The 70,084-nt window shown below is 45.9% G+C and overlaps 6 protein-coding genes and 1 pseudogene across 16 annotated transcripts; 3 read left to right on the top strand and 4 right to left on the bottom strand.

Annotated features, from left to right (window-relative positions):
* Window positions 1-3,369: 3,369 nt before the first annotated feature.
* Window positions 3,370-6,453, bottom strand: LOC117836691 (uncharacterized). The gene is made up of 4 exons (XM_072290688.1): window positions 5,597-6,453; window positions 5,151-5,344; window positions 4,280-4,803; window positions 3,370-3,794 (listed from the first exon to the last, which is right to left on the bottom strand). Exons 1-4 carry the CDS (start codon window positions 6,030-6,032, stop codon window positions 3,641-3,643), a joined length of 1,308 nt encoding a protein of 435 aa, XP_072146789.1. The 5' UTR covers window positions 6,033-6,453; the 3' UTR covers window positions 3,370-3,640.
* Window positions 6,454-10,595: 4,142 nt separating this feature from the next.
* On the top strand, window positions 10,596-12,342 carry LOC117860862 (probable inactive linolenate hydroperoxide lyase). Its single transcript, XM_034744268.2, has one exon. It carries the CDS (start codon window positions 10,759-10,761, stop codon window positions 12,262-12,264), a length of 1,506 nt encoding a protein of 501 aa, XP_034600159.1. The 5' UTR covers window positions 10,596-10,758; the 3' UTR covers window positions 12,265-12,342.
* Window positions 12,343-23,154: 10,812 nt separating this feature from the next.
* LOC117864977 (transcription factor MYB3R-1) lies at window positions 23,155-27,377 on the bottom strand. 3 transcript variants are annotated; one of them, XM_034749047.2, is made up of 7 exons: window positions 27,070-27,377; window positions 26,845-26,899; window positions 26,466-26,523; window positions 25,529-25,567; window positions 25,341-25,440; window positions 24,338-24,466; window positions 23,155-23,981 (listed from the first exon to the last, which is right to left on the bottom strand). In XM_034749047.2, the coding sequence occupies exons 1-7, from the start codon at window positions 27,102-27,104 to the stop codon at window positions 23,324-23,326; spliced, it is 1,074 nt and encodes a 357-aa protein (XP_034604938.1). In that variant the 5' UTR covers window positions 27,105-27,377; the 3' UTR covers window positions 23,155-23,323. The 3 variants fall into 3 exon arrangements, with proteins under 3 accessions (XP_034604938.1, XP_034604932.1, XP_034604944.1); XM_034749041.2 differs by having other exon boundaries at window positions 25,529-25,571; window positions 26,466-26,720; XM_034749053.2 differs by having other exon boundaries at window positions 25,529-25,571; window positions 26,466-26,554; window positions 27,070-27,376.
* A 1,486-nt stretch (window positions 27,378-28,863) lies between these two features.
* On the bottom strand, window positions 28,864-35,892 carry LOC117851369 (uncharacterized). Of its 7 annotated transcripts, none has more exons than XM_034733186.2 (13): window positions 35,676-35,892; window positions 35,305-35,383; window positions 34,772-34,829; window positions 34,213-34,270; window positions 33,655-33,750; window positions 33,460-33,559; window positions 32,390-32,518; window positions 31,822-32,293; window positions 31,328-31,385; window positions 30,927-31,022; window positions 30,732-30,831; window positions 29,948-30,076; window positions 28,864-29,764 (listed from the first exon to the last, which is right to left on the bottom strand). In XM_034733186.2, exons 2-13 carry the CDS (start codon window positions 35,337-35,339, stop codon window positions 29,062-29,064), a joined length of 2,034 nt encoding a protein of 677 aa, XP_034589077.1. In that variant the 5' UTR covers window positions 35,340-35,383; window positions 35,676-35,892; the 3' UTR covers window positions 28,864-29,061. The 7 variants fall into 7 exon arrangements, with proteins under 7 accessions (XP_034589077.1, XP_034589070.1, XP_034589083.1 ...); XM_034733179.2 differs by having other exon boundaries at window positions 35,305-35,389; window positions 35,676-35,891; XM_034733192.2 differs by having other exon boundaries at window positions 31,822-32,215; window positions 35,305-35,389; window positions 35,676-35,890.
* Window positions 35,893-36,573: 681 nt separating this feature from the next.
* On the top strand, window positions 36,574-45,312 carry LOC117846940 (cytochrome P450 89A2-like). Its single transcript, XM_034728067.2, has 3 exons — window positions 36,574-36,815; window positions 44,655-44,832; window positions 44,881-45,312. Exons 1-3 carry the CDS (start codon window positions 36,574-36,576, stop codon window positions 45,220-45,222), a joined length of 762 nt encoding a protein of 253 aa, XP_034583958.1. The 3' UTR covers window positions 45,223-45,312.
* Window positions 45,313-51,401: 6,089 nt separating this feature from the next.
* On the bottom strand, window positions 51,402-53,300 carry LOC117866169 (probable receptor-like protein kinase At1g11050). Of its 3 annotated transcripts, XR_004642785.2 has the most exons (3): window positions 52,270-53,300; window positions 51,660-51,967; window positions 51,402-51,543 (listed from the first exon to the last, which is right to left on the bottom strand). XR_004642785.2 is itself a non-coding variant. In XM_034750334.2 (2 exons), exons 1-2 carry the CDS (start codon window positions 53,020-53,022, stop codon window positions 51,842-51,844), a joined length of 870 nt encoding a protein of 289 aa, XP_034606225.1. In that variant the 5' UTR covers window positions 53,023-53,300; the 3' UTR covers window positions 51,402-51,841. The 3 variants fall into 3 exon arrangements, 2 of the variants coding, with proteins under 2 accessions (XP_034606225.1, XP_034606214.1); XM_034750334.2 differs by having other exon boundaries at window positions 51,402-51,967; window positions 52,279-53,300; XM_034750323.2 differs by having other exon boundaries at window positions 51,402-51,967.
* A 6,492-nt stretch (window positions 53,301-59,792) lies between these two features.
* Window positions 59,793-67,045, top strand: LOC117846950 (subtilisin-like protease SBT3.14; annotated as a pseudogene).
* Window positions 67,046-70,084: the final 3,039 nt, after the last annotated feature.

Consider the following 70,084-nt stretch of genomic DNA (forward strand, 5'->3'; position numbering starts at 1 on the left):
AGTTCTTCGTATACCTCACGTTGAAATTTCAGAGGTTTTTTTTTCCCCCTGCAGCAGGAGTGAGTAGAAGTCGAACGAGGCTCTCCGTATATGGCCTCACGTTGAAACTCCAGAGGTTCTTCCATTTCCTTCCCCGACGACGACCTGGTACCTGATGCGATCGAACCTGCACACGGTGGTCGGCAAATAATGGCCGCAGAGCACGCAGCGACGCCGCCACAGCAGCGAGAAGCACAAGACGATGCTCGCCGCCGCCGATCGTGGTGCGAGCCCGACTGCTCGAGCCGGCATCAACGCAGCTGGGCTGGGCAGTGGGCACGTCCGCCCGCGTCATGAACGCCTCCATCGTCGCCTCCGCCACGGAACCCAGCCGCGCGCGACACCATGCGCCGGACGCCGGCCGCTACCGTCACTCCCGGCCGTAGATGCAAGCTCCGCTGCCGCGGTCGCAGAGCTCGAGTTCCCCGCGCCACGCACCCACCGCCTGCGGTGGCGCGCCGCGCCGGGCGGCACGGCGCGGGCAGGGACTCCCCGGCGACACAACTGGCACGCCGTACCGGGCGGGCGGGCTGGGGAACGTGTAGGTCCGCTCGCAGGACACGCAGAACGGGAACCGGCGCCCCCCCTTGGCCTCTAGTGGCCGTAGGATCAGCCTCGTGAGGTCGAGATGAACGTGCTGGCCCGCTGTTGACCTGGACGACGCGCTGCATGGGGCTTCATCCAGTGAGCCCTGGCGCCGCCCACCAAGGAAGGCAGCGCCGCCGGCTGCAGAGCTTCGTTGGCGACGCCGACTCCTGCGCGCCCACGCGTTTCGTCGCCATGATCGTTGACGGCGCCGGTTATTCGCCACCGGCACGCGCGCAATGCCCGCGCGAGCAGCGCCGCCACCGAGCATGGGCTGCCCCTTGCGCAATCGGCGCCGCAGCTGGCGTCGAACGAACGGCGCGGTCGCATTGACGTCGAGCCGAGACACGGCGCGCACGCACCGGCACCACCCTGCCGGGCGCCTCGCCGAGGATTGAGACGCTCGTGGTGCGCGCAATGCAATTATTGCCCGTCTGGCAAGGAAGATGCAAGCGGAAACGTCCGCGGCCAAGGATGGCAGGGGAAGAGGGATTGCTTCAGCAGGAGACAGCAAGCAAGGACGCAAGGTTGTGATTGCGATCCATGGTTGGGACCTAGTAATTGCTTCTGTTGGGCTGCTGCATGATGGGCAGGCACGGCGTCGTCCTGTTCTATCCGTGATTCGGACGGGCGGCATGGCCGGCACTTGCTTGGCCGCGCTCAGCGGACCGGGCTTCAGCAGCGGCGCCATGGGCAACGCCACGAACGCACTCATTCGTTTAGATTGTATTGTACGGTCGCCGAGCATGCAGAGAGAGCGCGGCGACGGAGGAGACGCCGACCGCGCAGCGAGGCGTTTGTTGAGGCCGCCGAAGCCGGATCCGTACGTCGGGGACGATCTGGGCGGTGCAGAAGCCGTCGTCCGTCGAGGCGTGTGCTGATGATCCAGGGAACGTCGCATCCGGACTCATGGCCACCGCCGCCGTGCGCGAGCCGCGACGCCTGGAACTCGGTCCGTGCCGCCGTCCGTGGATAGCACGCCGCCGCCGAGCTCGTGCTGGGCTAACGCTCCACGAATTCGCGGTCGGAAGTTCCGTGGACGCGTACCTTGCAGCGCCGCTGTGGAGGTCAGCAAGGCGTGGTTTCCCGGCGGCGACGTCCGACTCTTGCGACCACCCCCTTGGCTTCTCGTGGCAGTTGGATCAGACTCGTGCGGCCAAGATCGAGCGACCTGAATAGTTCCAGACAGCGAGGAGTCTCGAGGGCCGTGCAGAGCATTTTCCGAGGGCCGTGCGTGCCATGCCATTGCCAGTTTGCCACGCACGGAGGCTAATATGATCTCGATTGCCAATTCTGCAGCCGTCGCCTCACGTCGGGAGATGCGATCCAGAGCCCGCCGACGTCGAGGAACCGCAGGAGTGCTCGACGGCGTCCTTCCGGTGGCACCAAGAGCGGTGCGCGCTAACGCCATCAGGAACAAGGGCGCGGTGGTGTCGAGCGAGCTGGTCAACGGGATGCAGCTGATGACCTCCGAGATGGCGGTCGCCGCCGGGCGACGAGGAGGAGGAGGAGGCGGTGGACCTGACGGAGCCCCGGCTGGAGACGTTCACGCAGCCGGCATTGTTCAGATGATAAAGTGAATTACTGGTAGGAGATAGTGATGCGGCGGTGCCATTAGCAATAAACTCGAGGCCGGGGAGGACTGCATCTTGTTCATGTCCTCACCATCCACACTGCATATCTGCATCTGCATCCATGAATGTACAGTACACAGGCAAACGCACGCCATTAGATTGAGAAGAAAAGATGATGTTACTGAGGTCATCATCGTTCATCGCTTCGTCTGCCGTCGCCGCCGTAGCTCGTTCAGCAGCATCGCCCACGGCGCCCGTGCCGAGCCCTCGCGCGCATCCTCTGCGCGCATTCAAATTAGGGGTTTTGTGTAAATATTCGGATCGCGAATAATAATCGCGATCCAATTTCAGTGGGGTTTTTGAAAATATTTGGATCGCGAATAATAATCGCGATCCAATTTAAGGGGTTTTCTGCGAAATAAGTTAGATCGCCGCCGCCGCTGCCATGGCCTGCTCCGAGCTCCCGCTACGGAGCCTAGATGTTGAGGCCACCTCCTGTTGATGCCCCGCGGGCCAATGCATCACCGAAACCAACCCCCGCCGGGATGGAGCTCGATGCCGGGACGTCCAGCCCAGGCGGCGCAACGACGTCCGCGCGCGAAAGCGGCGAACAATGGCAAGTTCCTCCATTCCCCTCGGCGGTGATTTGGTGAGTGATGAAAGACACGAATGCCGGGCAGGAGCGATTGGGCTGCGTGGCCTCTCCTTCCTTCACCATTGACTGCTTCAGGAAGCAGGACCGCCATCTTGTGATCTTCCTGCGGCTTCTTGCTGGGATAGTTTGAACAACAACTTGTGATCCATGTCTGAAATCCAATTCCTGCATGGTCAGCTTGCATTGCAACCATCACTTTTTTTTTGAAAGGACATTGCAACCATCACTGTTTCAAATGAAACATAATTGGCCCCGTTTGGAGACAGGACTAACGTTTGGTCCCTGTCACACCGAAACCTAATTCGCGAGACGAATCTATTAAGCCTAATTAGTTCATGATTTGATCTGGTGATTCTACAGTAAATATTATACTTAATAGATTTATCTCGCGAATTAGCCACGACTTATGCATTTAGTTTTATAACTAGTTTATGTTTAGTCGTATCAAACATCCGATGTGACCCGATTAAAAATTAGTTCATGGATGGCATAATTCCAGTAGGAAGCCAAATGGTAAAAAAAAAATAGCTATCCAGCTAGTCTCAATTATTACATCACAGGACATTGTTGTATAACCTCAAAAATCAAATATAAAGAATATTGCTAAAGGGCTAGGGGAAAAAGCCCTTGCTCTGAAAACGCTGTAAAAGATCCCGCGGGGAAAAAGAACACTCATCTGAACTTATTCTACCTAATCACTGGGCTAAAAAAACTGACAAAAAAAATCCAAGGGACTGAACAAACTAATAAAACCTCTAGCTAGGAACAACCAAAAAGATCAAGCTAGCTAGGAATTTGTAGGCTGATCATCGCCATGCTGTGCAGACTGATCGTCGCCGCCATGACAACTGCTGCTGGACGCCTTTGCAAACCTGCCTTTCACTCGGTTTCGTGTATCTGCTCGTACCTTCCGGGACACGTACATGATCTGCTTGCCAAACCTGCAAATGCAATCGCAAAGTGGAGTGAAGAACCATCATCTCATTTCAAGGAGTAGTAGAGATTTTGAGTACTAACAACAACAAATCGGTCGATGAACTGAGTCAAGAATTAATGATGGCCTACAAAATAGAGCTCTTTTACGGTACACAATACTACTATACTAATATTCGAAAAGGACTAGTATACAAACATCCGACAGCCAAAATTAATTGTATACTACTGAAACCTTCACCTGTGGTATGGGTAGTATACATGAGTAATATAGGTAGTATAAGAATATCATAGTAAAAGAACACAAATGATATCACTAAAATTTTATTTTTGACTCTAGCATAAAGTTTAAAAGGCCATTCCATTTGAAATATAACTTTTCACGTGTAATAATTACTAAATCATCCATAATCATGAACATTTAGATCTTATGTATACTATATACTACTAAGTAGTAGTATCGTGTACCGTAAAGAGCTCATATAGTGCATACCTCCTGTTCTTCTTCTTGTCCTTGTATCTCTGCTTAGCCTCCTGCCTCTTCTCCTGTTGCTTCGTCCTTGCTTCCATGCCTTGGCTCAATGGTTGCTCCGCCGCCATTGCCGATGACGCCTGCAGAGCCGCCGCATCCTGATGATATTGGTAGACGACGCTCGTCGTCGTCGGGCTGCGGCTTATCGGCTTCACCTCCAAGCCCAAGTGCCTGCTTGGGAGCTCGTCCCGCCGTGGCAACATGGGCATGCCGCCGCTGACGTAGAAGGTGTTGCCACGAGGATGAAGCTCGGAGGAGCTGCCCGCATTGTTGTTGCTCGAGCTTGCAGTGGGCACTGAACTGAACTGCTGATGATAAGCTGCATTGTTACTGGCCAAGGATTCCAGAACAGCATCAGTCGACGCAATAATCGGTTCCGAACATGATGCGATTAACGGGTGATCATAACCCAACGGTGGCGGCGATGCCTGTGGCCGACAGTACCGAACAGATGTATTAAGGTACCAGCAAATGCGAATGCGAATGTTAATATTTCACGTGTGAATGTTTATTTTCCTTAATTAAAAAAAAATACCAGCAAATGTCAATGACTAATGCAACTTTTTATCTAGGGCAAGCTATGTTGTTATTTTTTGGATTGGGTTTATCTTTATATATACTGCGCTTTATCATTCAAACTCCAAATTTTCCATGGATCTTGAAGCTTATACTAATCCATCGCTCAAATTTCAAATTATCAATGTATAGATCATCTTGAAGCTGGAGGTTTGCTAACAGGACCGCATCTAGATCGATCGATGAACTTATTGGTGCGTAAAATTGCATGCAGTGATGAACTTGAACATTCAGAATATGTGATCGTCGCCTATACCTCGAGAGCGCCTTCTCTGTGACCCATCGAATTGAAGGAGTTGGTCAAGTTGGAATCTTGTGCGATGAAGTTGAAGTCGTCCAGCCCTGCATCGCCGAGGTTGGGCCAGTCTTGTTGCATGAAGAGCTCGTCGCCATCACCGGTCGGTAAGGCCATCTGACCTTCAGAGCTGCCTCCGGTTTCGATGAGACTACCTGATAGTAACTAAGCATCAAATAGAAATGGAAAAGCAAGTGCTCGTGGATCTTATCTGTTGCCTAAAATTAGGCAGCGATGGAACCCAGGAGGGAAGGACAAAAACATGAAAAAGAGAGATGAATCAGCATTGTTTTATTTCACCGTTTGCCTTCATTTTGATTGAAACGAAGGCTTTTTTGATAGATAAAAATATATTTCATCAAACGATAGATAGGTAAATCGACTATATACCTCAGTGCTGACATTACCATCGCGCCAAGAGCTCGTGCTCGGCAAGTCCGGCAGCAGTTCTATGTTGATTAGGTCGGGGACCCAAGTGTCAGGCTCCGGGAGCGCCGGCGGCGGCGGCGGCGGCGGGGTGGTGTCACCGGATAGGATGCGCGCGAGCTCCGCAACGTCCGGGACCCCGGTGTAAGCGCGCGCCGGGCGCGTGGCGTGGCGGTCGGCGTCGCACCCGGCGGCGCGCGCGCACGGCGCGCAGAGCGAGGCCTGGTGGTCGCCGCAGAGCGCGGCGGCGGGCGCGGCGTGGCAGGCGTCGCAGAGCGGGGCGCGCTCGTGGGCCGGCGCGGCGGCGTGCACGCCGAGGTCGCAGGGCAGGCAGAGGCGCGTGCTGTGCTGGGCGCAGTGGAGGAGCGCGCGCTGCGTGGAGCAGTAGGCGCAGGGGGCCTCGTCGTCGGCCTCCATGCCCTCGTCTGCTGGTGTGGCGTCGTTCCGAGCCGTATATGGCGCGCCGCCGGCCTGCCGGCCGGCGGCGAGGATGGGGTTGGTCGCCGGGCCTGTCGTCACAGCACTGTAGATCGACCGAGGGGGGTGGTTGGTGCCGGCCGATCGACGATCGATGCACTGTAAGGTGATCGTCGACGATGGCGGCGGAAGGGGATTCGGCGCAGCCAGAGGCCGTATATATAGCTACCTAGGTGGCGGCTGATCACCACCATTTCCACGTGCCGGAAATAGAAAAGGGCTGCGGCGTATTCGGTCAAGCAAGCGCGAGCAGTTTCGCCCCCGAAATCGTAGGCGCCGCCGTTGTCACATTTGGATGGATCATATTCGTCCCACCAATAATGCAGCTTCTTGTGAACGCAACTTATTGCCACACCAAAGTCTTTTTTTACACTCATGCATGCTGCCTTGTTTAGGGCTTAATTCCTTCATTTTATAGCGGTTCACGCCAGTTGGGGTTTTTCGTGTTAGGGTTGATAATCGACCTTGGAGATATACTTAGAGTATCTCCGACAGTCCCTCAATAAATATTTCCCAATAACTAGTTAATAGAGATATCTCAATATTATTTTCACCGTTATTGGGAGAGCTGCTTTTGCAGTCTACCAATAATCTCATCTCAATTCAACTACCGTATTAGGAGAGTCATAATTCCTCCTTTATTTAGGGAGAGTTGGGATGAATTATTGGATTGTCCCAATAATTATTGGAAAATGGAAAGGTAAAAGGAGACTGCTGGAGCACTATTTTCTTATCAACTCTTCCAATATGTTAGTGGATTTGGGAAAGAGAGACGGTTGGAGATGCTCTTTCAATAACTAGTTTTAACAAGATGAAAAAATGGTGCTCAAACAGTTGTCCAATCTGCTTTCTATTTTTTCCACATGCCCAATACCGGCTCCATCCCAAGCCAATGCAAATATGCCCCCCTCGCCGTGCTCCCAATCCCACGGGAAAAACGGTGGAGCAAAAAAAATCACGAGTTACTGTTTACGGAGGCTGTTTACGGAGGGGGGAAAAAATTAAGTGTTGGGTCCACGCATGGATGATGTGGCAGCAATTGTACCTTTTGATTCTATTTTTGGGGAACTGTTGGTTGGAAGGGTATTTTTTCCTCCAATAGTTTTGTTTCAAGGCATCAAACCTAAATCTTTCGAACTTTATTTTTTAGGTACTTTTCTTTCTTTCTACGGAAAAGTTATACCTATTTGCCAGCGTAGTACGCTATTAGAGGAGGGCAGTGCGGTCTTTCGGAACAAAAAAAAAGGCAACGGCTGATTATCGGTGGTTTGGTAACGTAGAGGTAACTTCGATTAGTGTAAAAATAATCTACTTGCATATCACGCAGCTAAATTGTGTAATTACTGTAGAAAAAATAATCTACTTTGCGGTTTGCTCCGCCACTGAGTGTTAGGGTTTAACTCTTATCAGCCATCTGTATCTGTATGAGAAAATTGATTTCTTATCTATTTCTCTCTCACTCTTTGAGCCTTTTCCTTTCTATATCACCGAAAGAAAGCACGAGTATCGGTAGACTTGACAAAACTGAATTTAAACTAGCCGTCGTCCCCACCTACAGTGAACAACTTTCCTTGCCACCCACTTATTCCTTTTTCAAACCTCTCCTCCATCATTTTCAATCTTTATTATTCAGCTTTCTGACATGCACCGGGATGCCAAGATAGCGAAAAGGGTACGATCAAACCTTGCACACCCATAATGTTATGAGTACACTATCTCATGCTTCTTAGCATGCACAAAGCAGAAGATCTCATTTTCTTTTAAATTTATTTTTAGCGCAAATAATTGTTCAAATATAAAAGTACTAATTTCATGTTTTTTTTAGCAAGGTAAGTCCCAACCTATTTTTTATAATTTTTTTATTACATTTAATTTGCTCCCACATGGAGTCGAACCCCAACCTATTTTAATTTTTTTTTATTCCAGACCCGTTTAGTGTGGGAGGAGAACCCAAACCTATTAGATGCTACTCAAGTGCTCTAACTACTAGATTAGAGGTACTTTCACCAATTTAACACTTGTTCAATATTAAGGTTGGTCTACGAAAATTATAGTGTCATTCGCATATTGTAGTATAGACAACACATCTTCTATTAAGTGAGGCACCACCCCTTTAACTTGGCATCTTACTTGGCCCTAGAAATAATGATCGACAACATGTTTAGTACTATATTGATAGTATTAGCGACAAAGGATCGGATCACCTTTCATGAGCTCATTCCTAGTCTGGTCTTAATCCCAATGCTTCCACCCTGAGTAGAAGTTTCTACCCACTTGCACTATGTCGGTGAACATCTTTTCATTCTCACAATTTGCTGCAAGAAACTCCACTTCACCTTATTTAAGCCTTCTCAAAATCAATTTTAAAGATAATCTCATTTTGTTTTTTTATGTGTAGCTTATGTAAAATAAGAGTCCCTAAGGTAAAAAGGCTGTTTGCGAGGGTCTAATGATTTTTGGGCTACTTTTACTACTCTGTTAATGGCCACTTTGGTACTACTCTATTAATGGCCACTTTGGTAAAAATCTTAAAGGTAACATTCAACAATCAAATGAGCCTATATTGTTGAATACTCCCTCCGTTTATGTTTATCAGGCATACCCGCATATCGAGATTCAAACTTTGCTATCTTTGACCAATAATTTTTTATTTTTATGATGTAAATTTGAATAGTTGGATTTGTAATCAAATGTACCCTCTTTATAACCATAAATAAGATAAGATAAGAAAAATTAATGATCAAAACGTAATTTGGGAGATCGTACCATGTCGTATCACGTCTTATAAAAATAAATGGAAGTACTTCGTGGTAGTAGAATTATAGTTCCGAGTTAAGACTATGCAAGGGTAGCATGCCATTATGAACTTCTACTAGAGCCATTAACTCATCCTTAATTACATCCCAGAAGACTTATAAAATTCTGGAGGAAATGCATCAGAACCTGGAGCTTTATTATATATGCTCCATCTGAAATAAGCCTCCTTTACTTCAACCTCCGAGAACTTATCGATTAGCATTTCATTCTCTAATATAGAAATCAAAGGAATGTCGTCTCTACGAGACTCGTCCATGGACACATCGTTATTTTCCGATGATCAAGATATGATTACATAGAAACCTTAATATCAACTTATCAAGATATGCAGCTTTCCCATGTATTATTGAGAAACAAACAGTTGCTAAATTGCTTAAATCTTGCTTCTAATATGAAAAGCAAAAGGAAAAGAAACCAAATGTAGAATAACACTGGTAGAGAAACGAGCATTAGTCCCGGTTGGGAAATCTCGTAGATCTCGGTTTTCCTTTGCACCAAAAAAATATTAGAAATTCCCGGAAGACCCTCCCTCACGCGCAAGTCACACGATTTTTCACGCAAAATATGCACGTGCGCGGTGCGTGTGATTCGAACTCACGATCTTAAGTCTTGTGTGTAGCTTCCTTGCTAACTCACACACACAACACATCTAACTAAGTAGTGAATGCAATCCTTTTGTAGTAACTCGTGGGTGGTGTTACCAACCGGGACTAAGGTGTCTTCACGGACGAGCTTTTTATTGAGCATCACCTTTAGTCCGGTTGGTGGACTAAAGCTTCTTTAGTTTCGGATCAAAACAACCGAGATTTTTTATCGAGGATTGAATCTAGTCCGTCTTCGAGACAAGTGTCGATCTCGGGGAGTGCCGCCGGGGGGGGGGGGGGGGGGGGGGGGGGGGTTTGGGGTTTGTTGTCACAGGATGCGCGTGAGCTCCGCGGGCTCCGGGATTCCGGTGAAGGCGCGCGCCGGCCGCCTGGTGTGGTGCTCGCAGCCGGCTAAGCGCGCGCACGGCGCGCCGAGCAAGGCCTGAAGATCGCCGCAGTGCTCGTCGGCGGGCGCGGCCTGGCAGCCGTAGCAGAGCGGGGCGCGCTCGTGGCCCGGCGCGGCGGCGTGCACGCGGACGTCGCAGCGCAGGCAGAGGCGCGCGCCGTGCTGGGAGCAGTGGAGGAGCGCGCGCTGCACGGAGCAGTAGGCGCCGAAGACGTCGTCGTCATCGACGTCCATTATTGTGTCGACCTCCTCTTCCCAAGCCGAACATGGCGCGCCGCCGGCCGCTCGATCGGCGCCGAGGCTGGTGTTGGCCGTGCCTGCCATCTCAGCACAGGAGATCGACCGAGAGTACGACCCAACCGTGGCGGATCTACGAGCGATGCAGTGTGTGTGTGTGTATATAGTCGGCGGCGCCGTTACCACATTTGGATGAATGGATGGATCATATTCTTGTGTATTTTGATTCATGTCCCTGTATTCTTGAAAAAAAACAGTAGCTAAATCGCTTAAATCTTGCACCTAATAATAGGAATAAAACAAAAAGAAAAGAAACAAAATGTAATAAGCTGTGAGCCAATCACAATGCTCGCTAGCGTCTCACCCGGGCCCACGTGATCCCTTGCCGTCGCCAATGGCGTCGTCGGCAGAATGGCAACGTGCCCATTCTTTGTTTCTGTTCTCGTGTGAAGCCGGTGTCCCACGACCATTGTCGCGTTCCGTGCGCTGGCAGCTAGAGCAAGCGTTGCACTTCTCACTCTAGCTGCCGCCTGCCAGTACTTAACGATGATCGAGCCACACGCGCAGCTCCGCTCACCACCACCACACACCGGAGATAAATAGCTAGACGTCGTCGTTAGCCATGCTGCCGACCTTATCGCCGGCGGCGAGCGCCTCGGCGACGCCCCCGCCGCGGCCGATACCGGGCAGCTACGGCCCGCCGGTGATCGGCGCGCTCCGTGACCGCCTGGACTACTTCTGGTTCCAGAGCCAGGACGAATTCTTCCGGCGGCGCGCGGCGGCGAACCGGAGCACGGTGTTCCGCACCAACATCCCGCCGACGTTCCCCTTCTTCGTGGGCATCGACCCGCGCGTGGTCGCCGTCGTGGACGCCGCCGCCTTCACCGCGCTCTTCGACAACACCCTCGTCGACAAGCGCGACATCCTCATCGGGCCCTACAACCCCGGCGCCGGGTTCACCGGCGGCACCCGCGTCGGCGTCTACCTCGACACCGAGGAGCCCGAGCACGAGCGCGTCAAGAAGTTCGCCATGGCCATCCTCCACCGCAGCGCCACCACCTGGGCCTCCGAGTTCCGCGCCGGCGTCGACGCCATGCTCGACTCCGTTGAGGCCGACCTCGCCGCCAAGGCCGGCGACGAGAAGCCCTCCGCCAACTACATCGTGCCGCTGCAGCAATGCATCTTCCGGTTCCTGTGCAAGGCGCTCGTCGGCGCCGACCCATCGGTGGACTGGGTCGTCGACAAGTTCGGGTTCACCATCCTGGACGTCTGGCTGGCGCTGCAGATCCTCCCCACGCAGAAGATCGGCATCATCCAGCCGCTGGAGGAGCTGCTGATCCACTCCTTCCCGCTGCCGTCCTTCCTCATCTGGCCGGGCTACCACCGGCTCTACCGCTTTGTGGAGGAGCACGGCGCCGCGGCGGTGGCGTACGCGGCGGAGGAGCACGGCATCGGCAAGAAGGACGCCATCAACAACCTCCTCTTCGTGCTCGGCTTCAACGCTTTCGGCGGCTTCTCGGTGTTCCTGCCGTTCCTCGTCGCCAAGATCGGCGAGGCTGCCGACCCGACGGGGCTCCGGCCGCGGCTGCGGGAGGAGGTGCGGGCGGCGATGCTGAAAGCCACCGGCGGCGGCGACGCCGAGTTCGGGTTCAAGGCCGCCCGGGAGATGCCGCTGGTGCGGTCGACGGTGTACGAGATGCTCCGGATGCAGCCGCCGGTGCCGCTGCAGTTCGGGCGGGCGCGCAAGGACTTCGTGCTCCGCTCCCACGGCGCCGCCTTCCAGGTGGCCAAGGGCGAGGTGCTGTGCGGGTACCAGCCGCTGGCGATGCGGGACCCGGAGGTGTTCGACCGGCCGGAGGAGTTCGTGCCGGAGAGGTTCCTCGGCGACGAGGGCCAGGCCCTGCTGCAGCACCTCTTCTGGTCCAACGGGCCGGAGACCTCGCAGCCAGCGGCCGGGAACAAGCAGTGCGCCGCCAAGGAGGTGGTGGTCGACACGGCATGCATGCTCGTCGCCGAGCTCTTCCGCCGCTACGACGACTTCCAGGTCGAGGGCACCTCCTTCACCAAGCTCGTCAAGCGCCAGCCGTCGCCGACCATGTCGGAACCGGCAGCAGCCGGAGCGCAATGAGCAATTGAGGATTAGTAGCATCATGTGTAATTGTGTTCCGATCCAGACGCTGATAATAAACACTTGTACAATTGCTTCTTTTTCTGGTTAAAAACACTTGAAAGTTACGAAATCCCGGATCAGCAGGGGAGAGGAGTGAAAGCAAGGAACACGAGTGGAGGAAGAAACAAGATGAGGAACAGTCCAGCAGCTGATGGGCTTGTGCCCGTCGCTTGCGATTGGCAATGTCAACAGAGAGCGACGCATCGTGCATGGACAGACGGTGACTCGTCTTCGGGCCCATTTGAGACGTGGGAATCATTTGCATATCCATCTCTATGCAAAATTCAACTTCATTTTGTAACAAGGAGCATTGCAGCTAGTACATTGATTTGACGTGGGAGTGTGTGTAGACTGAGCAGCTAGCTTAGCTAATCCATCCAAATTACAATCGACAGGGCATGTGTGCCAGCGACAAATGTTTACTGTACTGCTGCTGCTGCTGCATGTTGGGAGGGGTCCATTTTATCGGTACTATATAGCAATAGCTATTCGAAATATCTTGCAAATTCGTGATGGGATCAAGACGCAAGGTCCAAATTCAACTGGGACGATATAATTGCTCTATCATCTTTAGCCCCTGTTTGGAAAGGCGGTCGGGAGAAGCGCTTCTCAGATAAGCTGTATAAATATTGAAATAGCAAGCGGGTCTGAACCAGTTTCTGCGTTTTTTAGTACAAATGAAGGTAGTGGGGAGAAGCACGGTCAAAAAAAAGCTGCAAAAAAAGCACGCCGTTTGGCTCCTAGTTTCATCTTATTTTGATCATAAGCTGGATGTGAGCTGTTCCAAATATATCCGAACATGGAGGATTACAAAGGACCAATAGAGCTATCACCACCTACGGCCTACCTCTAGCAATCCGTGGGATATAAGGCAAACGAAGGATAACCCCTAGCCTAGACACCACATCTAGGATATTGATTACTACCATAGACTAACTACGTCTGTCGACCCGTAGCAAACTATGACACTTTGTATAGATACAGAGCGACGAACCCGCAAGCAAAGGGAACAGATCTCACTTAGATATAAGTACTTGTTGACGCCAGATTTCGACACGTATGGAATCGGCGTCAAGGAGGAAAGGATTGGCCGATACGGCAAGATAAAAGGTCACGATTGGGAATCGGCCAGTTGGTGCTACAGTTGGAGATCGACCGATTGGCGTTGCAATGTTCTGGTGGATGGAGTTAGTAGGGATCGGCCGATTGAAAGGCTGGAGCGATTGGGCCAATATGGGCTTAAAGTGGAGCAAAAAGAGAAGATAAAAGGGGATTGGCCCGCGGGAGCACAATAACCAACTCCGATACGAGTTGTACTTGTAAATGTTCGTTTTCGTTAAAATTAGAGATAGATCCTAGTCGGTTAGGAAATTTATTGTAATAGGCTATAAATAGCCATCTTTAGAGATCTGTAAACAACACATCAATCAATACAACAATCTACTATTTCCTCGTACTTTACTTTCAAGTTGGCGACTTCACCAATACTTTTCTTCTTTCACGAGTTCGTACGGGTTGGCAGGGCTGCATCGACACGATCTCCGGCCGATTCTGTAAGTTCCGTTTATCGAGTAATATCTAGGCTTTAACTTCGGGCGCATCTGACATCACTTGGCATGTCTTGTACTCTCTCCAGCTCATTACTATTCGTTTAGATTTTTCTGGATACATACCTTGTGTTATGTACCTAGATACATACTTATGTCTAGGTGTATAGCAAGAGGCATGTATGTAGAAAAGCCAAAATGAATAGTAATTTGGCACGGAGGGAGGAGTATTTTTTGCATTTTTAGAGAGAGAGGAGGGCTGCCGGTGGCGGCTCAAAAGTGGGACGGGGAGACGGCGAGTCGCCGGCCAAGTGCTTGTGTTGTAAATTTGTAATCTAGATGGAAAAGACCAAGTCCGGTACGATGGCGGCAATCAGCTGGACTCGTAAGATGTGGACGTGGCCATCGAACACTTACCGGATTTTGCTTCGCACCGCATTGATTTGGGTACGGTGCCATCACCGGATCGGACTCGACCGGCGTCTCCCCACGGAGTTCTAGCGGAACACGTAGTAGTATATAGTCGGAGGCGATACCGTGGCCTGCTCCGTCTCTTTGTTGACCTAGCAGCAACCACCAGTTTGCACATTCGATCCGCACAGCAGCCCTGCCAGCCGACGGACATGACGCGCACATGGTGAGTACTCTCGTGCGTCGCGCACGGCCGCCTAGGCACAGCCGCCGGCACTGCCACGAGGAGAGGCGCCGTCGGTGCCACCACCGCAGGGACTGGGAGGTGGGCTCATCGACGTCGTCAGCCTTGCGGTGGTGCCACGAAGAGGCCGAGAGGGATGCACGGCAGTGGGACCGACGGCGTGCCGGGCTCGAAGACTCGGCGGAGGTGCTGGCATCGTCATCCCCCACGAAGAAGCCTCGGCTTCGATCCGAGGTTGGACTTGTGCTCGCACTACCGGAATGTCCAAGTTTGTCATGTGTCCATGGCACACGGCAAAGCCCAAAAAACACTCGGCAAAGCTTTTGCCAAGTGTTACACTCGGCAAATGGTACATGGCGTACACAGTGCCGGCAAAAGTTTCTTTGCCGAGTGTTTTTTATCGGGCACTCAGCAAAGACTTTGCCGAGTGCTAAAACCGACGCTCGGTTAAAAAAAGCAACGTGACGGCACGAAGATGATCACGGCACGTTTGCCGAGTGTCTAGAGGCATGGGCACTGAAGCGTCCCCACATAAGTAGAGACTAAATGTGATACAAATATCAGTCCCAGGAGGCTGATAACACATTTATTCGACAGATAATTCAGTTACCGTACAACTCCCGAGGGAGTGGGCGTGAAAGCCACACAGCGATAAACAGTAAATAAATAACGGCGGCTAACCAAGCGACTGCCAAAAGACAGCACTCGGGACTACACGGCAGCAGCAGCATCTTGGGCAGGCGAACACCACAGGCAGCGTCGGGTGCGGACACAACCTCTACTCGAGGTCCTCTGCGACGAAATCCGGGTCTTCCTCTGTAGCAACGAAGCAAGGGTGAGTACTAACGTACTCAACAAGTCCAACCCCATCCATGGAGGGGATACAAGCAAGTTTATGCACAAGTATAACAAGGATAGGCTAGAGTTTATTTGCGGAAAAGCTAAATTTTAACACATGCAAGGGGTTGTTTTGAAAGGGATTTTGTAAAGCTTTTCTTTAATACCCGAGGCGAAGAGTGGGGTTGATCCTACACAAAGGATCCAAGCTTTTATCGCTATCGGACTCCTCGCCCGCCATAGCGCACGGCACAACTGCCGGGCTCTTCTGAAATCCCACACACACACACACACATGACATTCTTGTCCAAACACTAGTTATGTGACCAAGCCGTAACTCGTCCAATACCGTGGACACGGCTACCCGGATAGGTTTTAACTCTGCAGAGGGTGTACACTTTTCCCACAAGTAGGGTACCGCAGCACGATCACCTTAGTGACGGTACGGATCCTAACAAAGCCATTACCCACCTTAGCTAGGACTGGCTAGTTCTCGCGGAAACACCCAAGGGGCTCACGGCTCGTCCAAGCGACCGTAGCCGGGACTTAAGTCACCAAGATCTTACTCCTTTTCCATGGGTTCCCGTTGCTCACCAGCACCCCTGAGGACTAACAGTTCAGCTAGTGGGATTTATGCTAAGCCGTTGCCCATACAACGGTCGAGTGGTTGCACGATAGTGGAATTAGGCAAGATGACACATCAACTCGGTCCTTAATTATGACAGGATGGATATCTCCCGACATTACTCAACCACCAAGGTACGAGCACAACAACGTGGCATCCCACACAAGGAACACCTATCCATCCCGTCTACACATCCTTTTTCCCGAACCAAAAAGCCAATCCTCTTACTTGGACACACACACACATTTATTTTCCGAAAACACCAATGTAATAATGATTGCAATTGAGTAGCAATTTCCTAAGCGTTCTAGCAGTGGTTATCATCTAAACAGAGCGAGTCATATTTAGAGATGAGCATAGGTCAACAAGGAATGTTCATAACAATCAAGGGGTGGCTATCCAACCATGTCTTGTGATAAAATCACATGCATTTTGTAAAACAGGCCAATAGGTCGTGTTTGAAAAACTAGGTATTAAGTATGCATCAAAGGGTGAGATTGGACTTGCCGTCTTCAAAGCCTTCCGGGAGTTCCGGCTCGCGGTACTGGTCCTCGGGCTCGGGTTCACGGTCAAACTCTTCCTCGGGCTCCTCCTCGGGCAATCCGCGATCTACGGCACACACAAATAGACACACGAATAAATAAAAGAGAAACGATTTTTAACCGTGAGCTCCGAACAGGAAACGCGAACGGAAAATAGGTAGAAGGATTATTTTTGGGAAATTTGGGTATGGATCGGCGAAAGTATTCTGGAGGATGACGTGGTAAAATTTGGGATTAATTGGAGGGAGTTTGGCGCATGAAATGACGGGTTAAACATTGATTAGGGGCTTAAATGGAGGGTTAGGGCTGATTTTTAATAAACCAGGGACCTATTTGTAATTTCTTTCGGAAGTGGAGGGGCGTATGTGTAATTTGGGGAAACTTGAGGGTTAGATCGGAATTCTTAGAGTTTTGGCTCCTTCTTCTTCCATGAACCAGAGGAAGAGAGAGGGGGGGGGGGGGAGTGGCCGGCGGCGGCCGGCCGGCGGGGCTGCGCCGGCGGCGGCCGAGGGCCGGGCGGCGGAGGATGGGGTGGAGGCCCCATTTTGCCTCACCTCGGGCGGCGTCGTCGAAGGAGGGGCAGGGGCGCCGGCGCCTGCGGGCGGTGGTGGCGGCAAGAGGGCGGCGGCGGTTGTGCAGGGAGGCGGCGGCGGTTGTGCAGGGAGGCGGCGGCGGATGATGTGGAGGTTGTGATGGTGGTGGCCGGGGTGCTCGCCCCCTTTTATAGGCTGGCGAGGGGCGGTCCAAGGCGTGCGGGGGTGGGGGTCCGGGCGGCGGCCGGCGATGGCCGGCACGGCACCGGTGCCGTGCCGGGCGAGAGAGGAGGGGGTAGGGGCCGGCAGCGGGGGTATGGCGCGGGGCCGAAGGAGGCCGGCGTGGAGGGGACGGCGCGCGGGGCCGGGACGGCCGGACGCCGGAGCGGGCGGCGCAGGCAACCGGGGCCTGGGTCGGGCGCACGGCCCGAGGGGCGGCGTGGTGGCACCGGCCGGGCGGCGGGCCCCTGGCGTGCGAGGCCGGGCAGCGTGCCCCTGGCGCGCGAGGCCGGGCGGAGTGGCGCCAGTGGCGCCGGGAGTTAAGAGCTGGGGCCGGACGGGTGGTGCGAGGAAGAAGGAAGAGAAGGAGAGAGAAGGAGGGAGGAAGAAGAAGAAGAAAGAAGAGGAAGAAGAAGAAGAAGAAAGAAAGGAAAAAGGGGAGGGAAAAGAGAAAGAAAAAGGAAGAGACCGGCGGCATTCGCGGCACGCGGTCGGAGCACGCGCACGGCGTCTGACACCGGCACTCGGCGAGATTTACGGGCACAGATAAAAAGATAGGTGGGGGTCGGCATGGGTACCGGGACGGCGAAATCGCCAGGGAGGTTTCCGATTTCCGGGAGCTCAGCGGTAAAAGATTTTAAGGACCGTTTTCACCGGGTGATTTTAGTTAGTGATTTCTGCGGGCGTTACAGGCACTCAACAAACATACCTTGTTTGCCGAGTGTCCCGGCCCAGACACTCGGCAGACAAGGCATTTTTGCTGAGTGGCAAACAAGGCATGTCGACGCAAGTTTGCACAAATACTGTAGGGACACCAAGTGCCACGCGGTCCTTTAACCTTTGCAAATGCTAGTTCCAAGAAAATGTCGGTCTTCTGAATCCATTCATTGGTCAATGAACCCTGACTAGAGCGGCCCGTGTACATCCACTCACGGTCATCCATCCTCTAATATATCAGCAAGTAATATAAAAATCAATTGCATCTACAAGTTCCTATACTGTCTAATAGGTGAAGATAGGTCCTAATCTCACTTGAGGATGTGTAGATGGGGTTAGTTTCCATGCTCTACTCTGATCCGAGACAGTTTCGGCAGCATCTCCCTGTTGTTTTCCGGATACAAGCGGAAGATTATGTATCCGGAGAACAACAGGGAGATGTTGCTAAAACTCTATCTCGGATCAAAGTAGAGCATGGAAACTAACCCCATCTACACATCCTCAGGCTGTCCAAAAAATGTGGACAATTGTAGAATGCCTCACCTTGCTATAGGGCAAAGTGACGAGCCGAGGACGATGGGGAATGATGTGTGCAATAGCCTCTCCTTCAACAAAGGAACATAATAGTGTCAATTATAAATTTCGGCAGCACCTCCCCTGCACGGTGAGGTAACCACAACCTGCAACAAACCAACAGCACGATGACTGATAACCACATACACAGCTTATACCTTGCAAAACCCAGAACTACCACGGGAAGTAGCCTCTCGTCACCGGCAAGGAGGGCTCACCATGCCGAGGAGGCTGCGGGGAGGGGCCAGGGAGGGCCTCACTGGGGCAGGGAGGGGGTGAGGGCGGCGGGGAGGGGGTGGGGGCGGCCTCACCATGGCAGCGACGGGGTGAGGGACGGCAATGAGGGTGGGGGCGGCGGGGAGGGTGGGGGGCGGCCTCACCGCAGCAAAGAAGGCATGGGGGTAGCTTGAGAAGGTTGGGAGGGTGTGGTGCGACCTCACCTCGACCAAGAAAGGTGTAGGGGGGCAGCGGGGAGGGGGGAGACCATGGCGGGAAGGGCTGGGAAGAGGCAGCAATACAGTCCCGACAGTGGGGAGGGGTAGGGACGGACGGGGAGAGACAGCAGGGGTGGCGGTGTGGCCCGGCGACGGGGAGACCCAGGGAGAGGCGAAGAGGTGGCGAGGAGAGGTGTGGCGGGGTGTGGCGGCGCGGCGCGATGGCGGGGAGAGGCGGGAAGGGCCGGGGAGAGGTGTGGCGGGGTGGGGCGTGGCGGGGAGAGGAGTGGTGACGCGGCTGGCGACGGCGGCGTCAGGTGAGGTTGGGTGGCGGCTAGGTGGCGGCGGTTGAAGAAAACGCTAAGGATCCACGCACATATGCGCCCTAAAAACACGGTTTGCTGAGTGTTAGATCACGGCACTCGGCAAACCCATCTTTGCCGAGTGCCCCAAACCCTAGACACTCGGCAAATAGCTTTGCACTCGGCAAATATATTAATTATTTTTTTATTTCCTTATTTTTCATAATGTATTTTTCTTTTTTTCGATGTACTTTAAAAATACCTTGTCAAATTGACTCAACAATATATATATATATATATGATTTTTTTACTAATATTATTCTATTATTTTATGAGTTACAACTCAAATTTAATTTATATCAATTAAAATTCTTTAATTGCACTTAATAAATTCAAATTATCAAACGGATCCAAAAAATTACCGAAATTTCACACAAAACAATCTATGTTCTCTATTGCCTATATAAAAAGTTTTGAAGTCAAACCCCAATTCGACCGTCACTTTGACTCCAAATCTTACCGATTCCTTCTCAACGCTACCATTCTTCTTCTAAGATGCTTCGAAAACATCGTATGTGATAAATTGTGCGAAACCTTCTCAGTATTTTACCACAGCCTCCATGTATGATATCATCACATCATGACAAATCCCATGATTTACAGACTTCGTTTGCTTTTTTTAGAATTTAAAAACCAATCGGCCACACATTCGTATTCGTGTTTTTTGAACAAGGTGTTCGAAATTTCTTTTCATTTCCCAGGTAAGTTCTAACACTGGACTCAATAACATGAATATCATTTTTCTACTTATTTTATTCTATTATTTCAATCACTTACAGTTGACTTATACCAAAAAATTCCTAGAGATGTAATAAATTAATTAAATATAGCAAACAGATCCAAAAATATATCAAATTTTAACATGGAATACCACATGTTGTATATTGAGAGTAGAAAAAAATTCAAGGTCAGAAGAGAAAAAAAATAAAATTATTTGCCGAGTGCCACAGATTTACACTCGGCAAACATATTAACGGATCGTGGCACGTTCTTTGCCGAGTGCATCCCTTTGCCGAGTGTTTTCTTTTCTCTTTTTCCGAGTGCCAAAATTTGCCGAGTGTTTATGTACATTTTTTCCGAGTGTAAGTCTTTGCCGAGTGTTTCCACTAACAGACACTCGGTAAACATATTAACGGATGTACATGTGGCATGTTCTTTGCCAAGTGCGTCCCTTTGCTTAGTGTTTTTTTCTCTTTTATCGAGTGCAAAATGTTGTTGAGTGTTTATGCGCTTTTTTGCCGAGTGTAAATATTTGCCGAGTGTTTTTTAATTTATTTACCGTGTGTCGTATTTTTTATCGAGTGTTTTTTGTTAGCACTCGACAAATAGCTTCTTTGTCGGCAAAGAAGGTAGCACACGGCAAAGCCGCAGTTTCCGGTAGTGTCGGATGCTCTGGAGGTTCGACGACCCATTTAATCCGGAGGAAGACAATGCTGCCGGTGTCCCGGCGGAGGAAGGCGTGGCGGTGGCGCCCACGCCGTCGTCATCAGCTCTGGCTCCGGCGGAGGCGAACAACTGCGACGGCGCGGTGTTTGCTCCTGAAGCAGCACCAGCCAAAGGCGGCGGCACCAGCACGGCGTCCTCGTCGACCTCAACAGCGGCTCCATCTGCAACCACCATCGGACTGTGCTTCGCATGCCGGTTGTCCGTCCCGGCGCCGCCGCCGGCAATGTCTACCCAGGCGGCTCCCCAAGCGCTGGTCTTCACCGGCACCTCCGCTGCTCCCCCATCTATGCCGGCCTCTACCCCATGCCGGCCGAGCCCGAAGCGGATGAAGATGACGATGCCCTCCGCATCAAGGCCGGCGTACGCCGCGAATCCCGCCATTCCGGCGTTCCCGATCCTCGCGCCGCCACAACAGCAAGAAGACGCCGACCCCGACGAGCTCCGGCGAGCGAAGGTGCAGAGGTTCGCCGGCCTGATCGCCAAGAAGCAGCAGGAGACGGCCGAGCACTACCGGAACCTCCTCCGGAGCGGGAAGGCGCCGCCGGAGCCCCCCAAGCCCAAGCCCGCCGTCGACGAAGAGGCCCTCCGCTGCGCCGTGGCGAGGAAGAGGTTCCTCGAGGCGCTGGCGCAGGAGGAGATGAAAGCTCGGGGAGCCGCGCTCTTCGTGCAGATGGCGCGCCCCGAGCACCTTAGGGCGCTCGGCATCGACAAGGCCATGGAGCGCGTCGTCAGCCCGGAGCGCCCTCGCGACGAGAACGGCGCGCCGGTCGTCTCGCCGGAGCATCCGTGCAGCCTGTTGGAGAAGCTCGGCTACTTCCTGAAAGTCGAGTATAGAAGCCTAGAAGATGTGGTTTTGGCGGGAACGAGTGGGAAGGGCAAATGTCCACTAGACATGCTTTATTTGCGATTTGGCCTAGCTAAACATGGATGCAAATTATTCGATATCTGAATTTGAATGCACAACGGTATGTATTTTTTGCAGGTTCCTTGCTATTGTTATGCAATACTATATGTGAGCATGGTATTGAATTCCCCATCCTAAATGTTGAAGTATCCACTTCCATATTTTTTAATTCGTATTCATAAATACTTCCTCCATCCCAAATTTCAGTCGTTTTGGTTTTTCTAAATACATATTTTTTGATATGCACTTAGATATATACTTATGTCTAGATACATGATGTATCTAAAAAATTCCAAAACGAACAGCAATTTGGGATGGAGGGAGTACAATATATGTGCAGCTTTTTCTTATTTATCAGAAGTACACACGCACACAACCAGGTATGCACAGTACACGCGCGTCCTAATGCCCGCGAGAGTGCCTTTTGTTACATACCTACAAATCACCGGTAGTGTGTGTAAATCTTGGACACTAGGATTTGAACCTTGGTGTCCTCTCACATTTCCACCACCACCACCACATACAGAGGTGATTCTCCAATATGTATGTGCGTAACTTGTTGAAGCATTCCAATATGACTAAAAGTTTCTTTCAATTCTAGTACCTATATTTGTATCCATTAATTTTACTCAGTTCATCATGTGTAGATTTTGAGGAAATATTATGCTATGATAGTCAATTTAGAAGACAATTTAGACTTTACGGTAGTATATGATATTTTCGTATATATATTGTTGTGTCATGACTCATGAGCCTTACAACTTGGCCCTAGCCTTGGTGAAAACCTGGGTCCGCCACTGTCAACACCTACTTACCGCTGACTGCCACTGCCTCCATCTGTCTGCAACATGGCGCATATAAAGGTAAGCTTGATGTTTTATTGTTCACCAAATATTAAAGAACTGTTAATCCGATTCAGATTGTTGTTGATTTCGATCCTCTTTGCATTCTCTTGTGCAAAATTCAAGTCTGAAAAGCAAAAATAGTACTGCAATTATGTTATTTAATTTCGGCCCCTAGAATTTAAACATGAGATGTCTCACCACGTGGGTAATTTTCGATTTTAATCTTAATAGCCATAGAGGATTACCCACGTGGGCGAGGTCTGCTGGCCCGCATCAGGTGTGGTTTAACAGGTTTGATTTGATCTGATCCAGATGCTCGGGGCCTCCCGGCAGAGAAATGGATACGCCGATATGGAGTAGAAGAGTCAACAGGGGCCAGTGGAGATCTAATTGCACAAGTTCACAATACATTCCCACTAACATTTCGTGAAACTTTAAAACATAGTTGATAGGACATTTTTTTACCGTCGCCAAAGAACACTAGGCAATTTTTGGGTTTATTTTTGTTCAATTTAATATCACAAAGTTTTCTGAGTTGCTTTGGGTGCTGACAGAAAAAGATTTTCTCAGTTAGATCCTAACCTTCAGAGCAGTGCAGAACAGCAGAAGTGACAGTGGCTTATGCATCCCTCTGCAATCAAATCCTTATGTGGAATCTCGGCAATATTAAATGATTTACAAGTAAATGAACAAAAGTTGCATGGACTTGAAGTCCAACAAGCAGAATTATTGATTTTTCTCCAGGTTCAGTCCCTGGATTATTTGTTTGAAACTAACATCACATACCAAGCTTGAAATCTTCATCATTTGTTGAATCAGGTGCGATGACCATTAAGCTCTCACAATATGACATGTCTAGAAGATCTGCTATACTTGCCAGATGTAGCTGCCGTGACTCTGGATCAGCACTACTGCAAATCGCATCAGAATGTACATTGCTTGATTGAAAACTAAGTGCTGGTGGGATTTCCAGAAAGTTTGTTGATTCCTCTTCTTTCAGGGGCTTTGGAGAATTCGCTGCAACACAAGAGACCTTCTCATCCACTGAACTCAACGGCGAAACCAATTTTTCCTCGGTTAGTATGTGCAAACTAGATCCAACCGTTCGCCCATCCACCATTTGCGAGACATTAACTGAATGAGGTATAGACCCTTCGTCATGTATAGAATCAGGACCTTTTTCTTTCAGTGTACATGCATTTCTACAAGCTTCTGTGAGTCCATGTTTAGATTTAAGTCTTACTGGCAGGTCGGCTGATGAAATTGGAATATTATTGGATGAATCTTGACTGCTTGTTGCGGTGGAGTCCCTACCCACTGGAATCAATGAATCATTGGGGCAGGGTGAAAGTTGCTCTGGCGATCCACTACCTAAATTTGACTTAATCTTTTTCTTCATAGCACCAGTCCAGTAATTCTTAATTGCCTTCCCTGTCCTGGTAGCACAAGAGATAACCATTTCAACATTTCTAGGTAGTCTAAAGGGGTAAAAGTTTGCTGAATCCTTACAAAGATAATGAACAAAAACATAAAATAACAAAAAATAATAACAACATAAAGTATGAAAGCAGAAAACTTGTAAGCTCACGTAACATAATAAAGACCTACCTATATCTAGCTAGTGGTTAAATGACTGGAGATGAATTTTATGGTCTGGTTAATAGCAGAGTAGGGAGTCTATAAATAAGCGGCATAGTACGAATTATTATTTATTAAATTTTACTAGGAGCATGGTACAAACAGAATAATAGAGCTTTAGTCTTCAAGTTTTAGTTTATCATCTTGATCTCACCTCCCAGGAAAGAATTTAGCCAGTTCACACCATTTGTTTCCATGAATTTTGTGAGCACGGATAAGATCTATCTCCTCCTGTTCCGACCACGGCATCTGGTTCACAGCAGGGTCAAGATAATGCGTCCACCTGCATCCTCATTTTTAATAAGGAAAATACTCAGCAAATTTGGAGACAAAGATATGAAAGGATAAATATCAAACATGGAATAGCTGAAAAAGTTCTAGAATTCAATACATTTATACAATATCGTCAGCATGAAAATGCTACTGCTTCGTAATTGTATTTTGTGACTAACAATACTTATAGTTCATCAAGGTTTTAAATGTTTCTATGGCCCACAGAGATATTAACCAATTAACTTGACTCACTTGTCTTCAAAGATATAATATGGAATTGACAAAGCTGTTCATTGGTCACAGTACTAAAAATAGCATACAAGAAGCCAAACACCAAAATTTTATTTATTACTCTAACTGTTTGAGAAAATTAATTTAAATAGAGGTAATATTGACTTTCTTACACCTGTATGTAATAAAACAGTGCAAACCATGTTTGGACTTAAAAGTAGAAATTAAAATCCATACAGTCCAAGAGGACAAGCCATTTCTACAGCAATTTAATTTCTTACAGGCGTGTAGTTCTGCCTTGTTGCTTGCATCTGAACAATATTTTCCCTCAAGAACCATATAGTTTCCTTTGCTGAAAGGAGATTGCAATGTGCTAAAAATGGAAAAATGGTAGAAGGTGCGAGATGTGGAAGCAGCAAACATGTCTTCAATGAGTCTTCCATAGGGCCAACAGACCAAAATAGGTGGCATATGACAAGTTCCCAGTTTCAACAGCCATAGATGCAAGCAAACATAGGCATACATATGGAGCTACATAGTTCTCATGGAACTTTTATCAAATCAAATTAAAACTAGAAGTGAACCTAGGCTGAATTATTTGCATTTGGAATCAGAAGGCATGCAACCAAATAATGTGAGTCCTGTAATTCTACCTGTCTCTACACTGCTTTCGACTACGACCGGGCACAGCCCGTGCAATGCTTGACCAATCTTTTGAGGAATGTGCATCCACCATTTGAATCAGAATCTCATCTTCCTGAAATACAACTAATTTTGTTTCAACAATTCACTAATGCAGAACAATATACAAAAATAAAGGTAGCTGATATGAACTAATAACTTTCCTCTTGTGACCATGCCCCCCTCCTCTTGAATGAAACTGTCTTGAAAGGCAGGCATTCAGTGAGACAGTTGAATCAAAACTATTGAGATTGCAGATGTTAAAAGACATAAAATGAGCTGGCAGGAGTGCAAGTGGTAGTTATAGATGCAAACTTCCAAACTATTGCTATGAAGACAGAAATGCTATAGAAAACTATGATTTAACTGAGGGAATGCAGAATTAACATTATACATTTTTTGTTTCCAAAGTTGACTCCAATTCAGGTCACCATTTGCATCCACAGGTCTAACATAAGCCAAATTACAGTCTTACACCATCATATTACAGATGAGCGTCCATGTTTGGTACCACTATTTCCTCTCATAAGACACTAATAAGATTTGTCAAAAAAACCAAGACACTAGCAATTATTCCATTCCTCTTCATTTACTCAGTTTGTTAAGAATTTTACTGAAATCACCGCGACCTATCATTTTAGCTACAAAAGCATTCTTATTACAAGACTTATCAATGAAGACTTCTATAAGAAAAATATGCTGGGAGGTTTGACACTATGGCATAGGGGGTAATGATGTTCCAAGCACAACTGTTACATATTTACTCATAAAAATACATTTGGTCATAACCATCACCATGCCAACATCATACATTACACATAGTTTGCAGAGAAAAATTTGAACACTAATACTGAGCAATTTCTGTCATATAGATGCACATGTAGGAGACTAACTCTTGCTTGGTTGTAGAGAAACTGAGAAAGTAGTTTCATCAGCGATGATTGGTATTAGTTAAGAAATGCCGGCTAATTCGACAAGACAATTGATTAAGAAAGTTTGTTCTAGCACCACAGTGGACACAGATTGTGAGGAAACGGATGTGCAAAATCTTTAATCTAGCCAAGAATTGAAATTACAATTGATTAAACTACGGTTACCTGTCCCTTCCGGTTCTTCATCGTCGAAATATTCAGAAGCTTGTAGGGGCTCATCATGCTGCAGTAGGAATTCATCCAGAGAATATGTACTATATCAAATCCATTCGAAGGATTAGAAATGATTAAATACCATATAGAATGAATATTTGACATGATGGAATATTGCCTGAAACATGAAAGGATGTGCTTCTGCAATAAGCTATGGGAAATTGAGAATGATGAGTATGAGTGAAGCAGCCCCCATATGATTGGGATCTAAGAAGTAAGAACATGCCAAACTTCAGCTGATACCAGTTTAGTTTTGGACTACAGATGCCACATTCAATTCATTGCAAACTTCGTGTAAAATACTAGTAGACTGGAGGTTATGCAATCCCACCTCTTCTGCAATCCAATCAATTTCGCGTGAGCAACTTGTTGGCTTGGTAGACGTCCTACAATGCAAAACAAGGCGGATGTCACTGAAAATTCTTGCTTCTTTTCTGGATTAACAGCTAAACAGCAACTGCCTAGAAGGCTAGAACTAGAAGAACAATGATGTTCTGACTTCTGAACCAAGAAACAGGGGGCACTGAATTGAATCAAGAGAAGGCCAGCAGACTACCCCCGCCTGTGGACGCCGCCTGCGCTCCTCACCATGGCCGCCTCCAGAGGAGACCAATTTCAGCTCGGGCTTAGCTCAGATCGAAGCAACGAAACGCAGCTTCCAAGGAGAAGCTACGCCCACCTTTCTGCTTCAAGAAATCGCCGTTGCCCAAGAGGGAGGTACCAGGCCGTGCCGAAGGAGCAGGCTTGCTCCTCCTTCCTCGCTTGGTTGCTGGAGGGAAGAAGAGAAGAGTGCCACGGCTGGGGGGCAGTGGCAGCTTTCGGCGGCTGCTCTCAGCCGCCGTTGCCGACTGCTGCGGGTCGGAAGCTGTGGGACCGCTCGATTTGAGATGAAAGCGCACGGCCCAGCACTGAGCTGGTAACGAAAACGGCCCAAGAGCGCTCGTGGGCCTCAGAGGCCTTCTTTTTTTCTGCTGAAAAAAGGTGGACTTTTCTTTTTCTTTTCTTCCCATTTTTCTATCTTTACCTATTATTAAAGCAAGTAACGTTTCTGCCTGGATTTTTCGTCCGTCGGACTATTTTTCAAAAAAACCCCTAACATTTCGTGATATCAACCTGCAGTCCAATTCTGAGTATAAGGGGCTCGAGTGGAAAAAAAATAGGAAAACGAGGGATTAAAGCGAAAAGAGTTCCGCTCCCTCGTTTCCCTCCCCTCCCTCGGGGGATCGAGATCCGCCGCACTCCGTCCGGCTCCGGTCCCGTCCCTCGGGGGATCTAGACGCCGCCGCTCCGTCCGGCCCTCCACCCAGCTCCCTCGTTCCCCTCCCCTTCCTCCGCCACCCTCCCTCTGGGGATCTAGCCGCCGCCGCTCCGTCCGCCCTCCACCCCATGTCCACCGACGACCTCCCGCCATCCTCCGACATCGACGTCATCATCCTCCGTCGACTTCCCGCCGCCGCTCCGTCCGGATCCGGGGCCTCCGGTCGATTCCCACCTTCGCCCTCCACCCTTGGTCCCGAGGTCGGATGCGCCCAACCCCTTGAGGGTGGAACTCCGCCTCGCCCGACCCTTGGTCCCGGGGTCGGATGCGCCTGACCCCTTGAGGGTGGAACTCCGCCTCGCCCGACCCTTGGTCCCGAGGTCGGATGCGCCCGACCCCTTAGTCCCGAGGTCGGATCCGCCTCGCCCGACCCTGAGTCCTGGGGTCGGGAGTGTCCGACCCCTGAGCGGAACGTTGGAGTAGTCCGAGGCGAAGTCGAATCCGACGTGTAGTCGAACTCGAACTGGTTGACTTTGAACGTCTCCTCCTCCTCCACTTCCAGGAGGAGGCTCCCGCCCGTCGAGAATGGCCACGGCAGCGCAGGTCTTGCAAATGAAAATTCTTTGAAAACGAACAAACGTATAATAACGTGACAGCAAGTTGGAGGAGGCTCCCGCCCGTCGAGAATGGCCACGGCAGCGCAGGTCTTGCAAATGAAAATTCTTGTTCAAAGTTCAAAAATGGTACGAACAAACGTATAATAACGTGACAGCAAGTAATGACCCGTAGCAACGCACGGGCATTTCTGCTAGTTAATTTTTAAATTGGAGTAGATTTCTAATCTTGTATTTCGTATGTGAAAAATTATTCACAGCGCATTCCTATATCTATGTCGAGCTAGATTCAACCCAAAACAGGACATAAGAAAGTCTCTGTCCAGTTGGGAATTGGGATGTTCGGCCTTCCGAAAGTTAGGAAAAGTTGGTTTCTGGAAAGGACCTACATTCCCTCAAACCCAAAGCGTCAAACCAGCAAGTAGTTTAAACAAACTGAAAATAGAAAACTGCCCTCCAAACCAGTGAGACAGTGACATTTAACAGAACAGAATTGCAACTTATGCAATATAAAAATTCCATCCAACACGCAGCGAGCTCCTTATACGTGGAGCTGTTCGATTATAGGAAGACAGCATCAAGTTTGTACCTCAGTTCATCATCTCCTGGTACCAAAAAGGTGCAACGGAGCAAGCGCAATACTTGTAGTTGCACTGTCTAAGTGACGATCTTCATTCTATATGAAGCTACTGCCATGCAGATAAAGAGGAGAATCGATCATCAAGCCATCACAGTAGGACATGTCCAGAAGATCTGATGCATCCGCCTCATGTATCTCCAGTGAGCATGGATCTGGGGTTGCCAATGAATGAACATCATTGGGATGGTTACTAGCAGCTGTTGGTATAACCACATCCACAGGTTCTGATGCAGCATTTTGTGGAATACCTTGGCATACATCTGACGGAGAGCTATTGTCACTGGCTGGAGTTGTTTGTTCCATTTTCGGGGGAGGCCTTTGACAACTTGCTGCAGCGGTGCACACCTTGAGCTCCACTGGGGTCGACAGAAAATCCAGTTTCTTTCTTGCTCTAGCTCGCTGCTTTGATTTTGCCATTATCTTTTCAGAGACTTTGGCTGAATGAGCATCAAGACCTTTAGGATAGATGCAGTCGGAACTTTCCTCTTCTGATGTATCTGCATTTTCATCAAGTTCTGAGAGGTCACTTTTAGATTTGGGTCTTGGTGGTAAAGATGATGGTGGTCGATTTCTCTCAGATGAACCCTGGCTGTCCTTTGGAATATCTGACTGACTGCTCTCTGGAACTGATATATCTTCTTTCAGGTCTGTAATTTCTTCGAGCCGTCCTGAGGCTAAATAATAATTCAGTTTTCCTTTCATACGACCTCTCCAGTGTTCTTTGAGTGCATGATTTGTCCTGGTTGCACATAAAAGGATTTTTAGTAGAGTAGAGACATACTGAATTAGTATAAACGGAAGGATGAAAAACAACAGTAACTGACAAAATAAGGGAATATTGGATGCAGCATAAACTGACGAAGGTGTCAGTGTGCAAGTTTTTTCTCTGTTTTCTTTTACAGTAAAGATCATCCAATCGTACCTCCCTGGGAAATGTTTGACCATTTTAAGCCACTGGCTTCCATATATTTGATGGGCACGAATCAATTTTAGCTCCTCCTCTTCAGACCAATCCTCTTTGTTTATTGCTGGGTCAAGACTGCGTGTCCATCTGTATTGAAGGCCCATCAGCACAAAGTGAAAAAAATATTCGCAGTTCTAATGAAAAGTTGAATGCAGAGTGTGAATGCATACTAGATATTCTCACTAGTCGCTAGTCAATACTCCAACCCATAAAAGGAGATTTTGTAATTAAAGAAATGAAAAGTGTCAAATAGGATCATTAACGAAGTTTTTTCTCTCTCAAACACACAGGAGACCTGTGTATCATTGTATTAACAGGAGAGCTACAGTTTTAAGAACTTAAACACCTATTACATATCAAAGACGACCCGACCTCAAGAAGATTGTATTTGGAACCAATTATCTTACTTTGACACGCAGTTCTCCTGTGTTAGAAAAAAAGAAAGTGCAAGCATCCAGTTTTGTTGCTCGAGATCAAAATCTTTATAAGCACAGGTTAACAGTGAACAGATGTATTGACAGAGGTGCATTTTCAGAGTAGAACAGTGGTAGACTGACAACTGCATGATGGTTGCAGCAGATTGTGATTGCAATGCAAGCTAAACATAGGCAACAAAATGATGAACAAAAGAGGATGTCACCTATACAAGAAACTAATTTAAGATCAAATAAATATAAACTGTCACATGTAGAAATACAAAAAGGAACAAGCAGTACAGTACTATAAACCAACAGTTAATTACCTTATTCGGCACTGTTGTGCATTTCGGCTAGGTATAGCAGATGCGATAGTTTGCCAGTTTTTCAGCCCATGTTTGGTAACCATTTTAGTGAGAATTTTATCTTCCTGGAATAAAATACAATTTCGTTTTCTCAGTAGGCATGATGGAACAAACCCAAGCTGACATGGTTAATAAAAAATTATGGTTGATAACAACTTTCCTCTGCTAACCATCTTCCTTTGGTCGTTTCAGAATTTTTTAAACTACTTCCCTCCTTGAAGCAGTAGCCATTTTTCTTGCATGGTGGTCCCTCTGCTTGAAATAAAGCCAAATCTAAATACATAAACTCTACACTTCTATTCTTCAAAGATGTGAATGTAACAATTAATCAAATTTAACCTATAGGAGAGCATTTGATAGTGTTATATGAAAGCTAACCATGATGTATCAGTAACAGGAACAGCAATACAATCATAATGATGCAAGAAGATATCAGATATCACATAAAACCTATTATACTACAAAGTACCCTACTATATGTGTATCATCAATGAAAACATCATCCCACTACTTGGACAAACGAGCAACCGATAATGAAGATGTATTCTAACTACTACCTGTCTTTCCTGATTCCATTTCTTGACGACATTTGACGGTTTCAGGTGGTAAATCACTCTGCAGCCATAGTTAAAAACTGACATAAGAACTTGGATAACATTATATTAACACAAGTTACAAAACTACCAAGAATTAAATGCTGACAAAATCATTTAGGCAGATCAGAAATTAGTAACAAAATCAAGATTATATAAAGAATTAAATTAACCTTTTCTAATGAATCATGTGAAAGCATAAGCAGTCATAGATGTTCTATTACATCAAAAGATGCATGCACAGTAAGCTTTTGACAGCGAATTAAAATGCATGGTTTTCATCGGTTAAGGTTATGTTCTACAGTAATGCAACAGTTGATCCAGAATTACTGTTGTCTTCAAATCCATGAACTAACAAAGGCCTTTCTTTGATGTTTGGTACTCCTATAAACAGATCAGTAAACATAAAAAACTTGAAGTGCATAAAACAACAGCAAAGCCTTGGTAGCGATGCCCACCTTGAGCTTCACTGGGGTTGACACCGAATCCAGTTTCTTTCTTGCTCTCGCACACTGCTGCGGTTTAGTTATTATACTTTCAGAAACTTTGGCTGAATGGGTATCAAGTGCTTTAGCATAGATGAAATCAGAGCTTTCTCCTACTGAAGTATCAGCATTTTCACTTAGTTCTCTGATCTCTTGTTTAAGTTTGGACCTTGTAGATAAAATTGACGAAAATTGACTTCTATCAGATGAAACTTTGCTGTCCTTTGGACTATCTGACTGACTGCTCTGCAGAACTGATAGATTTTCATGAAGGTCAGGAACTTGTTCAAGCAACCCTGAGGCTAAATATGAATCCAGTTTTCTTTTCATAGAACCCCTCCAGTGTTCTTTGAGTGCATTATTTGTCCTGGTTGTACATGATGTCAATAACTTTAGTGCCACCCTCACAGTAGTTTGAAGAGGGTATATGCATAATGAGCTCTCACTAAGGAAATAATGAAAATCAAAAGACAAAAATGGTAGCTAACAGAAGGAGAGGTGGTTTGTCTTTTTTTTTACAGGTGAGACCATCCATTCATACCTCCCTGGGAAATGTTTGACCATTTTACACCACTTGTTTCCATATATTTGATGTGCACGAATCAATCTTAGCTCCTCTTGTTGCGACCAAGCCTCTTTGTTTATTGCTGGGTCTAGAACGTATTTCCATCTGCGTTAAAGGTCCATTAGCACAAAAGTGAAAAAAAAACATTAAGTAGCTAATGAATTCGAATGCAGATTGTCAATGCTATACTGGATGTTCCCACATCACTAGTCAAATTTATTAAGGCTTCTAATATATAACAATGATTAATGAAATTAATAGTGTAAACAACTTCCAGGACATGTTGTCTAAGAAATCTGTAATGCAGTTTTTTTTTTCTTTTTGACCTTTACACCCTTACCTAGAGAAGTCCTGAAGCAGTATGAGTGTGGAAAAGATCATATAAGGTGCCAAACAACTTACTCTGTTTACACTTTACAACAGAGGCATCATATTTTCCACTTAGGATGATGATAGAAGATGGCATATTCCCATAATAGTTTCTATTGCAAAAGTTGCATTGCAATATATGGAGAATCATGATTCCTAAGAACAACTTTTGTGAATTGTCACGAGCAACCATCAGGTGTGTCACTTGGAATAGAAATCTTAATAAGATCAAACTAGCAGTGGCCATAACATGCAACAATATCGACATAGAAGGCTATGGCCGCTACAGCATAGAACAATGGTAGGAGGACAATTTGCAGCTGCTGACTAAATATCACCATGGTGGTCACAGCAGCTTGTTCTGGTAATGCAAGCTAAACTTAGCACACCAAATTATCAAAACAATAGCATATAAGGTAATGAGCATATCCCAATTGGTGGAAGGTGCGGGTGCACACACCCACCGACAAGATTCGAGTCCTCTAGCTTGAATTTGGTTGCCTATTTCTTTTTTACAACGCCACCTAGTTCCTCTTAGGTTGGTCGATTTTTTTTTAGAATAAGAGGATATAACATGCCGAATATAGTAATTCAAGATAAAATGGAACAAATGTCGTCACGTTCATAATTTTGTTTTTTTTAAAAAACAGGTATGGTGCAAATAATAAGTAAATTACCTTGATAAACATGCATGTGCATTTCGATCAGGTATAGCACATGAAATATTATGCCAGTTCTTTGTCCCATGTTTGTGTACCAATTGAGTGAGTAGCTCATCTTCCTGGAAAAAACAATCAGTTTCTTTCTCTTAGCAGACAAGATGGAATAAAAAAGAAAAACCACACGAATAATAAAATTATAGTCCTAAAAACTTTCCTCTGGTGACCATCTGCATTTGGTCCTTTCAAGATTTTTTAAACTACTGCACTCATTGAAGCCGTGCACATTCTTCTTTTGAGGTGGAACCTCTGCTTGAAACCAAAAAAATGATCTAAACACATAATCCATACACTTCTATTCAATGAATATGCAAATGTAGCAAAGAACAAAATTACAGCAATAGGAGACAGGTAATACTTGATAAATAAATGCTGATGGCACTATATTTATGAATGCAAGCATGAGCCTGAAAGTATCATATAATAAAGTACCTAACTGCATTTGAAATACAGATTAGACTTAGACGAAGGTTGCTCATTTGTATATCACTATATCTTTGTATATAATGCTTGAGGAAATCAGGTGCCACTTTAGACGACCTTTTCTAGCCGAAAGGGAGCACAGAAATTGTATGTGAGATGATGTGGACATGGCATGCATTGCCTTTCCTGGATTGGGGCATGTGGAAGTTTAACCATGGATCGTTTATTCTCTCGAGCAATTGAACCATGGTGTGTCAAGGACCTAATGATCAATCAACAAGCACCTACCTGTATTTTCTGATTCCATATCTTGCCAATGTTTCGAAGTTTCATGTGATATATCAGTCTGCAATCACAGTTAAAAAATGACCTAAGCACCAGCATACCATTCAATTAACAAAAGTTATAGAATTACCAGAAAACTAACTAACTAACCATTCAGTTGGATCACATAAGTGGGAATAACAAAATCAAATTATATATATAAATTATTGAATGCACCTTTCTAATGGATCAGGCAAAGTATAAACATGCAGACATGGCATAAGTAGAGTTCCTCACAGGTTGCTTTTGTTACAGTAGCACAACATTTGGTCCAGAGCCTTATTATTGTACCAATCAGGTAACAAAAGGTATTCTTGATAGTTTGGTATGAATAAATAAAAAATAATAGATCCAAGATTGTGCTCATTTTAGTACTTTCTTGTTTTGGTGTAAACAGAGCTTTCAAATTCATAACAAAATGGTTCAGATATGTCAAGGAACAGCTCCCTGCCAAATGTAGTACAATAGATGTCCATATATGGAAACACAACTATTTAGTAGCACTGGATCCATGTGGCATTACCATGCCTTCAGCAACCGCGTTGGAGTTGCTCAAGTGATTTGTTGAACTGAAGTCCCTCCTAAAAGAGGAAGCGATAATCAAGTGAACATTATGCAGGCGGTCCTCTTATAAATTTTGCAGTTCACAATGTCAATTTCGATTCTTGGGTTTTACTTGTCAGCAAAAAGTATACTAAGAGTAAGAACCCATTATATATTGCTGAAAAATGAACTGCAACAGTGTGCTACTCCCTCCGTTCCAAATTATAGGTCGTTTTGGCTTTTCTAGATACATAGATATTATTATGCATCTAGACATAGGGTATATCTAAGTGCATAACAAAGTTTATGAATCTAATAAAGTCAAAACGACCTATAATTTGGGATGGAGGGAGTAGTAATGACTAAATGCATATACTCAGCTTATAACGTTAAGCTGAAGCCCCCATTTTACTGAAGCAAATCGCCACCAGATTCTCAAACAATCAAGCTCCAGGTGGAAACTGCGCTCCCCATACGAGCATAAATGCTGCAGAGGAGGATCGGATAACTCACCGCTGCCTTGGCATCCCATCGCTACTCTGCTCCATGGCAGCGGTCAGAGATGAGGCTCCGATTCCACCAGAAGCATCGCCTGAAGCTGGGATCAAACAGATGGTTAGAGATTAGAACGGTGACACATCACATTTACTAGCGCATGGTGGTTAAGACTTGAAGTTGACCCCCAATTATTCTTTTTTGGGGAAAATAAACTGGCAACAGCACTACTCCACCGCGGCCACCAAATCGCTGCAGTGATGCACGCATGATTGCTCACGGAAGAAGGAATCGATCCAGGTCCAGGCGGATCTGCATTTCCGGTGCCAGTAGCGGGGCGGCGGCGGCGGAGGAGAGCAGCGACTTGGAGCGAGGAGTTCGAGGCGGACCTGCTTCGGTGGAAGGGGCGCTCGGGCTCGGCGATGTGCTGGGCGCGCGGTGCGATCCTGGCGAAGAAGGCTTGGTCGGTGATGGCGGGCGCCGGGGCGGGGCCGCGACGACCTGGCCGGCGGCGAGGTGAATTTGGGATGCGAGGGGAGGAGCAGGAGGCTGCCGGAGAGCATACGGTGACACGAGTTGGATTCGGATGGCGAGGAGTTCAAGAAGCGTGGCACACGCGCCCGCGCCAACTGTCCCGTAGCACGAGTGAGTGGCACCTCAGGCAGGCCCGCGCGGTCAATTTCCGCTGACTGGAAGCTTGGACGAGCCATTTTTACGGCGGTAACTTCTCTCAAACGGACTCCAAGAACTCCCATCAATCACTCTTAATATACTTATCCATCCCAAATTATAAGTCATTCTAAGAATCTTGAAGAGTAAAAATATCTCAAGTTTGATCAAATTTATATAATAATATAATAACATTTATGATGTCATCTAAGTATCATTAGATTCTTTATCAATTATATTTTCATAGTATACCTATTTGATGTCATAAATCTTTATAATTTTTTCTATAATTTTAATCAAACTTGAGATGCTTTGACTCTCCAAGATTCTTGGAATGACTTATAATTTGGGATGAAGAGAATATTAATTAGCGAAAAAAGAATCCAGCTCCGGACTCACGCATATCCCCCGATCGCCCCGATTTTCCTTTCCCCACACCTTACAACCACGCGTCGCGCCTTGAGCTTCGGTGCATCGTCCCGCATGAGTCTCGAAGCTAGCTGCACAGACATGCAAGGCCACAAAATCGCCGCCGCCGTGCATGGCCGACGCGACGGGGCACCGTGCATGCCGACGCATGTGGGCAAGAGAGACACTCAGGGGCAGCCTCGCCCCGCTATGGGCGACCTAAACACGGTGCTGGCGCAGCTTGGGATGCACGCGTGCATGCGTGTCCACGCCGGCCACCTCCCTCGCCATTCGCACCACCTCGTACGCGCTAGCAGCAATGACGACGAAGTCAACCCGAAGGCCCCGCAGTTGGTTGGGCAGGCCCTGTGTCCCTTGCCATGGACGGTTGCCAAGAAGACCACAGCGCATGAGCTGTTTGCATCGCTGTACGCGGCGCTGGTGCAGCTCGGGTTGGACGCATGCGTGCCGCAACGAAGACCGTGAGGGGGAAGAGAGGGCAGCCCAACTAGATGGACCTACTTCTGATGGCGTGACCTATTTTGAAATATTGAGGAGGTAATTTTTTAAAGATTTGTTGTGGGTTGTGGGATGATAGTATTTAAGGAAACAAAATTTTAGAAGAGACAGTTTTAGGAGATAATGTTTTAGGAGACTTTTGAAGTTGCTCTTAACATACCATTGACTTTTTTTATTCATTTGATTATTCTTTTTTTATAAATATTTTTGCAAAATGATAAATTATAAGTAAAATTTAAATATTTATTACAGTAGACGTACTCATTTTATTTTATTTAACTAATTTGTTAAATATATATTGTTGGTCAAAAATTGTCAAAAAGTCAATAATGTCATATATTCAAGAATAGAGAGAGTATATTATAGGTGTGATGATAGTGGAGACAAGATTAGTTTGGATAGGGAAAAAGTATTTAGCCTAGTGGTTAGAGCACATAAGTACCATCCATCTGATCTAGCTTCGACTCCTTATGGAGCGAGTTAAACAGATTTGGAATAAAAAATTATATAAAAATATATGTTGGAGCTTCCCCTTCTTGCTTTGGTAAAAAGAAACATTAGTTTGGATAGCTTTCGTAGCATTTGATATGTTTTGATATAGAACTTTATACCGATTCGACACTATTAAAGAGGAGAGAGAAAATACAAGACATTCGTTTCATGCAATAAATTGATTTCTACAAAAAAACAAAGTTCAAGAAACTACATGATGAAATCCATTGAAAATAGATATAGCAAATATTAGACCTGAGCATCTGTCAGGCTTGAGTCGGAATCGGGTCGAGCTGAAAATAAATCAGATTTACATTTCGGACTGATAATTTCCGCCCACGACTATTCCACGATTGTTCTTGGGCTGATTTTTTTTACTGAGCTCGGATTTCCCTTAGGCTTCATTTGGATGTTGATATTAGGAACTTTGGCATTGAATTGGATCAAATACCAAATCAGACTAGTATTGGTATTGAGTTACAATACCAAAGCCATTGTTTGGATGTAGATAAAATTACTAGATGGAATCTTATGAGATAGACAAATCTAACTCACATTTGGATGTATATATCCTGGAATTAAGAATTGACTGCTCATCTTCACATCTTCTTCTCTCCATGACGCTCAGGCCTCATCGGAGAAAGCTGCGGGCCGTAACTTGGGTGCCGCTGCGATGAGCCATTGCTCGCCCGAGGCGGAGTGCGTCACCTAGGCATCGTCGGATCCCGCTTGAGAAGAAGATGGGGTGGCGCAGCTCACCAGCAAAGGGAGAGGGAGGGGTCGTACCGCCCGCATCCGGGGCAGAGCTCGTCCGCCCTCACCTTCCCTCGCCGGAGAAGAAGACGGGGATCCCGCTGGAGAAGAAGATGGGGCGGCCCCGCTCGCCTGCGAAGGGAGCAGGGAGGGGCCGCGCCGCCTGCATCCCGGGCAGAGCTCGCCCACCCACGCCTTGCCTCGTCGAAGAAGAAGATGGGGATCCCGCTCTGGAGAAGAAGACGGGCCACATCCAGGGCCGAGCTCGCGCCATCCTCGCCTTGCCTCGCCAGAGAAGAAGACGGGGATCCCGCAGCTCGCCGGTGAAGGGAGAAGGAAGGGCCGATGTGTCTTGGGTAGAGGAAGGGAGGTGCGGAACAGTTCACCGGTGAAGGGAGCAGGAAGCGGCCGCGCGTAGAAGGAAGGGGAGGGGTGCCGACGAGGGTACGGGGGAGGACGATTCCATCCAATACAGAGGCGGATGGCTCGGTATCGAGTGTGACGGGATGAGAGTGAGTTGAATGCCGGCTGGTATTGGGGTTGATTTCCAATTTCGAATTCTAGACCATCCAAACACTTGGCATTTGGAGCTACCAATACCAGTTCCAAATTCTGAGGCTCAATATCTACATCCAAACGCTACCTTATACTTTTATAAAAATAAATTAAAAAAAATGGCACGAACCAGCCAATTTTTTCAGACTTGATTTTTGGCTGACCAAGTTTGGCCCTACTCAAGTGTGGGCGGGCCAGAACTCAGCATGCTCGTGCTGGGTTTAAAATGTTCAATCTAGCAAATACCAAGGTAAGGCATGAGGAGAGAGTGGGAGGAAGATGATTTGGGGAGACGATAAAGATGATCGAAAGATTATTTTAGAGCTATAATTAGATACTCTCTCCGTTCTTTTTTAATAGTTCTATTTCATCTTGGCACAATGGCCAAGGAAAACAATCATGTATAAGCTATTCCTCGTAAACAAGCGATTAACCAAGGCCCAGACTTCTAGATGCTCAAATAGCCAATCTCGTATGGAAAAATGAAAGGTCACGCGTCAAACCGAGACAATCATTAAGTGGATGGGTAGTTAGATTGAAATAAGACTATCAAAACAGAATTTTTCAGATTTGGAAATATCCCTATCAAAAGAGTGAAACAGCCTGGATTCTCATTTCTGAGAATCCAAGCCTACGCACCTCCGTGATAGTCCCAGGAAGGCTATCACGTGCGAATCCTTGTATCAGATAGTATAAATCCATACCAACACAGAAATAAAGTAGCAACATAGTAATAATAGCATAAATATCTAGTACATCATCTCGGCACATGCCGGTACAAGTCCATCGGGACTGAATCATGAAAGGTAAATCATCCACGCAGAAGAAACATGTAGTATGCTGGACACCAACTTCATAGGTGACTTGAACGAAGGACCATCCCTAGTATTCACATCCATCATTGTTGAAGTCGTAGTCGGGCTCATAGACATGAGCACCACGGTGGGCGGCTGACGTGGGGAGCCCACGGAATCATCATTGAGCAACGGCGGAGGCATGAAGGCCAGGCAGGCAAGGGTCAAGGGCAGCGGCTCGAAGGCCGAACAGGTTCGCTAAAGAGGGAGAGAAGGGGTGGCAGCGCCCATGGCGGGGTGGAGGTGAAGGCGTCACTGGCGTGGTGAAGGCGTCGCTGGCCTGGTGAAGGCTCGCGGTATGACGGCTTGCAGACGGCGGCGGCTACAGCTCCTCCTCCTCAGCATGGTGACGCGAACGAGCAACTCCGACTTCTCCTCCCGAGCGTGGCCCGCGGCTCCGAGGCGGCGGTAGCTTCTCCCGACGCGGCCCCCCTTCTCCTCCTCCCCTCCTCTTCCCTTTTCTTCCTCTCGGGTTGGTGGCGGCAGCAAAGGGGAGAAGCCCCAAGGCTTTGGATGGGTGGAGAAGGCTACCGACCGGGGGTATTTATAACCCATGGCCGGGGCTAGGGCTGCGGGGAGCGGGCGCAGGCGTGGGCTTGCGCGGCCATTTATCCTCGACAGTCATGTTGTGGGGGCATGTGGCGGCCATCCCGCAGCGCGGAGGTAGGGTTTGCAGCCGTGGGTGCGAGGGCCGGTGGGATTGCAGGAGCAAGGCGGGGATCTCCCCACCATGGGAGCTGATGGAAGGGGGGTCATGGGTGCGTGCGCGAAGCTAGGGCTGCGGGGAGGCGCGCGGAGACGCTCCCCACGTTGTCGTGAAGCGGGAGAGGGTGTGTGACGTGGATGCCAATGAAGCAGCAGCGGCGTAGGTGCTCGGGTGAGAGAGGGAGGTGCCAGCGGGAGGAAGGGGATAAAGCTGACATGCGGGGGCCCTATGTCAGCGAGGGAGAGAAGAGGGGTGCGGTGGCGGCCTGGTGGGCTGGCTGGGCTGGTTAGGGGCTGGCCTGCCGATGAGGGAGAGGGAAGTTAGTTGGTTAGGCTGGTTTGGTCCTGTTGCTAGTTTGAATTTTAAATCCTATTCAAAATTCAAACTCACTCAAATAAAATAAAATCTAAATAAAATATGAAATCCAAACAAAGTCTAAGAAAATCGAAATCAAACTAGCACTCATGTTTTGAAAATAATTATACAATTTATTTAATAGGGAATTATATGAGAGATTAGAGAAGTTGCCATTGATTAACCAAATCGAGCACATAATTCAAACAAAAAGTTTTAAAATTTTTAAAATTTCACTAAACTTAATATTTCTCAATTTTGAGGAATATTACAGAAAGAAATGGAGGGAGTACTGTGTATTGGGAGCTAAGTTTCTTGGAGTATCTAAGGGGTGTTTGGATACTAGGTGCTAAACTTTAGCAGTGTCACATCGAATGTTCGGATGCTAATTAGTAGGACTAAACATGAGCTAATTATAAAACTAATTGCAGAACCTGTGCTAATTCGCGAGACGAATCTATTAAGCCTAATTAATCCATCATTAGCAAACGGAAACTGTAGCACCACATTGTCAAATCATGGACTAATTAGGCTTAATAGATTCATCTCGCGAATGAGACTCCACCTATACAATTAGTTTTGTAATTAGCCTATATTTAATACTCCTAATTAGCATCCAAACATCCGATGTGATAGGTACTAAACTTTAGCACGATGTATCTAAACACCCCTTAGTATGACATGCACACTGTTATATAGTGTTCGCATTATGGCTGTGTTTGGTTTGTAGCCAAGCCATGCCATAACTCGCCACAACTCCACGCCGCTGTTTAGTCAATCATTTGATTGATCACAGAAAAGTCTGGCGCGGCCAGAATTTGCCAGAGTGTTGCAATTCAATTTTGCGCTACAGCTTGCCAAGAGTGTGGTGGACAAATCGTCCGCCACACCTGCGGTGCAGCCAGAGCCTCGTTACGGCATCCTACAGCGGCGTCCAAATAGACCCTAGGACTGCACCTATCTTGATAGATCTGCTCTTGTTTACTTCCCTCCAAAATTCCAACTTTGCCATGTGTATGAACTCCCACTTTTCATTGTTGCTTTCAACAGCTTTCCATCTGGATAGTACTTAGCTCTTAAAGCTCTTGCACATAATGAGTTCGGTTCTAACAGTAATCTCCACACTTGTTTTGCCAAAAGTGCCTTGTTGAAGGCTTCAATATCTCTGAATCCCATGCCTCCTTGACTCTTTGGAGTATAGAGTTTCCACCAAGCTTTCCAATGCATCCTCTTCTGATCCTCGTCGTCACCCCACCAGAATTGAGATATGACTTCTGTTATCCCTTTGCAAATTTTCTTCGGGACGTTGAACACCATCATCGCAAAGACAGGTACGGCTTGAGCAATGGATTTTATAAGGACTTCTTTACCCCCAATGCTTAGCAACTTCTCTTTCCATCCCTTTGTTTTTCCTCTAACCCTGTCAACTAGATACTGGAAGCAGTCACTTCGGTCAGCCCCCACCAAAGCTGGTAACCCAAGATATTTATCATTTAGTGACTCTATCCTGATGTTCAGAGCCTCACAAACCTCCACTTTAACATCTACCTCTGTGTTGGTGCTGAAAAAAATACTAGATTTTTCATCACTCACCTTCTGTCCTGAGTTGGAGCAGTATCTGTCCAGCACGTTCTTCAGCACATCTGCATTTTCCTTATCTGCTTGCATCAAAATCAGTGAATCATCTGCAAAGAGTAGGTGAGAGATCACCGGAGCATCCCTGCATACCCGAACACCTTGCAATTCTCCCCTTTCCTCAGCTCCTCTCAGCAGGCTAGATAAACCTTCAGCCACCATCAAGAAAAGGTAGGGGGAGAGAGGGTCCCCCTGCCTCAACCCTCTTGTAGGACAGAAAGTTTCCGTCTCCAAATTATTTACCCTTACCTTGTATTTTACAGATTTCACACAGGCCATAATTAACTTAACCCATCTTCGATCGAAACCCATTCTCAACATGATCTTTTCCAGGTAACCCCACTCAACTCTGTCATATGCCTTGTGCATATCTAGTTTTACTGCACAAAAACCCTTCTTCCCTCCTTTTCTTTTCATAGTATGGATGCACTCGTAGGCCAACAAGATATTATCAGTAATGAGTCTCCCTGGCACAAATGCGCTCTGGTAATCACTAATAACATCTGATAGAAAGACTCGTAACCGGTTTGATAACATTTTTTATATTACCTTGTAAACCACGTTACATAAGCTTATAGGTCGAAACTGGGAAACCAGCGTAGGATTATTTACCTTTGGGATCAACACAATAGTGGTGTCATTCCACCCCTCTGGTATATTTGTCGTGTTTACAGCCTCCATTACTTCCAACACCAAATCTTCTCCCAGTAACTCCCAATATTTTTTATAGAATACCGCATGCATCCCATCTGGTCCGGGTGCCTTCAAATCACCAATTTGAAACAACACTCTCTTTATCTCCTCTGCTGTGAACGGCCTCATCAACTCCGTATTCATGTCCTGAGTGACTGAACGTTTGACATCTAACAATACACTCGGATCGGGATTGCCTACTTCTGATGTAAATAGAGTCTCAAAATAGCTTTGGACAATATTGCACATCGTACCTCCATCTTCGTGTCTTGTACCATTGTCATCCATCAGGCCCTTGATTGTGTTTTTCTTCCTCCTCTTGGTTGCGAAATTGTGGAAAAAACTTGTGTTTCTATCTCCCTGCTTGAGCCAATTTGCTCTAGCACGTTGGAACCAATGGATTTCCTCTTGTTCTAACATCAATTCCAGTCGTACCATGACTTCTTTCTGTGATTCTGTATTAGCAGCCGTCATTGGCCCCCCTTTCAACCTCTCAAGTTCCCTCTTTAGATCAGATATCCTTTTGGCCGGAGCCTTTAGGACATCTTTATCCCATTTGTGTAGTTCTTCATGGACATTGTTTATATAGAATAGGGCGACCAGGCCGTTCGTGCCAAGCGCCTAGTGTTTAATTGCGTGCCCATTCGCATGCCAGGCCTATATATGGACCTAATCAGGTCTTTTTTCCATGTGCCTCTAAAGTTTAGCTGGTTAAATTTTGCTGCTAAGAATTTAAATAGGTCCAGCGAAAACTCAGCTAAATTTTAACTAAAAAAAACTTTAGCCATATAGCTAGTCAAGAGTAGCTAAGACCAGCTAAATATGATCAAAGATAAAAATACCCCTACGGGTTTAGCAAAACTGCCACAGCATTAACTCATGAAGAGGGCCGCCAGCAATACAGGAAGGGTAGCATGGTCACTTATTTTCAACAACTAGCAATTACCTAACCTTTAGCAAGTTAAAAAGGCTTCAATCTTTGGTACAAACATTACCCATCTTTTGATCGGTAACCGCACAAATTAGTTTGCTTACCTGCATAGGAGTTATGGTATGGTAGATGGTAGAGTTACCACTCTCCTTTTCCTCCTCAGTCCTCCACACACTAAAACACATACAATCCTCGCAGAAATTCACGGTATTTCTAAGAGGATCACACAGATACATTATTCTTATTCACTTATTGCATTTTCATTTGTTATATGCAAAGCAAAGTTAAAAAGGAAACAAGTCCCACATATGTAAGCTCTGAAACTCAATACTGTTACAGGATGAAAAGAAACTGAAGAATCCCCATTGACCTAAAGCATCGTGACAATGCTTCACCAAAAAGCTCGTAGAATTTTAAAGTAAAATACTGAATTCACGTGACAATAAATCTGATAAATAGTGGAATGTGACATTACCTCTTAATATCTCATAAATAGTGCAAAAAATTATTTCTTTCCCCATTGCCATGTACTGTACCATTCTTTGATTTGTAATCGCTGCCGGTGGAGTGCGTTTGTGTTTCCTGTCCTACCTGTAGATTATTAGCCTGCATGTAAAAACTAACATCTCGTTTGTTTGGATTAATGTGTATTGGTTGAGTGTTGAATGATGGAATTAGAGGTATTTTACGGTTTATTTTAATTCGAATTAGAGAATAAAACATCGTGTCTCGACTGTCGATTCCCAGTAAGGGACGCTGTCAGATTCCCAGTGTTGTAAGGGACGCTGTCGATTCCCAGTAGCGCACTGCGAGTTCCCGACCCCGACGAGGATGACCGGCCGCTGACAGACACCGAGATGGTCAGCCTCTGCTCCGAGATCCTCAACGGCGGCACGGACACGACGGTCACCCTGGTGGAGTGGATCATGGCCGAGCTGGTGAACCACCCCGACGTCCAGGCCAAGGTGCACGACGAAGTGAAATCCAACAACGGCGGCGACATGCAGGCGATGCCGTAACTGAAGGCCGTGTGGACGGCGGCGCGGGAGTTCCGGCCGGAGCGGTTCCTGGACGGCGGCGAGGGCTACGGCGTGGACATCACGGGGAGCAGGGAGATCAAGATGATGCCCTTCGGCGCCGGGCGGAGGATGTGCCCCGGATACGCGGTGGGCATGCACCACGCCGAGTACTTGGTGGCGAGGATGGTGCGGGAGCGGGAGTGGCGGCCGGCGGTGGACATGGCGGAGGCGCTGGACTTCACCGTCGTGATGAAGCACCCGCTTTGTGCACGCATCAGCGCCAGAAAAATAAACCAAACTTATGTGCGTGTGGCTAAATTGGTACTGTACGTGTACGTGCATCATTAGTATACCAATGCCTCCCTCGACCTACCTTCCCGGGATCCGACCTCCCCTGCGGTGGCGGCAACCTGCCAATGTCTGGGCCCACCAACCTCCCTGGCGGCAGGCTGCCGATGTCCGGGCCCACCAAGGTGTCTTCCGTGGATAGGATCAGTTTCCTTCCCGGCGACACGCGCGCAACATCGTGTCTCGACTGTCGATTCCGACGCTGTCAGAACAAATGGCATTTATACACTAACCACATCACGCCACCAGAGCCAGTTGTAAGGGTGCCCCCGACTATGCTCCCCACCATGGTTCCAACCAACACCCCACCGGACAGTCCAGCAGGCCGCTACGTGTCGGGCGGCGGAGGGCTAGGCAGCGGCTGCTGGCGGGGTGGAGGAGTTGGGGATGATGACGGCGGAGGGGAAGGAGGGGCAGCAGCCGGCGGTTGGAACCGCCTTCTTGCGCCCCCTGCACGTGCCGTAAAGCATCGACACCGAGTCGATGTCGAGGTTGGCTTCGGTGAAGGCGCTGTACTCGCCGATGCTGCAGAGACAGCTGCGATCCGGGTTGTCTACAGTGTCCAGCAACGCCGAGCAGCAGTCTGGAGGAGGAACGGCTGTCAAGAATGTACACTGCTCCACCAGCCTTGCCGCAAGAGTAGAGTTGTTGCATTTCGACGCCATTCCTACTCATGTATGTCATTACTATCTACATTAATTAGATAGATGTGTTGTGTTTGTGGCTAACAGTTAACTCAAATGAAACCAACTAACTGCAAACCGACTACTCCAGCTACTTTCATTGATCTATGGCAAAAAGAATAAACTACTACTACTATAATGAACAATACTCCTTCCGCGGCGTGTCCTACGTATGTAATAAACAATTACATACAGATCCTACGCACTCCATCTTGTTTATTGGTCAGGAATGGAAACAATTGCATACCTCCTTTTGGTATCCTGACCACTGACGCCACGATGTCGCTGGGGCTGGCATGGGGTGCGAGTTGGGAGCTCGTAGCTGCTGCAGAGTCAGACACGAAATAAATATATGATCCAACAAGTCTTTTGCTACATTCAGCTAGTTCAATGCAGTGCGTGTAGGGGGTGGGTGTTGAAATATGCAATGCATACTTGGAAGATTCTAAACGATTGTGGAGATCTAAACGTTACCATGTATAAGGATAAGATCACGGCAAGGTAAGAAGGTTCTAGAGAATTGGAGAGAATGCATGAGCCATGATTGTCATACTTCATGGTGAAGTGTAGAATACTCTAGAACTAGATATTTTAGCATGGTAGAAATATAAGAAACTAGATAAGGATGAGGAGGGTTCTAGAGTTAGGATATTTTGTATTAAAGAGTGTGGAAGTTGCCACACGGCAACGCCACAATGATCATGAGCACCTATGAATAGAGGTGCTTCACTGCCTCCTAGCCGATTTCTCAATAGTGAGCAAGACTAATTATTAACATATACATGTAGAATGTAGTATAATTATTAGCATATATACATGTAGAACGTAGAATAATAGCCAATTCGCTCTTCCATCGGAATAGTTTTGCAAAACTCACTCAACCTTATAGCATCATCTTTACAGGTTTCCACCACAAGTATATACCAATCGTACTAGAGAAATGGACTAGCAGCTGAAAAATGTATGCAAAAAGCAAAACACTTGTTAAAAAACTGAAAAAGCAAAACATTTTTGGTTCAATATTTTTGCTTCTGCATTCTATAAAAAGCAAACACTAATTTTAGATACCAAAAAGAAAACACTTGTTAAAAGAGTGAAAATAAGTTCTTTTTATCAAAAAGAAAACACTTGTTAAAAGGGTGAGACATGCAAATATACAATGTAAAAATAAGACATAAGATTATACCTCATCACCAAACATTCTTTGTAGAAGTTTTATGTTTGGTATTTGATGTCCCTCTTTTATCATTCTAACTTCAGCATCCCTATCCTGAAAAAAGAACAAACACAAATTATAGAAAAAAATAATAATCACACAATCATATTGTACAAATCAAAATTGAATAGCAAATACCTTTATTTTTTTCCAATGCTTCACATAACTCCTAATCCTGTCAGCATCTTTTCTTTCAGAATGTATAACTCATCCTTTGTGAACTTGAGCTTGGGATTAGGCTCAATGTTATTTAATTTCATTAGGACCAAAATATAGGGCTTAAAGAACACAACATGCTTGGGAAGGTAAAAGTGATTCATTACTTCATGCAACATACAACTTGATATGGCCAATCTACATGACAAAATGGCAAATCTGAGAAACTCATCACAAAAGGGAGAACCTCATTGCTTTCAATAATCTGCGAGGAGTACTAGACCAGTCGATTAATCAAATTTACCAATGATCCAAACATGAGGAGGGTTTAATTGATCAATCGCATCCAACACTGTGGGTAATAGAGCCACACCTTGAAGATTTCACTTGGCAAAGGTTCTTCTCCACCATCCATCACATATTGAATCTAGAATGAACACAACCTCTAAAGGTAAGATCAATAAATTGTACTGCAAGATATACGGTGACGCAACAACAAACAAGCTACTTTGCCGCCCATAGTTAAAGGTGGTACAATGCAGTGTCAAGTTGGTGGCTCTAACAAGTTTGGATGCTAGGACCAAAGCAAACCACCAAAATAGAGTTTGAACCAACTATAACATGGACCCATTTATGCTTAGAAGAGCTGAACAAAACGAGCACTTGAGTAAATGAGAGGGGTGTCAGCTCGGTTGTGGCACCTAACGATATACAAAATCGAGGGGGATAGTAGTAGAAACAGTAAAACCAACCAGGCAACTCGAATCTCTAGATGATTCCAAAAACCAACTAGGTTCATCTCCTAGCATTAGCAACAACACATCCACGATTAAATGCTAGCGATATAAAGTGGCCTTAGAGGAAGGGCGCAGGACAACCGAACCGATGTGACCTAGCAAGGCGCGCAGTAAATACACAGCAAAATAGCCCGAAACCCCAACGCTCGCACAAAAAATCAACGCAAAATAGCCTAGATAGAGTCAGTAGAAACTGAAAATTATTTTGCCGTGGCTGAAGCAATATTAAATGTTCATGAGGCTTCGTGTATCTCTTATCAACTCAGGATACTTTAGCACCAAGACTTAATCATAGGACCATGTAACTTGTTCCTCTTGATTGTACGAAATATCTATATAAAAAATACTATAATTCACATTTTGAACCGGCATGGATACAGCATCTATAGGATAACTTCCATCTTGAGAGTTCTTTCTGAGTTCCGTATGATATCCGCGATCTCTCTTGATCAGTAACTCAATATAGAAATCAATCGGCTCTCTCAAGTTAGCATTGGTTGTGTCGTATCAACGATTTCTATGGAAGGCAGTAAGATTATATCTTGAGCGGTTATGTATCTAGGACCTTTGACACAAATTGATGCGTCTCTAACTCCATAGAGATTACTTCTCAATACAATTTCTTTCAAATTTAGTAAAATTTCTTGCATAGATTTTCCGCTCAGCTCAAATTGTCTTCTTTTCCTTCTATTTGGACAAGAAGTGATATGAAATATTTGACTAAGACTAGATTTCATTCCACTTTCCTATTTCTAAACAACAACTTCTCTCATAAGCTATTTCGCATTTTCAAAGTCATTAATTGCCCCGTACCACAACTTCACTCATCAGCTATTTCGCGTTTTCAAAGTCATTAATTGCCCCGTACCCTTTTTTATATTCAGATCAAGAATAAATGTTTCATAAAGAAAAGATCTAAGAATAAATAAACTCCACCACTTGATTTTCAACACTTCTTCATGCCATAGTTTGATCACTATCTCTTCACGAGGATTGCATCAATCTTTGTCTGTTTGTGTCGAGCACTTCAACCTCAAAATTTAGCTTGCATGAGTGAAATCCACTTCACAAGTCACAACTTTTCACAATAGATACAAGGATGACTAATCCTTCCCAGTATGAGCCTGTCCATGACCTTCGGTGCCTTAGTGTCAATCTCCTTTCTTGTTTCTTCATCATAGCTAGATTCTTTGGCATCAAGCCCTTGCTTGCCATTCACTTTGCAATCAACCCCTTTATCCAAATGCCTTCTTAAGTCCCACACGAGCTTGCCTTTCATTAACTCGACATTAGAAAACAATTTTACTATTCTGATCATCTTCTTCAAAGAATTATTATAATTCGAGGCCTTCACATGATGAATGTAGCACACTACTTGAAATAAATATGCTTGCATTTTCATTAGATTCAGTTTTACTTGATCAACCATTTTCTTTCAACACATAATGACCAATCTTTTGACATTTTCTCTGTTGCAAGCAAATCTTCCAATTGGAAGTACTTTATAGTCATGTTCCAAGCCTCCTTAGATCCATGCACCATTGCTTGTTTTCTCTTATCAAATATGCGACGCTCCTGCGCCCGCGGTTGAGGCGGCCACCGGACCGCTAGCCCATGAGCTGCCATCCTGGTGAGCCGCTGCCTGGCCGGCCGCCTGCTGCGCTAGCGCTTGGCTGGCTGCCGCTGGTCCGGGAAGGGTGCCATCCGGCCCAGATGCAGAGCCTCCAGCACCCCCAATCCTCGAATCGAGGTCAGCCACAGTCGATCCACTGTTTTCCCCACCCGGAGTAGCCTCCCTGCTCGCCGGCGTTGGGTGCCGGAGGGGATTCATGGCGTCGCCGTCTTTCTACCTGCGAGCGCGAGAGAGGGAGTGTGACTCAAGAGGGTGCAACAGAGGAAGCGCATCCTTCTGCCTGCCTGCGGTGGCAGTTTTAATGTAATTTTGGCGAAGTTGAGGGGCAATTACGTAACCGATGGGGTTGGCTTGCGAGACGGAGCCGCACGGAGCCACAAATTCCAGCTCGGTCTCGCGTGTTGAAAAATGGCTCCAGCTACACCTGGCTTCTCCGATGGAGCCATTCCTTTGAAGCCATTTGGCACAGCTCCATCTAAAACGGGTCCAGGAGCCGTTCCTGGAGCTATACCAAACTCACCCTATGTATCCTATAATGTGAGATGAGCACAAGATGCAAATATTTATATAGTTGGTTTTGTGGTATGGATCAATTACATATTTAGCCAGATTTTTGGAGCTTGTATTTTGTATATCATATGTAATTGAGGCTTGCAAAGTGGTTACACATGAACATAGGGAGGTTTAACCCGTTTTTCAGGGACCACCAGGCAGAGTGGAGTAGTGGACTGGACTGGAAAGGAAAGGACGTTGTTCGGTAATGGGCTTGTGTATTGGGCCGTCAAACAGTAACAACAATAATGAGCGGCCCACAAAATTACAGACCGACTCCCTCTCGGCCTCCCGGTGCGACCGACCTACGGAACCGTATGGATACCGCCTCCACGTACGGGTCCGTAAAAACAACCCTGCGCCGTAGATCTATACACGCATCCTCAAACGCATCGTCCAAAGCGCACTCCCGCGGTCCCGCGTCAGCTAGCTTTCGAGCTCTTCCCGGCGGAAGTCTGCTACCTCCGGCGGATCGCTTCGATTTGTAAGATTTCTTGCCGATTTCGATTCGCTTTGGTTTGGATTGGATCTCTCATCTCGCGCCGCCGCGGCTGCTCCACCGCTCCTCCCCACCCTGACCGCTCGCAGCTTGCCCGCCACCTTGCTCCCCACCCCGCCGCCGACCGGCCGCCTCATCCCCTCCCCGGATTCCCCTGCGCCGCCGATCCATCACTTTCCCCCCTCGCCCGCTTACATCCTGCCGTGCCGCCACCTCACTGCTTGCTCGCCCGATCCCCCCGCGCCGGCGGCGCCCCACCTCGCCCGCTCTCGCCACGCCTTCCGCGCGCACTTCCCCCGCGCTGCCAATCCATGCCCGCCCGGCCGCGTACGTCCCGCCGTGCCGCCGCCTCGCGGCTTGCTTGCCCGATTCCACCGCGCCGTCGGTGCCCCGCCTCGCCCCCTCACCCGCTCCCGCCACGGCTTCCGCGCGCAGTTCGCCCGCTGTGATCCCCACCCCGCCGTACATATCTATCATACTCTTGAACAAGTTGCCATTTCTTGGAAACCGGCTAAGGGTATGTACAACCCACAGACACCTTGTCATCTGTATCATGATGTCACATCACATAAAGACATCTAAATAGATAGCGCGTACAATCGTAAATAAGACTTGTGTATACTATTGTGTTGCTCGTTGAAAAAAAGTAAGATCAAGCATAAATAAGATGATCATAGTTACACTATCTTTTTGAAACATGAATATAAATGATATTCGAATATATTTATATTAATGTAATAGAACAAAATCCTAGAGTAGGCTTCTACGATGGCGTGCCCGACGTCCTGCATATGTACACAGCAGTTATTCTTCTGTCCATGTTCAAAGTTACATCATTTTAGACCTATCGAACATCTTCCACATTGTTCAGAATCCACAGCTGATGGGATGCCAAACTTACCATGTTGTACTGGACCTTTTAGAACATCTATAAAGGCTGGAGGCAGGTTGGGGAATCTGGATTTCAGAAGCTGCACAAGAGTGTCGACTCTTTCGATGCACACCGACATCTTGTCAAGTTCTGACGAACTATCCTTCATGAAGTTCCAGGAATGCCGTCCTGGGGACTTCTTGCTCTTTTCCTCAAAAATCCTTTGGTTCCATGCAAAGCTCAGTTTTCAAACTGAGAGAAACAAACATTTCCTCTATAGGAATATACTCCGTGGTTATAGCTTGATACAAATCTTCGCCCAAGCTAGCTCTCCCAGACTGCAAAGACCAACAAATTATTTACAGTGTTATCAGAATCTCAATTCAATCACTGTTGAATCGTTGAATCATTGTTGAACTACTAAAAGAGACTTCAGTCATATATCAGAAATCCAATGGGGTTTAAAGGTCAACCAAAATTTGCTATAGCCTACAAAATAGTCAATATCAGGACAGTCAGGAAGTTTATCTCACCAATCATCACAAATTAAGCATCAATATTGAAATTCCAAAACATACTACTTTTCCTGAACTTGCATGCCAACAAAATCAGCAAGTGTTGCGGAAACCATCAAGCTTACAGCCAGTACAAGAGTGATGAACGGGGCCAGCGGACCACTGAATGCCGGCGAGGCGCTGAAGATGCTTCCGGCTTCGCTGAACATGAGGCTGTGCCCGTACGGTAGCGGCCTGTCCGGCAGCTCCGGTACGTCCATGTCCCCCTCCAGCATCCTCAACGCGTCGCCGATGGTCGGCCGGAGCGCCACCATCACGTGCGCGCACAAGATCCCCACGAGCACGAACTTCTCCATGACCCCGCTCCGGGGGCTCCCGAAGTCCGCCACACGCGCGCATCTCGCCGTAATGCAGGTCCTTGACGCCGCCGCTTCCTTATTCCTGTAGATGAAGTCCTCGAGTGCGCTGTTGGGCATGAAGTCGTAGACGAGGAACCTCTGCTTCCCTTCCTCAATGTCATCATCGGCGATGCAGCAGCCGCGGAGTGGCACCAGGTTCCGGTCCAGGTCCGGGTCCAGCATCTTCTTGACGGCGACCATGGACCCATCCGCCAGCACGCCGCAGTAGACGGCCCCGAACCCGCCGCGGCCGACGAGGTTGCGCTCCGCGAAGCCATTGGTGGCCTTGGCGAGCTCCGCGAAGGTCAAGCCGGCCAGATCTGCAGGTGCCAGCAGGTGGGGAGGCAGCACCTGCAGCAAATCGAGGAGCGGAGACCCGGATCTGCAGGTGAGCGGAGATTCAGGAGATTCAAGCTGCCGCAGCTCCCTTTCCCCAGTTCTGATCCATTTTTCCGCTGCCGCTTTGTTCTTCAGTTGCATCGGTGGAGGATTTGGTGCAATCTCTGCTGTGAAACAGAGTGGGAAGCGACCGATCTCTCCGCACCAAAGCGCGCTCGTCACAGCGGATCCGCCAGCGCCGTCGTCGAGAGGAGACGATGCATACAACGCGTGTTTTACCGTTGGTTTCCTCTTGGAGCACGAGCGCTCGCCGTCGCCTCACGAGGCGACGAGGGGACCGTCTCCTCACCAGTCACCATACGAGGATGTTTTGTGGAAAAGTGGCAGGACGCAGACGGCACTCGACAACCCGTTGTACGTGCCCTAAAGCACAGTTGTGTGCTGTTTAGCAAGCGACCCAGCTCTCGTACTACTAATTCTCCATTAAACCTAATTATTTCCTGAAATAGAAAAACCCATGTTTTGGAAAATCAGATATCAGTGTGTTTCCAATTAACCATGTTTAGCCAATATTATTGTACCTTCCCAATAATATTGGTACTAATCTTTCCATACCAATCATCGTGCCATTGGAATGTCTTTCCAATATCACTTATAGGACACAATTCTTCTGTCATCGTACCATTGGAATGTCTTTCCAATATCACTTATAGGACACAATTCTTCTGTTGCCATTCTACACGAGTCAATATAAAAAGGATGAATCATAATAATTTAATCAATTTGAGCATGAACAAATTAAAGTTTGCAATGAACAAATATAGTCGTATAAAATATGGGGTACAAACACTAACACTGTATATGTAACCGTCTGATCTATATTTTTTATGCTACAATCACGACATAATAAAACTATATGATCTATAATTACGTTACCTAAATTATACTTATACCACGGCTATGCTGCACACTGCAGTGCTGCTGACTCAACTAAAATTACGTCTTCAATTTAACTTATCAACATAATAGTAAATAGATAGTTATTTGACATCAACAATTTATTGACAACATCAACCTACTATAACAACGTTGAGTCTCACCAAAAATATGGTCATGATTTACAATCCACAAGTATCTATACACCTACTCTGTGGGGGAACTTCATATATCTATGACCCTGCGGTTCAAATAATAGCATTTCCTACTTAGTCAACTGCCTTTTGATTTCTTTACGGTGAATATTCGTGTCCGTTTGTATAAAGTAAGCAAAATTATATAGATCTACTCCCATCTTTATACGCAGAGATTAAATACTGATCAACTAACCTGCAAATCACTTGGATTTCAGCGACAATCCTGTCTCAGTGTCAGCGAACGATTCATCAAGCGTGCGTAGCACTATGAGATTGGCAACGTACATTTCCTCCCCATCTTCCTTACTCCGATCTGTTTGAAACGAAATACGGATCAGTTAGGCGAATCAAATCCAACAAGCATCATTACATAGCTATTAACTATCCACCATATACCAACCGGCCTCCTCTCTCTTATCGACCGCCGCTACACACCTGCACCTCGGGCGGTGGCCACATTGATGCTCCCCTCCTAGACCTAGGTTTTGAGGATATTGAGCGCCGTCAAGGTTCGAATCCGCACGGAGTGAGAAACAAAACATACGAAAGGAGACGTAGGAAGTCAAACGTCCGCGGTCAAAGCTACTGGTGACCTCGTGCTTCTTTACTACACCAACTGTTGGGCCTTCTGGGGTGAATGGGCCAGTCCCGGCCCAATATGTGGAAATAACATGAGAAGCTGGCCTTAATTCGTTGAGCCCTAATCGTAAGTAAAAAATAAAGTTTTAAATGAGAAAAATTATTGAAGTATATTTGATTTTTTGTAAAACAAAAAAGTTAGGTACTTCAGTAATACACACACATCATGGTAGTTCCGCTGCTGCTTCAACCAGACACCTCAACATTGCTGCGTCCTAACTTTGCTTAGGTCCTTCATGACGATCCATTCAGAAGTTAGAGATAGAGTGGGGGAAAAATATGAATAAAATTCACACATGTATAGTCTTCTACTAAGACTAGTCGGGCCAATGAATAAAACCTGAATATGTACATACTTTCACTGTGACCTCATAGTTGAGTCGAGTTCAATACGGCCCAAATTTAATGATTGTCGCAAAATAAATTTGTTTTTTTAATTAAACCTTAGCCTTCATTTAAAATTTAACAGCTACCTATTTCCGTTAAACATTGATTGGTGGTTACGTATTAAATAACATTTTTGTTTCTTCAGTTAATTAATCTTCACGATGATCTCAATCAAAAAATTCAGGCTTAAAAATATTTTTCAGCAAACTAAGGATAAATAATTACAATTAATTAATTTAACATATACCATGTTGTCGACTGAAGGATATCACACATATACAAGACATAGACACACAGATCAACACAACTTCCATGCACAGTACTTGCATGACACGACAAATACACGATAAGAAGATTAGCCACCACGATACTTCATACGTGTCCACCTTTACCTACAGATGTTCATAACTCGGACTATTCGTAACTAGGACTATCTTATATAAATAGCTATCCAAGATGCAACGCACTTTCATCTCTTCAAACTACGACCTTTTTGAAGGGTAACCACCTTAAGAACGAAGTAAACACGAAGGTGTTATCGCAATAAACAGGAGTAGGCAACCAAAAGTGCATGTATAAATTATTCCATTGTTCAAATCATTTCTTTCGCCATATAACGCATCAAATTCCTACTATTCCAACATGAGAGCTGAAGAATTACTTTAAATGTCGCAGACATATGTCATCTGTTCAGATACCAAAGAAGCTATTTTTGATCAAATTGCGCAAGAACTAGACCTTTATGTGTCTAGAACAAATGTGAGAGAAATGAGTCATTCCGTCTTCACTGCTCCCATTACTATTATGCTAACGTAGCGAACACCTCCTCCGCATAATAAGGAAGCAACTTACTAATTTCGTAGATACTATAGGTGGAGCAATCGAATCAGCCTACGACGATGCCATTCACAGTATTACAAGCAAAGGGAAATTGATTTTGGTCGATCACAACCACGCCAACCTATTGAAGACTCAAAAGAGAAGGAATCAGCTATGTCTTGGGCATGGATTTTTGAAGACACATGTGTTGCTCAGATGAAACGCTTGAAAATGATAGAAAATCAACATCACAACTTCATCGCTGAGATTGCAAAGCTATCCGCCGACTACAGCAACGCACTTCCTCTTGCAATTTCCCCAAATACAGGCAATGCTACTCCACAGTCTACTCTTGAGATGTTTACCGATCAGTTTGTCCACTTGGTCAACAAACATTGCTGTTAGATGTGCTTATTTACTTTAATACTCACCTTCTATCACTACTATGTAATTATACAATATGTTACCATATCACTTATTTAATGTTACCAGTTGTTATTGAAATAAGTGATGAATATATGGAAATAACTGGTAACATATTGTATAATTATTCCTACCTTTACATTGATGAATATATAGGAATAATTACGCAACTTCTTTAATGTTAATGCTTATACTATCGCATGCAGACATTAATCGTCATTATTAAAATCATAATTTCTTCCAAAATATATCACACTCTTGACGTTAATACACAAACATCAATCATTTTAATAAAAATTTTATATAATTGGTACGCGCCGAACTCTAGTTCATACAATACGCCAGCCCGCGTGATGGAGGAGGCTCTTGGGATGCGACGGGATGAGGTGTCCCGTGAGGTGTTTTATTTGTTGCCACTCCTGACATGATCGGTCTTGTCCTAATCGTAATGTAATTCCAAAGAATATATTATATATACAACCTTCGCTTGCACATATGTAGACTCACTAAAATTCTGTGGAGGATCATGATTCTGAAAACCAGCCTTTATGTCACTGGACAGTGGCGTTGCCATGTACCGCGTGGCAAAAGACCTGGCCATTATTATGTCCTTCTAGCTACTATCAGTGCCTGTGCCGTGCGGATCCATTCGGCGATAGCAGAGTAGTGATCTCTGTTGGCAACACAAGTCGTGTCAACTATCATCATGGGCATGGGCATGGGCACGGCCGTACGGAGGAGGAGCAGGATCGGCGCGCTCGCAGTCGCAGGCAGCACCACCTGTGGCTGCCGGTTGCCGATGCCGTCGGTGGGGATCGAGACGACAGCAAGGCCATCTCATCACAGATCGCACCACCGGCGTGGCGGTTCGTTGCGGCGTGGCGTGGTGTGTACACCTGTAGTTTTGTGTTTATAGAATCAAATTTCATATTAGCATTCTAAACCTATGAAAATAACCACGAGAATTTCTTCAAATAATTTAGACTTTGGAGTAGTAGATCGAGCTTAAATTTAACCCGGATGTTTAAATTTTGAAGTGGATTATTTGAAGTAGTATAAAATGGACCTTTTCCCTTTCCAAGCTAGACCGTGCTTGGTATTTGTCCATGCCAATTGAGTGAGACGTGCACGTGGCATCGCACCATGCATGACACACAACCCGCCGCGCCTCGCAATGCAGGGGGCACACTCATCGGAGCTGGCTGCTGCTGTTGCTTGGAGCTAAGGCACTCATCGGAATTTTCCCCCGAAAAGGGGAGAATGAAAATGGTACCTATCACATTCACCTGCATGTTTACCAATGAATCTGTCTTCTCGTACTTGTTGGATGGGCATATAATTTTACCCGCCTTTTAAATTTCAACCACTTCTATTTCCTCCCCTCCATTCACCTCTCCTTTTCATTATCACACCCAATTCCTTGCCCTATGGCAGAGGCTGAAAGCAGAAGCGATTCCATCAGCATGAGTGGACGCAATACTTGCATCTTTGCTGTGTGGTCCTACCAATACATGCATGTCGATGTTGGTCGCCATGGCCGTACGTTCCTCTTTGCATCTGCCTAATGTGTGTGAAAGTAGTGCCTTAAACTTTTCCCAGGTTACTTCAGAGTCACAGGGCATTTGAAAAAAGCCATATGCATATGGCTAGCTATATGGTGTGGGGGAGCAATGCTTGTTACTAGCCACCATCGAGGTGGATCGATGATAGCATAGGATAAGTGGTGTGGTGTTCTCCATGATCTTGATCCCACAAGGCAGCAGCCTAGATATTCATCTTTGGCACATTGGTATATATAAAATCATAGAATAATCCTTGGCTTTAGTAGACCCCATGCATGTACATGTGCTTGGTATAGGCTCAAAAGGCTAAGCATATGGAGCATGTCGATATGAGATCAAATTCGTGCCATCTTTGTTGGCTGGTGTTTTGGTTTGGCTTCCAAGGAGGAGTAATTAAGTTCCATGTGTAGTGGTGTATGGAGGCTATGTGTCTAGTACTAAATGGGTCAAGTGGTAGCATGAGCTGTACTATGTGACTATTTGTAGGTAGTAAGGAACAAGAGACATTTCTTTCTTTCTTTCTGTTGCAGAGGGGAAATTCCACCCATCCACCTTTTGTTGTCAAATAATGTTCCATCTCTTTCGTTCTCCTTATGCATATTGAACTTTGAGCTGAATAAAGTGGTTCCTTCGAAGTGCATTAGGTTTCAGATGTGACACATCATTTAAAAAACAACGGTTACTAATATTAGGTGAATTTGGTTTGAGAAAATCCATTTAAATGCAAACAACATATCCTTCAAATAACCCATATCAATCGATCGTTAAGTTGTGTTAACTGTTCTAGCTACTTTTTAAAATTTGTATTCCCCCACTTAAATTTAAAAAAAACGTCGGTGTGTTTTCTCTAAGAAGAGGCTAAATTGTCCTACAATATGTGCAAGCAAACTTTCAACCTAAAAATGTTACTATAAACAAATCAACTTTGAGTATTTTTTGCATGAAATTTCACCTTTATAATGGATAGATAGACCATCCAAAGTTGAGTAAAATTTGTTACTAAGCGACCAGTATCCGTAAAACAAATGGTAAGCTTCACCTTTATAATGGCTTTACTTTTCTGTTTGCAGTTTGGGGCTAGCTATCCTTCTTTTTCTCTATCTATTTTTGAGGTGAGCAAGCATCAAACATTCTAGATATGGACGAGCTATCTTCAAGCAAGTTGCCCTTGCACTGATATGGAATCTGCGCGCGGGATGGCCACTCTATCATGATCCATGCATTTATCCCAAACCACACGTGAACCACTGAAATTTTGAAGGAACAAAACCTTTAGCATATATTGGTGTGGTCCTATGCAGTCGATTTATAAATTTCTGTATGATATATCAAACACCCTTGTCTATGTACATCTTGTAGTTAGATGACTCTGTGAAATGTTTCTATACATGTACATTGATGCATTGATTTGTGATATATGCTTACATGGAAAAAGGCCAAAAATTTCTTGTAAAATGGGATTCATTTGCTACAAAGGTTTTCAATCAAATATGTGTGGAAGAAGTGAATGCTAAAAACAGGCCGCAACACTATCTGAATAATGTAGGATATGCAAATTTGATTAGAAAATTTCATGAAAGAACCAACAGATTGTACACACAGATGCAAATGAAGAATCGATGGGATGCACTAAAGAGGATGTATACACAGTGGAAGGCTTTGAATCAAAGGGCCACTGGTTTGGGCAGGGATCCTCACAGTGGATGCATTACTACTTACAAATATTGGCGGGAAAGGCAAAATGCGGTGAGTGACATTAAAGACACCTGCAATTTAGTGCACATAAAGCATCACAATCTTTCTTGTCTAAAGGATCTAACTGTTCTCTCATCTTTTCAGGCCATGCCAGGTTGTATCATGTTTAAAGATGCACACTTGAGCATGAAGAGATCTCCAAATAATATTTGATTCAATTATCTGTACAAATGAGAGCTCATTTGTACTAGGGATGACTACTGGAGATGAACCTACAGAACCTACTGGTGAAGGTGAGGGTGCTGTTGCAGGTGGTGAGGCTGAGGCCTCAAAGATGGGTCAAAAGGTGATGATTTTGAGAACTATGTTGATGACAATGATGGTGATGGTAGCACAAGCATTGTGGATGATGGGAACGCTTCATCAGATGATAGTGATATGAGTGCGCTGCGGGATTCTATTGCTATGACTTTGGTAGCATGATTGGTTGTGTACTTTCTTTTGTAGTTTTCTTTTTTGGAGAGTAAAATTGTCTGTAATGTAAAAAAATTAATGTAATTATGACCTTTTGTGCTTTATTCAGCAACCAAACAAGTTATTATCAGCTTCAGGGGCATACTTGTCATTGTACACTCAGCGCATAGAATCTCCCGACAAAAAATCAGGTTACCAAACTCCTAGCTTTTCTTACCAGTAAATTCTATGGACATCAGCTTTTCAGGACAGTTTGATTTCTAGAGCATCGCTATCAGAAAAGGTGAATCAAACAGGGTCTATGTGTCTTACACACTTTCTTTTGTCTCTTCATGGAATCTTAACTCCGCGTAAAAATTGCAGCTGTATATTGTTAACATGGGAGAGAAGAAACACGATGATCCATCTGTGGTCACCGCTTCGCACCACGATGCACTCGCATCTATTCTTGGAAGGTAGCCTGGCCTAATAGTTAAACTTGAAGCTGCAACCATGTTAACCGAAGCAGGTGTGAGTACTCACGTTTTGCTTCTTTTGTTCATGTTATTTACGCAACAGCAAGGATGAAGCTGTGAAATCCATAGTTTACAGTTACAGGCATGGATTTTCCAGGTTTGCAGCGATGCTCACAGACTCCCAAGCCGAGACAATCATGAGTAATAATAAACAAACATTTTTGAAATGAATGTTCAGGAGAGCTGTCGATTATATTAAATGACCACCAGTGAAACTAGAACCCTTGACGCAGGTTTACCTGGCGTTGTTAGTGTTGAACCGATCACTCACTACCAAATTGGAACAACTCGGAGCTGGGACCTTCTTGGCCTTGACGATCGCCAATCGCCACCGTCAGGCCTCCTCAAGAAAACAAACTACGGGGAAGGCATCATCGTTGGGGTAGTTGACACAGGTTTTTTATCGCATTTCGTGCTCATTTAGTTGATAAACACAACTGAAAATGTCAAGACTCATTTCATAGGCATGGCATGATTGATACATGTATTACAGGTATATGGCCTGAATCACCAAGCTTTGACGACAGTGGATACGGTCCGGTGCCAGCGAAGTGGAAAGGTGTGTGCCAGACCGGCGTGAAGTTCAACGCCACCAGCTGCAACCGGAAGATCATCGGCGCACGGTGGTACACCGGCGGCCTCGACGCCAAGGAGCTCTCCGGAGAGTACAGGTCAGCCCGGGACACAGACCCGTACCTAAGTTTACGAGGCCCCGGCACGAAACACAAAATGGTGGCCCTATATGACAGGAGGCACAGCAGATCATCCAGATGATGGACATGGACTCACCGGTTTGTAGAATGATGCAGCTGTGCAGCCCCTGGGCAAACGCCGGACGGCAACGGGCAACTAGCAGCGGCGGCGCTACTGCGTCCGCATTGCCGGCGTTGGCCTCGCCTCAGTGCATAGATGCCAATTGATGGAATGTGAGGCGTCTCAGATTCTCTCTCAGTTTTCTGATGGACCTGACGTGGAAAACGAAAGACAATTTGCTTGCTTAGTGGGCTAATGAAGTAATGATGACAGCTTTGGGCGGCCTCGAATTCTGGCGGCCCGGCGCTGTCGCGCCGTTTGCTCCGCGTGATGTACGGCGCTGCCGGGACACGACCGGCCACGGCACGTACGTACGTGGCCTCCATGATCGCCGGCGGCGAGGTGCGGAACGTGAGCTTCGGCGGGCTGGCCGCCGGCGTGGCGCGCGGTGGGGCGCCGCGCGCTAGGCTGGCCGTCTACAAGGCATGCTGGAGGACGCCGAGAGCCGACGTGTGCGACGGCGCCGCGCTCCTTTGAACAACTGATGATCATGGATTATCGATTTCAGGGGCAATCACGATACGTCAATAATGCAACGGTGAATAACAGCGACTTCTACACGCTTGTCTAAGCGGGAAGGTAATGAAATGAATCATTAGTAGTGGTAATGAAGTGAATCATTAGTAGTGGCTTGTCTTAATTTGCTTAGTAGAGAGGGATCCCCGTCGTGTTCGTCGCCGGGAACAACGGCCCCGCCGCGCAGACGGTCCGGAACGCCGTGCCGTGGGTCTTGACGGTGGCAGCCAGCACCATTGATCGGTCCTTCCCGACCGTGGTGTCGCTTGGGAACAACGAGAAACTAGTGGTGAGTAGGAGAACTACTAGTATAATCTTTGAAGCACATGTTATTCTCTTGTTTAATTCAACTGATGATCATGATTCATGGATCATCGATTTCAGGTGCAGTCACGATACGTCGTGAATTCAACGGTGAATAACAGCGATTTCTACACGCTTGTCTACACGCCTGTTTGTTAGGGAATAGATCCTATACACTATATGCTAGTGTGCCACAAAATTTCTACCACGTTTAACCACGAAATCATATGTACTAGAAATTTTGCGCGCCAAAGGTATGGCCAGTGAGTGGACAACTGCAAAATGAACGAACAATACCATAGTATACCATTACTATCTTCCATCTCCAATTATCAAAATGATAATACATGAATCTTATACTACAAACTTGTCGAGTATGGAGAAATTTAGATCACATTAGTTTATTAGATCAGTAAAGGAAATAAGGTTAGATAAACTGAAAATTTTATCACTTGGTCAGACGACAAAAAATCAAAAAAAAATGTGGACATTGAGCGTGGAGCCAAAAAATTGGCACGCTTGAGCAGAGCCACCTCTCCCTTATCTTCTGTCTCCCTCTTATCTCTTTACTCATCTTTATCTCTTTCACCTACTCTTTCATCCTCACATTTCTCTCTCTCTCTCTTATCTCCAGGAGCTGCAACAAACAAGGGCGGCGGACGGCAGGAGCCATGACTGAGAGGCCGGCTCGCGGGAGCTGGGGCCACGATGACCGGTGCGGCCAGTAGATGGAGTGGCTGACACGGGCGGTGGCGCAAAGCGACATAAGCAACATCGCCGGGCGGCGGTGAGGCCTCTACAACCAACATTTTTTATTTCCTAAAAATATCTTTGCTAGCGGTTCCCTAAGCACCCACCAACCCAAATCGTGGTTGCGCTGGCGAGTAGATGTTTGCCAACAAAGATGACTATTTGTGCTGGCAGTGAATTGCTGGTGGATGGGTTTTGACTGCCACGCCAAATGTTTTGTGTCATAGTGCAATCTGATTCATGGATGCCGGTTTTGATGTTAGCATGCTTAAAGTAGGATCCAAATCACAATGGAAGAATGGTGTGGCAACAATAAACAAAGAAAAAAGAAGGGTCTATAACAACAATAGCAGTTCGTGGTTTCATTAATTACACAGACACACATGTGAAGGTAGCAAACGAGTGAGATTTGGCGAAAGACGTCCTTGGCTTACTTACCCTTTTCGTACATGTGTGTAGTCACTTTTTTTTTTTGGTTCATATAGCTGACAATCCAGATGGGTGCGAGATATCCATGCATCTTGACTCTCTCTCCAATTAATATATATTTTTAACTCCATTTCTCCTTTTTGTATGTTAAGGCTTTTTTTACTGCTACATCTAAGGTCAGATCTTTTTGTACATGCAGAATTTTGATTTTATAATATCCATTTAGCTAGTTTTAAAGACTTTTCCTAGATTTGTGGTGACACAATATATCTATTTAAACCAACTGTTGAAGATAGTACGTACTGTTACGAGTTTAATTATTAGTTCTTGTCCCAGAAAAAAATCCTCATCTGTGACAGCTATTCGCACGACCCAAATTAAAAACCGGGGCAAATAGGATTTATGGAGCAAAGAGCTAGCTTCGAAGATGAACCTTTGTGTGCCAGTGAAAGGGATGGAGTGGCATCAGGTGGTAAGAATGTTAGCCCCAGATACAAAGGTGATGGCGGGAGACACAGCCTGATCTTGGAGACTGAGGAATGTAATGTGACCATGATCGAACACGCCTTAGGAAGAGTACCACTAGTTTTAGAAAATCAAAGATTTTGACTAGCTGGTCGAAGGAGCGATGCGTGTGTTCGTCCTTGTCCTGAGGTCTGTTCACTGTCGCTTCCAGGAAGCCATTGGTGAGGATATTGCCGACAGTAAGCGTGACCGGCAATGGGGTGCTACCGCCAAGGGTTGCCGCATTCTCATCCAGAGGTCCCAGCGCCACTTTTCCCGGCATTATAAAGGTGAGAAAACTCTCCATTTTTTCTATGCATCAAATAGTGCTATGTTCAGAAGTATATATCTGTGATCACCAACTTTTTATTTTGTGAAAAAAAATCTAATAATATGAAAATATAGTCTGAAAATTATATAAATTAGTAGGGAGTCATTTTGTGAGTCTACAGACTTGATATAAAAGTTTCAATATGTTTTACAAAAATTAGACTTTACATTATTCATAAATATATACTTCGCTAACAATGTTTCATATAACTCAAGTCGCACTTTAACTTAGCAAAAACAACTATCATATATATCCTAATATAATTTTTACATGTATAATACTATATATATGTATATATATATATACGGTTGTAGAAGATTCAATAACTTTTAAACTAATTTAATTGTCTAAAAAATAGAAAAAAAAAGAGAATGTATATAGATTTGTGCTGGCAGGCGATAATATCACCCGTCAACACAAACACATCACCCACCAGCACGAAAGATCAAAAAATTTTGTAGTCCTCCACTTAAATTTAAAAAAAAATGTCAGTGTGTTTTCTCTAAGAAGAGGCTAAATTGTCCTAGAATATGTGCAAGCAAACTTTCAACCTAAAAATGTTACTATAAACAAATCAACTTTGAGTATTTTATGCATGAAATTTTACCTTTATAATGGATAGATAGACCATCCAAAGTTGAGTAAAATTTGTTACTAAGCGACCAGTATCCGTAAAACAAATGGTAAGCATCACCTTTATAATGACTTTACTTTTCTGTTTGCAGTTTGGGGCTAGCTATCCTTCTTTTTCTCTATCTAGTTTTGAGGTGAGCAAGCATCAAACATTCTAGATATGGACGAGCTATCTTCAAGCAAGTTGCCCTTGCACTGATATGGAATCTGCGCGCGGGATGGCCACTCTATCATGATACATGCATTTCTCCCAAACCACACGTGAACCACTGAAATTTTGAAGGAACAAAACCTTTAGCATATATTGGTGTGGTGCACTTCTCTCTTTTTTGCCTTTCTCTCCCCCTGTTTGCTTTGTTAGATACATGGAGGAATCACCCTTTACTCCTTTAGTTGACTGATGAAGTGAACGCGAAGGTGACACGGCGACTATGGGTGCAATGGATGATGCCTGACAGTGAACCATATCTCACTAATCTTTTGTGGTTGTGATATTAAAAAGGTGGGCTCACAAGAATCCAGGCTAAACATGACAAATATAATTGGAGACGATGTGTCTCTCTGTTGTGAAAACGATTGCACCACACCCCTGCCCCTTTGCGCCGCTCTGCGCCCCAAGCACGGCGCCTGGACAGCAGCGACTTCATGGCCGTAGCTGCACCTGAACCGAGAGGTGGGTAGGTCCATCGTAGCCACGGGCACGCAAGCACCACCGACAAACAGTACAGAGCCCACAGAACTGGATTTTCATGTTTTGTGTTCTCGTTGACAGTCTATCAAGAACATCCACTAGATCACGATGCATATGTGATCTTAGGAGCGGATTACTTATTCATGCACAGAGATGTAGATTAGTCATATACCATTAGCAGATTAATTGTTTCTGGACACGCAACAGAATTCTTGATCGGCATTCAATCAAACATGGGCAGGACGTGGCTCTGAAAACGATGTTGTGCGTCTATCCGAACAAGCTTCTTGCATGCGCGAAGCCATGACGGCAAGACGAGCCTATCGGCCCTCTCTCACAACTATGCCCTCAGAGTGGAGGGAAAGCACCACCCACCGAGGCGAGTCATTCGCCGCCACACCGCTCGCTGCTCCCTACTCGACCGTCATCTTGCTCCAGGCTGTGAAGGTCGATACGTCGGCGCAGGCATCACCCATGCTTGCCGGTTGCCACGTCCAAGCTTGGGTCAGAAGGTCTGTCATTCCGACGCCAGAGCCGAACTAAAGGACAGCTCGCCGGAGTGGAGCTCTCTGTCTCCACGTAATGAATCACCGCCAGCCTCACGTATACTGGAACTTTACCCCGGTGTCAAAATTAAATTACAGTAACACACTATCCATATTTTCCCATAATACTCTTATACTATCTATACTACTCACATATACTACCTATACTATGGATCAACTTTTTGATAGTATACATAATCTTAACCATCTGATCCTTTTTTAACACTAGTATACATTAGTACAGGGTACCGTAGAAGACCTCGATCCAATGTGGGGCCAGCAGAGGCGACATACAAGGCTGCAATTGAAGCCCCGGCGGGGTGGATATGTCAGTGGAACCTTCATTGATTAGGTTTAGCAAAGGTGATTCGAAGAAAGCAATTTTTTAAGGTGACATTCGCAGCTAAGCAGCGAGTGCAGGGTGGCTACATTTGGGAGTCTCACATGGCTAGATGGTAACACCCATTCAGTGAGAATCCCGATTGCGGTTCGCACTGTGAACCAAGACTTCGTTGCTGACACATCATAGATTTATCTATGGTTATGTCGATCATTGGTTTGTAATATCACAGGAGTCTCTCGGGTTTCTTAATAATGCAATCCACTCCCCAACTGGAGAAAAAGCACCTTCAGTAACAGTTTGTAACTGATTGTGCAACCAGTATTGCTACTTCGGTACTAAGGGGTCAAATAATCGATACTAAAAGGGGACATTAGTACCGGTTGTTTATACCAACCGTAGTACAATGGCTGCCACGTCGTGTGTGGTCGAAGCCAATTTAGCACCGGTTAGTTTACGAAAGGTCTTTTTTTCTGTTTTTTCTCATTTTCTTTTCTGTTTCTTTATTCTATATTAGTATTTCGTATTTGTTTCCTTTGCGTATACTAGTTCTAATACGTTAATATATATAAAGTTGTATTTATCTATAATATTACACTTGAGATAATATTATATAGACATATTGTGCATACACATATATGCATAATATTACATTGCATCAACTTTCCGAGTTCAATATTTTAGATCAAACTATTCTAAACCTGAGCCCTGACGGCGATGCAGATTTGATCCATCGTTATGGAACTCCCCCGCTGGATTTACTACCTTATCTAGAAGAAATCCACTGAGTTGTTAATTTTTTCTGTTTCGAGGAGTGCTTCCTTTATCTGTGTCATCATCTGTGTCACTCATACGGTGCTGCAATTTGCAAAACGCACATGGCATCGTCTTTTTCGTTTCCCTCTCATGGTGATGGGGCGGCGACTCGATCGACTCGACGGGACGTCGCGCGCTCGCCCCATCATGCTCATCGGCACGCGCTGTCGGCCGCCCATTGCCTTTGACGGTGCTTCGAGGCTCATCGATCCATCCATCCATCGCCCTGGCCAGCATCGATTTTCAGGCGACAGATCGTGGGTGGATCGGAAACGTATATACCCCGTTCCGGTTCCAACGTCGTCGATCTCGTGGCGCTGACAACGAGAGATCGGTGTGTGAGATTCATCGATGAGGGCGCTGTCTTTCCGGCCAACTGCTTTTGAGCCGCGCGCTATGCTGTGCGGCAGCAGTAGTACTAGCAGTGTTGTGTGCGCGTCTTCTGATCGGTAGCTACCTTTAGCTGCTGCCTGCTGCAGATTTGCATGGTCTGGTCAGCTACTCTCCAATAATCATTCATTCAATTCGCGCTGCTGATCGGTTGCATATATACAAACAGTATATGTGCAGTAACTACTGATGACCAACCTTTTAACTACTTGGTGCTGCTTCGATTCTACAGGTACCTGATCACATTTGCTTCTGCTCAGAAGATGTAAGCTCAAATTATTATTATTTTTCATAAAAAGGAGCGACCAACAATCAGCGGAATAAATGAATAATATACATCGATCGTGATCGTTCGGTACAGAGGAGATATATGCTTTCAGCTAGCCCAGCGGAATTATTCGGGAGACCTTAAAAAGCTTCTACTGATTTTTTAAAATGATACTCTCTCCATTCTAAATTATAAGTCATTCCAAAAATCTTAGAGAGCCAAAATATCTCAAGTTTGATCAAAATTATAGAGAAAATTATAAAGTGAACATCACACGGAACTGATCTGCTTTACGTCCCATCATGCTTCCTCCTTTGTATATGCGTATCGCACGCCCATAAATGCAAGGGAATGTACTTTAATCTTGCTCTCTGATTATCCTAGCTATACACTCGTGCAAAAATTGCATGAGAAAGCAATGATACAATTATACAGAACAGAGCATATAGCATCCTATGTATATTGTGCAATTGAAAACAATTACCACTCACCAGCATATGCAAGTTTGTTTTCACCGTGTTCCTGATTTTCTTGTGCAGTAGAAGACCCTCCACTCTATTTGATGACTTCAGGGTGACGGGTGCATGACATGGCAACCAAGTAGTATTTCCGTTAAAATATGGGCGCGTACCAAGGTCTCAAGCTAGGATTTAGACTAATGATCACAAGCGCCGACAGGTGACTGCCGATGGGGAACAAAAAGAGATGGACAAACGCGATAGGCTCTAGCTGCCTACAAGCTAGCGTACACCACCCTACGTAGGGTCGTCGTACGACGTACACCCACACACTGGCTCTTTTTCAGGAAGGTAAACTCACCATATGAATAATCAACTGTGTTTATCTCGTTTACCAACTTTTTATTTCTGTTCATAAATGTACAATATTTTTTATTGCAATTTTTTAATAAGAATGAAAAAATGTACAGTATTTTGATTGCAATTTTTTAATGAGAATGACAAAAGATTAATCCTATGTGAGTATTTTTCATGACAAATCCAATGGTATGAGCATATAATCGATCTAAACAGTTTCTCTTAAATATTACTAAAGATCCTTCTGCATACATCCCTAAAATCCGCAAGAAATTTGGCTCGCTCTTTAAGGCCCTTCTGCATGCTAGTTTTACATGCAATGCATCCCCGAGCAGGGAAAAGAAGAAACACGTTAAGAAAGCACAAAGCCAACACACACAGTTGCAGAAGGCTAAATAGCTTAGGCTGACAACGTTACTGGGAGATCTAGGGGATGCAAGAAAGAACGTACATGTCAACCTGCAGGTTAAACTTAGCCTCTAATTAAGCAACTTAGAAGCAATGAAAACCTTGTAGGTCCTCTGTTATTTGTGTTCGATAACTCATAAGGAATATATATCTTATTAAATAAATGATTCATTTGATTGAATTTGTTGGGAACATCCATTAGTTACATGATTTTTATTGAGACAATGTCTCAATGATTAAGATATTTTTATTTCCATTAATTGTTCAAACTCAATCCGGACGTCCAGGGCACTTGAGCTCTTATTGTATATGGCACAGGTCAAGTGCTATGATCACTACTAAACTCACCAAATGAATTGAATCCATCTGTAATAAACTAAACCATATGTTCCTTGTATCCTTTTCAAACTCGAAAAATCTCTATCAACTGTTCTTCACTAGGACCTGATCATTTCATCTTACTTACGTTCTTCTTTGTGCCAATACATCAACTTTGCATGTGCCTTATTTCTAAACAAACGCTTCAACCATGGTACTACAGGGAAATACCACACTACCTTCGCAGGAACTTTCTTCTTGCTGGCCTACCCCTCAACATCACTTGGGTCATCTCGCCTGATCTTATAACGCAGCGCTTCGCATATAGGACAAGGCTCCAATTTCTCGTATTCCTCACCGCGATAGAGGATACAGTTATTAGGACATGCATGTATCTTTTGTACCTCCAAATCCAGAGGGCAAATAACCTATTTCGCTTTGTACGTTGAGGACGGCAATTCGTTCCCATCGGGAAACATGTTCTTTATGATTTTCATTAACTCATCAAAACCCTTGTCAGAAACTCCATTTTTTATCTTCCATTACAGCATTTCCAGTATGGTACCCAACTTTTTGTGCCCCTTTTAACCATCTGGGTACAACAATTTCTTATGATCCTCTAACATACGCTCGAACTTTTTTTGACTCCTTCACATTCTCGCAGTTTTCCTTTGCATCTTGCAACA

The sequence above is a fragment of the Setaria viridis genome, chromosome 1 (assembly GCF_005286985.2).
Source record: "Setaria viridis chromosome 1, Setaria_viridis_v4.0, whole genome shotgun sequence".
NCBI lineage: Eukaryota > Viridiplantae > Streptophyta > Magnoliopsida > Poales > Poaceae > Setaria > Setaria viridis.

Bases quoted from the DNA above. Each gene is read 5' to 3' on its own strand.
- LOC117851369 (XM_034733186.2), bottom strand. From the start codon at position 35,339: ATGGAGCAGAGTAGCGATGGGATGCCAAGGCAGCG. The intron at 32,519-33,459 runs GTAATTTACTTA...CCTTTAACGCAG, and splicing joins GCACATGCATGTTTATCAAG to ATGGAAATACGTTCTAGACC. The intron at 30,832-30,926 runs GTTGTTATCAAC...TATTCCAGGAAG, and splicing joins AAGATGGTTAGCAGAGGAAA to ATAAAATTCTCACTAAAATG.
- LOC117860862 (XM_034744268.2), top strand. From the start codon at position 10,759: ATGCTGCCGACCTTATCGCCGGCGGCGAGCGCCTCGGCGACGCCCCCG.
- LOC117866169 (XM_034750323.2), bottom strand. From the start codon at position 53,022: ATGCAACTGAAGAACAAAGCGGCAGCGGAAAAATGGATCAGAACTGGG. The intron at 51,968-52,269 runs GTAAGCTTGATG...TGGTCTTTGCAG, and splicing joins TCATCACTCTTGTACTGGCT to TCTGGGAGAGCTAGCTTGGG.
- LOC117864977 (XM_034749041.2), bottom strand. From the start codon at position 27,104: ATGGTGAGGAGCGCAGGCGGCGTCCACAGGCGGGG. The intron at 26,900-27,069 runs GTAGTCTGCTGG...TTTGCATTGTAG, and splicing joins GGCGGCGTCCACAGGCGGGG to GACGTCTACCAAGCCAACAA. The intron at 25,572-26,465 runs GTAACCGTAGTT...CTGCCTTTCAAG, and splicing joins TGAAGAACCGGAAGGGACAG to ACAGTTTCATTCAAGAGGAG.
- LOC117846940 (XM_034728067.2), top strand. From the start codon at position 36,574: ATGGGCGACCTAAACACGGTGCTGGCGCAGCTTGGGATGCACGCGTGC. The intron at 36,816-44,654 runs GTTGGACGCATG...GTCGATTCCCAG, and splicing joins GCGGCGCTGGTGCAGCTCGG to TAGCGCACTGCGAGTTCCCG. The intron at 44,833-44,880 runs GTGAAATCCAAC...CCGTAACTGAAG, and splicing joins AGGCCAAGGTGCACGACGAA to GCCGTGTGGACGGCGGCGCG.
- LOC117836691 (XM_072290688.1), bottom strand. From the start codon at position 6,032: ATGGAGGCCGACGACGAGGCCCCCTGCGCCTACTGCTCCACGCAGCGC. The intron at 5,345-5,596 runs GTAATGTCAGCA...AGTTACTATCAG, and splicing joins CACGAGCTCTTGGCGCGATG to GTAGTCTCATCGAAACCGGA. The intron at 3,795-4,279 runs GTATGCACTATA...TTGCATTTGCAG, and splicing joins GACAAGAAGAAGAACAGGAG to GTTTGGCAAGCAGATCATGT.